Here is a 60,948-nt window from a genome sequence, read left to right as displayed (position 1 = left end):
GTCGCGCCCCATGTGAGGAGGTTGGCGGAGCCATCAACGTGGTCGTGGAGGTTGTACTCGCGAAAGAGCAGGTAGAAGTAGGTCTTCCAGGCGTGGTAGTTGGCGGAGTCGTGGGAGAGCTTGATGGGGACGTGGTCGGCGATGGGGACGGCGGCATTGGGGGTGGTGGAGTCGGAGAAGGAGTCGCTGAAGGGGTTGCTGGAGGGAGTGGAAGACATCGCGACGGCCAGCAAGAGGGGTCGGCACGGTGGACAGGGAGGAGGGTCAGCGGCGACGGCGCCAAGGAGAGGGGCGGCGGCCGGCTTACGTAGGTTAGGAACGTAGTGAATCTGATACCATGTAGAATGATGCAAATCACAATGCATTGATGTGAGACAAATACATGCACCTATATAGGCCACAACCTCAACTATACATGGAAGGAGGTGGGCTCGTCATAAATACAGCAGATATACGTACAGATATACACATATCTCAACATATATGAATGTAAAAGAATCAATAGTTAAATTTAATAGAATGTTCCATAATATAAGCTGTTTCAGAAAACCAAAGTAGTTCACTATATTAGCTTATATTATGTAACTTGAGGAATAACAAATTAGGGCTACTTAGGAAATCACATGGTTCACACGCCAATTGTACTGAACCAAAGTGTAAAACAACAAGAGTTTCACAGGGAATACATAAACTAAAATAGATATGTGGCACCATGCATCCCGTGGTCGGATGATCATTTACTTCTTCTCAAACCAAGCCCGGTGAGCGTCGGGACCACGATGCTCAAGTCGGCCAACATGATTCGGTACTCCCCGACGAGCAATCTAGTCTCGGCCTCAATGGCTTTTAATTGAGCATTGCTCTCTTCAAGTTCAAAAGTTTTGTTTTCGAGGTCAATGGCCTCCTTCCGACGTCGCTTCTCAACCCTTTTGGCATTTGCCCCCTCTGTCTTGCCACCCTTCAATGTCTCATGCAATGCAAGTAAAGAAGCGCTTATATCATCATCTCGTTGATCATGTCATGCATGAAGGCCTCGCCATATTCAACATAGTGTTCATACGCATAATTTTACATTAAAATCTGTTTTCATATGCAAATGGACAGATATAAGAGATGTTTCAAGCTTACCGGGTTGGATGGCATCAGGCATGTCACTCCGTCGAGACGATTGCGAGGCACATGCATGTTCGCTGTCACGCGTGGCCCGCCCTAAGTTTTGGGCCACAGCCCACAGGAGTGCAGTTGAGGTCGATGACAGGTACTACTAGGCTGCCCGGCAACGTTTTTCTATACAACCACTCTCACAACATAGTTGTCTCGTTAATAAAGATAAAACTAGAAAATAACTCATTATACATTATTTTTTATTGTTATATTTATATCTAATTACTCCCTCCGTTCCTAGATATAAGCCATATAGTTTTTTGAGAAAAATTCCAAAATATAAGGTTTACTGCGTTGCCACACTTGTATGGACAATATTTTTAGATATTTGATTAGGTTTCCTTAGCATATGCAAAGTCCTCTATTAGCTCACGTCAATTGCCTAGGGTTAATCAATTGCCTAGGGTTAATCCCAACCAAACATGGTGTATTTTTTTCAAAATGTGTGTTCCTTAATTTCCGTGCCAGAAACTATATGGCTTATATTTAGGAACAGAGGGAGTATATAGCATTGTTAAGATAAGACAATCTTATCAACCATTGCACATGTCCATATTTTATTCCTTCAAAACAGGAGGGACTAGATTTTCATACGTGTTTACTCATATTCTTGTACGGAATTAGCTTCAACAAATAGATAGCAAAAGCTTAAACGATCGATAGCACTAGTTGACGTAGCTATATCCCGAGAACAATGTAATGGAATCTAATCCACGTCGGCAAGAACAATGCAATGGAATCGATCTAAACCACGTCGGCACAACATATCACATGTTACCAACAACCCACCAGAGTATATCCATGACGCACACCAGAGTATATCCATGACGCATGATCCATCAACACAACAAACACAAGTCGCCAACAAAAGTACCACCTAATTAAGCAGCAGGACAACTAAAATGAGGAGTCCCATGAACTTGCCAACAACGGCCAATTCAGCAGTAGAACATGACGTCCTTGACGTTCTCCTTGATCTGGGGGAGCCTGCGGTACGCCACAGGAGGGCCTGTTGCTCCGGCCGCCGCCCGGCTCCCAGCGCTGACGACCGAGGTGCTGTCAGAGCCCTCCATCGGCTCGTCATAATATCGTGCGCGGAACGCCGCCAGGTGAGCGTAGTAGGCTGGAGGAACTGCTCAAGAAAAGAATCAAGCATTAGTACAACTCAATACATATATCAGTATGCCCTTAGAAAATTTCGAGATGATCTTGGAGAACAAACTCACCAACAGACACAGAGCGAGTGCAGCGAGCGTATCTGAATATACAGGCAAAGATATCATATCAGCGTGGTCTAGCTAGCAAAACCAGTCAAGGTCGGAAAAAGAAAGACTAAAGCAGAGTGATGAATGAATGTCAGAGTGGGGCGCACTTACGTGTAGCATAGGTTGTTCGTGAGCGACTGTAGCCCATCGGCAGTGAACCGATTCTCGTCATACAGAACATGGTAGTGAGCTGGTCTGCTTGTGCCCTGAAATAAACATGCAAAAATGCTCGCGTTAAGTAAATGCACGAAAAAGTGTTTTTGCCACTGGGCAGTTTAAGGCGGTGCCACAAGAGTGTTGAGGACTTGTTTACCTGAATCCCTGCATGGCTACAAAGGTAGAAGTCAAACTCTGTAGGATGGCATATATTTGTGTCCACCACGGTTCCTGCAAGCACCATCAACAGAACGGGGATCATCAAACACAAAAACAACTGGTTACGTTCTTAACTAAACTAGCACATTCGGTGTGCGTGTCTGCATCTGCAAGTGTGCGAGACACTTATAATGTGTTTGATGCACTTACCAGGAAGGATGTTCCCACTTCTGTCAGTCTCCTTCATGTGCACCTCAGGGAAGAGCCTTGTGTGGTGCCTTTTCTGGACAACCACAAATGTCACTTTGGGCAGATAATCCTTCTGCAAAGATTGACAGGCCTTTGGGCAGAAAAAGGAAACACTGTGAATACGCTGAAAGAGGATGGCAACAGATTTGAACAGGCCAAGACCATGATGAATTGAGAGCATCACCTTCCTGATGGCATCCATTTCATACATCAGAACTTCAGCGAACTGCCCTTCACTTACGCCGTCCCTACGTATAGAAAACCAACAGCAGTTCAAAAGGCATGATCAACGCATGATAACATCATATTCTCAAGCACATACCTGTAGAATATAATCCTCTGGGGCTTTATATTGTTGTTCTGCCTATAGAATGCTAGCAGTAACTCCCTGCAAAGAAATGGAGTCAATTTTAAGCCATCATCGCCATCGACTACCTGAAGGAACACAAAAGACTTACCTGATCATTCCACCGGGCATGATGCCCTTCTCTTGATCTGTAGTTGTCCAGAAGAGATCTTGAATAATCTCCTGCCTGGGTGGTTGTGCAGAAACCACAGCTCTGTACTTTGTGATTGCAGGCCAGTCCATAGAGGCAACCACCTGCACACACTCATCACAAATCATACCAACTATATCACCACAATGGCATCCAGATAATAATGTAAGCTAATTTAAATCAGAGATTATGAACCAAATTATCAACTGAACAACTGCTGCGGGTGGATGTAAGAAACTGACAGCTGCAATCGACCCAGAGGAATCCTCCCCCGCTGCAGGATGTGTTACATCAGCACCAAAAATGATTGTAGGTATGTCGCTGACAAACGGCATTTTGCGTGAAAGAGCTTGCTGAAGAGCTGTATTTCTCCCTCCAACCTAAGAAAGAAAGCATAAATAACATTCTCCATAACACCTACAGCACAATAAAGGTGACTGCCAACGAACTGACCTTCACATTGATTTTGAGCGCGACGTTTTCAAAATACTGCTTGTTTGCTTTGTTGACCTTGTCTGGCTTGAGACATTGAGATACTATCCCAAGCTCAGTTTCGCACACCTTCTTAACTTTCCCTGCAGAATTGCACAAATATATGGGTACCACTACCAGGGGAACAATGAAACAGAGAGACAAAAGGGCATGCTAAAGATGTCACACCATAAACTCATTTCAGAAACTAAATGTGCACATACCATAACCTAGTTTCAGAAAATTAACATGTGCATACCATAATTTGTTTCCGAAAACAAATGTGCATACCATAACCTTGAAAAAAACAAATGTGCATACCATATTGGCCAGAAACGTCCGGGAGAATCACAATAAGCAACTGGAGCTCAGGGACCCTCTGGTGTACATCCTTCAAAGCACCTTCTATGTTATTAGCAGATGCTGAGCGGATCTCTGCAACTGGCATTTGATTGAAAACCTGGAAGATTGCCACTACACTGAGTGTACTGCGACCGACGATACGACCGACTTGCATATATAAACATACGCTGAACTTACCATGCCAATGGAATTGCACATTTGGACTAAGTCGCCACAAAACATACGCACCCCTTCAACTGGCATGCGTGAAAAGTTCAAGCAAGTCCAGCTCTGAACGTTTCCTCCATCAACCATTTTCTACATTTCAAACAGAAAGCGTAGATCAGCAAGAGGGACATGTCAAAATCATATTTGTACAGAAACTAGGACTATCAAGGGACTAGATAAATTTCATGGTTAGAAGAAATAGACCACCAAATTGTGTACCCACACCTCCAACCATGTTCCTACCTTTAGACTGACAATCTCTTTAAATATCCACAATTTTTTTATGTTCATACGTTCATTTTATACCAAAAGAATGAAACAAGTTCAAACAGTTCTTACAAGATTGTTATGGTTCTGTAGCATATTAATAACGAACTAGTAAGAGAACTTTTTTTGTTCCAAAGAACTGAATCACCTTGTTGATCATATTCCATTGGCCAACACTTGGTACACAAGATTTCTCCCTTCCAGAATCATGATATTTGAGCTAAAACAACATAAACAGTTAAAATATTGATAAAATATTGATAAAAAGGCAGGGTATAAATATCAAAATGATAATCAAGCAAAGTATTCACCATGGGTGGAGGTAGCAAACGAGCCTGCACATTCACCATTTTATTGGTAACATCAACTCCAAACTCCCGTGCCAGCGTATCAGCTGCGTAGTTGTTGTGGTCAACCATCTATATAATACATCAACAAGGTTAATATTCATAACATTTTATTCCTGGGGATTCAGAGCAAAGAAGATAAGAACCCTGATTCAAAATGATGCAAGCACTCCAAGTAATTTCAATTCGTAAATGTCGGCAGTGGTACCACATATCATCTGGACAAATACCTTAAGTATACTCTCCTCCCTCTGCTTGGGACGTTCACAAGTAGCTTTAAGTATGGCAGTCACTTGTTTCTCGTTAAGCTTCCTGGAGAACCTCTGCCCTTTAATAATTGTGCACACCTAAGAACATATGATATAAATGATTAGCATAGTTTCACATAACGGTTTGTTAGAGATGCAAGATGGACCCCGCCAAAGTCCCACTTCTGGTTCATTTCGTGATTTTTAGGACAAAATTTAACCCCAAACTAGGAAACACGAAATGAACTAGAAGTGGGGTTTTGGTGGGATCCCAATTGACACCTTAGGTTTTGTGCATAATTCAAGAGCAAATACCTCCATGGGCAAATATATAGGACGAGCATCACTGCCGGACTGAAGACAAGGCCATGAGGTGAATTTCAGTCTATACTTGTACCGGTCCCAAAAGTATTGTACAACAGTCATTTGGGTGCCTTCATCCAGAGGAAAGCTAAAAACAACAAGCGAAAATAAATAATTTGCCACTACAGGGGCAAAAGAATATAACATAGAGGATGCAGGAAAATGAGAGAAGATGAGGAGCATGTACTTGAGCTGAACCAGAGGGTCGGAAGTAATCCCGGTTATCTTGTACATACTTTTCTTTCCCTCTTGGTGAGTAGTTTCAACACGAACCCCTCGCAGTGCTCTCCTAAGCTGAAAAGAAAGAAATAATTCAGCTAGTTGCGATAAGCATTGTGTATGATACGTTTTTGGTTGATAAATGTAGTACCTTCAGACGGTCCCTGTCAGAAGGAGGCCGATTTGCATCGACAGTCCTCAGATTCAGACAATCCCGCGCAAATTCCATCACCGGGATAGGCTTATAAAATGACGTCGATGATATGTCTGTAAAACAAAACAAGTTCAGAAAGAGTTCAGAACAATGATAAGCCATGAAAAAGAACAGCTGGAATACACCCCCGTGCATTTTAAATCTACACCATATAAACAAATGTGTTCAGTTGCATCGGGCGCACAAATACAATTTTGCCAAACTCAACTCCTGTGCCGGAATGTTCGTTTAGCTGACACAGCTAAACAAGTAACATAATACAGAGACCATGCAAACAAGAGTAAACAAAACAATTGTAATATCTACCTTGGCATGGCCTCAGTAACAATTTAGTTGTAAAGTAGCCTAAAGTGAGATTTCCTAAGAGAAGGGGTTTGGAGTAATATGCACCTATATTCAGTGACAGGCCCATCTGTGTGGGCCGCAAACTCTGGTAAAACCCTCTCCAACATTCGAGGCCATTACCGATGTCGCCATGGCCAAACGTTGCCGAGAAGAAGGATCGAGAAACAGTGACATAGCTGTACAATTTCGAGATATGGTCAACACATTATCAAAGTTAGCAGTAAAAAAATATAACAGAAGTGAGGTTTACAATGATATCATACTTCTGACAAGGTGACTCCCTCAGCACAACATCGAGCGCTTGTATGGTGTCCTGGGGACAGTCCCTCTGCCTGCCACTGAGGAACTGCTGCAGGTGATACAAGTTTGCCCGCGCGGCAAATCGAACTGTTACCTTGTACTCGCTATTTTTCAGTGCAGGTAAAAAATGACATGGAAGTGCATTAGTTAGCAACAGCGCTTCTGAAACAACCAAGCCTAGATCACACAAAGATGCATGATTTTTATTTGAGAAGACATGCTCACATTTCTCTTCGTTCTTTCCCCAGCTTGACGGAGAAATCCATCACTGTGAATGGCAGCTCACCTGCAGTGTACAGGCTCTTGCTGCCATCATAAGCCACCAATCGACCACCGAGAGAGGACGTACGGTGCTTGTTCATCAGCTCGGTCATTATAACCCTGTTGACCCGTCTTGTCTTAGGCTCAGGACTAATGGTAACCTGAAAGTGAGAATGAAAGTAGGCAGAGTAATTAGCATCCAGGTAAAGAGTAAAGCTCGGAAAAACATGGCACAACCTTATCTTAGATTGCAAATTAGTTTATCTTGATCAAAACATAGAGTCGGAAATAAAGAAGATCAGAACCCCGAACAGCACAAGGCAAACTCGCAGCTATTATGCCTATCAACCACCAAAGGGGCCGAGGCCTTTTGCCTCAAATCAGCAAGAGCAGACATGGCGTTATCTCGTCTTGGCCACCGTTTTTCAGAGAAAGAAATCAGCTGTGGTGACAGCAACCGAGCAATGTGAGCGAGCCACACTCGGGCGTCCTCTACTCCAGAACGGAGCAAGCACACCACATGTGCTGCAGAACACCTTTGCTAGAAATGGCAACTCTCGCAACTACTGCGTGAAAAAAAGTAAAAGACAAAAAGAAAAGAAAAAAATGCATAAGCCTCATTTATTGGAAATCGGAAGCTGCGATGAAATCTACATCCCACTGCTGCAAAGCACAGCACACGCCTAGACCTCGCATGCAGGCCTTGATTGTTTGTTCATATAGACCGGGAAAAGATGTCACGCGGCCTCATGATCGACTCATGGCTGTCCTACAGGAACAAAAGACAGATGGCTAAACAGGACAATACAATGTATCAAGAAAAATTATCGCATTAGATCTGGGAGTCTTTGATCAGAAGAAACAATGGCCATAGTCCGCGATTTACAGCCAAGTGCACGGAAAGACGCGAAGGTTATCTGGGGCCTATCTAAGAAACAACCAGGTAAATACGTGCTCCTGAATCCTGATATAACGACACGCCATTGGCAGAACTCTGTCAGCAACGAAACTCATCTACATCGAAACAAATCTAACCGAAAGATTCGCGATCTTTTCGACCCCAAACTAGGACAAAATCAGGGCTCGCATTTAAGTATGTGCACGAATATTGCAGCAATTATAGCTGCAAAAATGGGAGCACGTACTAGATAGCATCGTGCATCGAAACAAATCAAACAGAAGGAGCAGCTAACATGCCAGTAGTAAGAAAAAACTGGAAGAGAAGGAGAGGTAGGGCAGGGGGTTACTCACATCGTAGTGGCAGATGTCCTTGTCGGCGAAGCCCACGAGGAAGTGGTTCGCCCGCACGATCATCTTCCGCCCCGACGTCCCGAAACCCGGACGCGCGGGTGGCATCACCGACTTGCTAGACACCGGTGCGGCCGCCGGTAACGCAGGCGCCTGCGACTCGGGTTGAGATCCCTCCACCTCCGCGGCAGGCGCGGGTGGAGGAGGAGCAGGGGCCGCCGCCACCGCCGCGGCCGGAGGAGGCGGCCGACGAGCCTGGGGCGCCGCGGCGGCCGCAGGTGGGCGAGGTGGAGGGTCTGTCACGGAAAGCCTTCCCACGTCCCTCGCAAGATCATGAGCAGTCGACGAGGACGGAGAACTCGTAGACGTTGCCGACGGGACCGCCATGGGGGCGGCCGGACGCGGCGCGACAGGGCGGTTGCCTGCCGGAGCGCCGATCCCGCGGCCTCCCGCGTCGACCCGAGCGGGAGGCGGCTGCTGGTACTGCCCGCCGACTCCTCGACCACCGAGGCCGCGACCTCCACCATCGCCTCGACCGTACTGCTGCTGCGCGTAACCTGCTCTTCCGGCCCCGCCACGGCCACCGGGCCCGCGCCCTCCGCCGTCGCCCCGTCCAGCAGGCGCGCGCCCTGCGCCGTCCCCTCGGCCAGCGCGCCCACCACCGGGGCCGCTCCCCCTGGAGGCCATGGGAGAGGGTTTTCTGGAAACGCAAATGGAGGAGAAACGAAAAGATGAAGAAGAGAAAGAGGCGCTGCGTTGTGGGAGAAGTGGGCAACGGTTGATTTTATAGAGGGCGTGCAGCCCAGGGGTCAGGAGGAAAGTTTTGATACGCACGGATCTACAGCAGTGCTCGCTGAAAGGTGGACCAGGATGCGAGGTAAGAAAATGCAGGACCCACATGCCAGTGCAAAGGGCAAATGGCAACTTCCCATCCTGCAATCTCAGCCGTTCGTCCTCGCCACCGTTGTCGCACAAAAGCTCAAGGCAGCGAAGAAACCCTAATCTTCTCTCTTCCCTTCCCTTGAGTCCACGCCGCCTCGGCTTTTCCATCTTGTCTCATGATTCTGTTTCTTTCTCCGATCCATGCGATGTCGCGACTTTTTAAAGAAACTCTAATCTTCTCTCTTTCCTCCACGCCGCCACGCCTTTTCCATCTTGTCTTGCGATCTAGCTTCCTTCTTCTAATCCACGCGCTGCCATGGCTTTCTCAAGAAACCCTAATCGATCTTATCTATTTCCTCCCCTCAACCCCACACCGATGCACCTTCTCCATCCTGTCTCGAGATCTATCTTCCTTCCTCTGATCCACGCGCCGCCGTCGCTTTTTCAAGGAACCCTAATCTTCTATCTTACCTCACTCGACCCATGCCGCCGGGGTTTTCCAACTTGTCTAGAGATCCATCTTTCGTCCCTAGATCCACGTGCCGCCACAGTTTTTTCAAGAAATCTTAATCTTCTCTCTTTCGTACCCTCGACTACACGCCACGGATGCTTTTCCATATCGTCTTGCAATCTATCTACCTTACCTAGATCCATGCGTCAATGCAGCTTTCCATCTCATCCCAATCTATCTTCCCTCCCTGAATCATCCCGCCACCGCGCCTTTTTCATCTCGTCTCGCGGTCTATCTTCCTTCTCCTCCTCCCCGCCCTGCCACAACATTTCCTTTCTTCTCGGGGTATGTCTTCCTTCGCTCCAACTCATATTGCCACACGTTTGCCATCTCTTCTTGCGTTCAATCTTCTTCCCCTCAACCTTACACACATAATGATTTTCCACTGCTAGATTTGGCTCTACCCTTGCTCCATTCGGTCCGATGCACGCTCGAGAACATCCCTCTCACTCGGTTGACCATCAAGTTGTAGTGCATGAAGATCTATATCAAGTGTGGGGATGAAGAATTGTACTACATGGAAATCTATATTGATGCTCATCTCTTACCCAAGTATAGTTACAACAAACCCATAGAATTATGTCACCCCTGCGAGTTCTCCACGTGCAACACGTGTGGACGATGAAGAGGAGCACAATATATTCGATGTTGACAAGGTGAGCCAATAAGAACATAAAGAAGATCAGGATCCCTTAGAAAAACTGACAATCAAGATGACGATGGCAAAAAGGACAGAACAATGACTACCAAATGGGAAGCGACGGTGAGGACAATCAAAGAAAGAACAAGGAGAAAAAGGAAGAACCTTGAAACAATAAACATGGGCAAAATGACAAGGCTACTAATGCTAAGAAACAAATGGTAGACACACATTAACATGTCAATTCAAAAGTGTAACTATTTTCCCTTTATAGCTTGTAAAGTGATAAATTTAGTAAGATTAATTTGGAATTTGAGTAATTTTTGGTCATTCTTGGTTTATATATATCCCGTAATTATGCACTTTTCATTACACCAATTTTTGTGAGATTTATATGTAGGGATTTTCGCATCTTGAGCAAAAATTTCGCTAATTGGCATGATTGATAACTTGCAATTTACTCCTTGGATTAAACTCTTGCTATACATTCCCATTCCTCGACGATTCATAACTTGGTCCATCTGATCATCCATGATTTCAACCAGCCCTTTTTTGCACAAAGGTAATAAGAGAGAGTAATCACTAATCTAAGAGGAGAGTGGATTTTGTACACCCACACATGGGTGTGGGTGTTTCCGTCACCGTTCATTGTGCTTTAAGATTCGGATAAAAAGAGGAGAGAGAAAGGAATCTTCCTATCTACAATGGTGGGCACGAATCTCGAGGAATAAATGAACGGTGATAGAAACACCCACACCCATGCGTGGGTGTACAAAAGTATTTCCGATCTAAGAGTCTCCAATGCTTGAGAAAAAATAAATATTTATAGAGAATTAAGGGTGTTTTTTCTTATAAAAATGAAATCGCTAATCGATTTCTTGGTGTGTGCAAACATATGTTAAGCAGCAGCAATTGCATCACCACACTAAGGGCAAGAGTATGTCCATATTGTGTCATCTTTTATTTTTTTTGTTTCTTGTCCATTTACCCTTAATTATATTCATTAATATAACTTTCTTCTCTTGATGTGGTGTGGTAAATTTGTATAGTCTATCTGGAATGCTCATATGTTTAGCTAACACTTAGATTATGATATATGGACATGGAACACTCCCCACAAATAAAAGTTCAAATTGGCTGGTGATAATTATTTTTAATGTTATATAGGAAACATTGATGATGGTAGCCTTGCATAGGTATACGAAATATTTTTTACCTCATATGCACACGTTAAAGACAAGTAAAGTTTTTTTAAAGGGAACTAAGATTGTTCCTCTTACACGAACAACTAGCTCTTAGTTGTTTTTCTCGTGTATAAAAAACAATGGTGAACCAAACATGATCATATCAATATATTAAGGATGATAACCCAAAAAAAATTGCATATAGAGGAGGTCCTTTCTTTGGACCTGGTACATGTCCTCTCTAGTTAACCAACATTTGTAGACATGTTTCCTTTGTCCATACTTGTTAGCATGCAAATTGTCAATTATGTATTAGTTTATGGTTGATTAATTATTCATCTTATCATTTTTATGTTTGGTACCTTAATTTAGTTAGTTGATATCTAAACTATTCCATATATGCATAGCTCTTTTAAGTTACGAGTTCCTTTTTCTTAAGTTTGCTAAAAGGAAATAGTAGTGTGTGCAAGACCATCATAGATGCATGATCGTGCGAGTGAGCTATTAGAAACTTAATCATGGAAATCACACTAAGAACAAAAACCAAGTGTTCTCAACACAAAAAAAGTAAAGCAATTGTGGGAATCATTCTTTGCAAAAATTTCATGGAACCTCATGTTGCCTTATGTAATTGTTTGATTCCCATGAAAATGAAGATATTTTATTATGTACGTTGTATTGTCCTCAATTCCATTTTTGTAATTATCTTGTGTTGACGTATTGTGGTGGTGTAGTCAATTTGGAATGCTCATATGTGTATTTCCATGACTAAGTTTTTTCGTCGAGCTAAGATTATGCAACTACGATCTAATATTACATGTGTTAGACAAGAAGACCGCAAGCCACTAACGCTTGCTTGGAAAATATGAGTTGTCCAAGCCATGGCATCAAGGATTGGTTAATTATCCACTTATTTTATAATACCCTTAACCCAATGTCAAAATCTATGCTTGATACTACAGCTGGAGGCACATTCATGAGCAAACAAGTAGATGTTGCTAGAAGACTTCTCGATGACATTCAAAGCAACCATGCCCAATGTCATGTTGAAAGATCCTCTTCAAGAAAGGTGAACTCGGTCACCGAAAGGAGAGATGAAGAGCTTACTGGTATATGAGCTTTTAAATATTCTAAAGGGTAAGGAAGATACCCAAGTTGTTGCTTTGTTGTATTTTTCTTTCTTCTCCTATTTAGTTGTACATATGATTGGACTTTTTGATCTGCTTTTTTAATATAATAAAATGCTGTGGGGCTCTTTGCCTCACAGTCCTGGGTTTCTAAAAAAAAGTTGGGGAAATAGATTTCATAGCTCGAAATCCTTATAACCCTGCATGGAAGAGTCAAAATTTTTGCTCGAAATTTCAAATGCAATATATTAATCCTGCAGGAGTTCCAAATAATTAATTGCTACAATAATAGTAGTGGAGCAAGCAATGGTAATTTTTCAATTAAAAGTACCTTCAAGAACTAAATCAATGCTCGAACTGAACAAAATCATACCCTTACAGAACTCATGGAGAATCATAGCACTATGTTAGGGAATTTGTCTAACCAAATTTTTACTCTTAAAAATAATGTTCAAGCTCTACAGAAAAAGACAAAGACTGTTGAGGTACAATTGGGAAGCCCGAACCAAATCTCGTTGAAGACCTCAAGATCATGAGAGTCAAGTAGGATGGATTGCCTGAAGAGCTGGACTATAGCAATGCTCCATCGCTGGATGTTTCCGTGGAAGGTCTCGTGAAGATGATAACTGTCAAGAATCCCGGTATTGAAGAAGGTAATGGTACTACGTACTGGCAATTTGTTCATGAAGTAGAATGCAAAGTACGTGAGTTAGAACAAAAATATAAGAAGCTAGCTGAAAAACTCCCAGCTAAGCTTGATGATATATTTGAGACCACTATTAAAATTCATATTGGAGTGAATGAGTGAAAGTGCATGGAGCCCCCATGTGTGGTTTTGGTAATTAATGATAATCCCTATGGACTAATGTTTGCATTGAGTTATATTTGTAGGAGTTGTCCATAGGCAATTCTTGAACCATTTGTTGGCTTCAAGGTTGCAATAATAAGAAATTGATGAAGGATGTCAAGTGTCAAGTATGTCTTGAAGATGAAGATGAAGTGAGCCCTCAAGTTACTTCAAGACATCAATATGATGAAGAATGAAGAATGAAGTGCAAGTTCAAGATGAGCCATCTCGAAGAGATCCTTTACTTGAGTCTTGCCATCCATATGGTGATCATGGATATGTGAAGATGCGCCGAAGAAGAAGCTCTCCCATGGTGGATTATGGGGGAGCAATCCACATGGTGGTCATGGCTATGTGAAGATGCGCCGAAGAAGAAGCTCTCCCATGGTGGATTATGGGGGAGCAATCCACAAGACTTCGTCAAGCAAGCACAAGCAAGAAAGGCGTTCCATCTTGTTGAGGTCAAGATCGTCGTAATCAAGCTCAAGTGGAATGCGCAAGTATAAGGTTTGCTCTTGATAGGGTTTGTTTCTCACCGGTCTCATAGTGTAGTTGGAGACCGGTTTATAGTTTAGTTGCCGTACTATCAAGAGGGCTCTCGAGTGAGTAACTCGATCGTATCGTTCGGAGAGAGCTCAAACCTTTGCATCCTTGCATCATCTTTCTTGGTTGTTATTTGGACCTTATCCATGTGATGTTTTAGAGCTTGTGCTTATTCTCATGACAAGCTCTAGTTCATCGAAAACGGATTTTGCATAGATCACTTGTTGCGTTTTCGAGTTTGGTTCATCATCTTTCTTGGTTTTATTTGTATCTTATCCATGTGATGTTTTAGAGCTTTTGCTTATTCTCATGACAAGCTCTAGTTCATTGAGAATGGTTTTTGCATGGGCAACTTGTTGCATTTTCGAGATTGGAGGTTTTACCGGTATGTCTTTTTTAGATAGGTCAAACCTTTCATCATTTGTTTCTATCCTACCTTATTGTACTATGATGGTTTCCTGCATGATCTTGTAGAGCTTGTTCCTAGCTTCAAAACAAGCCCAAGATCATCAAAATCGGAGTCCGGATGCTAAAGTTATGCCCGTTTTAGTTTTGGTGTTTCTGCAGTTTTGCTAGGCCGGATTTTTCAGAAATATCCGGGGCGGATTATCCGGGCCGGATATTTCGGAAATATCCGGCCCCCCCGAAATCGGCTAAGGACCAGAAGAAAAGCAGCTCTGGACAGGGGGCAGATTTTTGGCCGGATTTTTACCTGGTTTTGTCCCTGAGGCCGGATAATCCGGCCCCCGGATAATCCGGCCCTTACTTAGGCCGGATTATCCGGCCCTGTTTTTTGCCCAACGGCTCGATTTTCTTGGGGGGTATAAATACCCCCCTTCTTCCTCCTTGGGCTGGTGCTTCTCTCACACTCTCTCTCCTCCATTGTTGAACTAGAGAAGCTTGCTCCATCTCTCAATCCCTCCATGATTCTTGCCCCCATTTGAGGGAAAAGAGAGAGGAGATCTAGATCTACATTTCTACCAATCAAATCCATCTCTTTGTGAGTGGAACTCTCTAGATCTTGATCTTGGTGTTCTTTGTGAATTCCTTTGTTCTTCCTCTCTTATTCCCCCAATAGCTTTTGTAGCTTTGTTGGAATTTGAGAGAGAAGGACTTGAGCATCTTTGTGGTGTTCTTGCCATTGCATTTGGTGCATCGGTTTGAGTTTTCCATGGTGATTCGTGGTGGTGAAAGCAAGAAGGTTGTTACTCTTGGGTTCTTGGAACCCTAGACGGATTCTAGGCCTTTGTGGCGGTTTGTTGGGAGCCTCCAATTAAGTTGTGGATGTGTGCCCCAATCTTTGTGTAAGGCCCGGTTTCCGCCTCGAAGGAAATCCCTTAGTGGAACCGTGACCTAGGCCTTTGTGGCGAGGGTCACAGGAGATTTAGGTGAGGCGCCTTCGTGACGTTCGGTGTGTGGTGTGAGTACCGCATCTTGGGGTGAGGCCTTTGTGGCGTTGGTGTGCATCGAGCAACCACACCTCAAGGTGAGCCTCTTGTGGCGTTCGGGAGCACTAAGCCACCGCACCTCTCCAACGGAGATTAGCACTCGCAAGAGTGTGAACTTCGGGATAAATCTTCGTCTCCCGCGTGCCTCGGTTATCTCTATACCCGAGCTCTTTACTTATGCACTTTACCTTGTGATAGCCATCGTGCTTGAAGTTATATATATCTTGCTATCACATACTTGCTTGTATTGCTTAGCATAAGTTGTTGGTGCACTTAGGTGAACCTTTGCTTAGAATAAGTTGTTGGTGCACATAGGTGAACCATAGTATATAGGCTTTGGGCTTGACAAAGTAAACGCTAGTTTTATTCCGCATTTGTTTAAGCCCATCTCGTAAAAGTTTTAAACCGCCTATTCACCCCCCCCTCTAGGCGACATCTGTATCCTTTCAATTGGTATCAGAGCAAGGTCTCTCATTCTTAGGCTTCACCGCCTTGAGAGTAAAGATGTCGGTTAGGGGATTAGCGCACAATAACTTGTTTATATTTGATGGCACAAATTATGATCTATGGAAAATTTATGTGCTTAAAATCTTACGGGGAATGTCCCCGGACATGGAGCGATATCTTGGCATGGGTTTTTCTTCTCCTAAGGATCCTCAAAATTTATCTCTTGAGGAGGAGAAAAACTCTTGCCTCGATGCTCTTGCTTCTCATGTGTTTTCCATTGTTGTGAGCAATGTAGTTACTTCGTCAATCATGCCTTTTGGGAGCTCTCATGAATTATGGACAAAGCTTCAAGATAAATATGATGTGTCCAATATTATTGAGGATGATTGTATTGCTTCCACTTCCGGCCGTGATGAGTTCTCATCTTCATCCACTTCACCAAAGTGTGTCAAGACACAAGGTAATGATATGGTGAGTGTTGATGAAAATTGCAATGTTGATATTGAGCTTTCTATTGATGATTCTTCATCTATATCTCATTGCAATGGTTCATTTTTGGACTTAAACACATCTAGCACTAGAAATGATTTACATGCTTGTATTGATAGTCCTTGCATATCATGTGTAAGTTGCTTGAATAAATCTAATGATGATATGCTTGCTTTGTCTTGTGGCCATGATAAAAATGCTTCTATTTCCTTTAGTTGTTGTGTGGCTAACAATGTAGAGGAAACCAAAGATTCTATTGGTCAAGACAAGATCTTGAAAGGAGCCTCAAGTAACTCCTCATCTTTATCTCACGGTTCTCATATATGCCTTATGGCCAAGGGTTCCACGGTACCTCCTACCATGGAACCTAATATTTCTCGTGGGGATAAGGATGAGTATGAATATGAAGAAGATGATTGGGTTGTCTCTCTACGCGATAAGGGTAAGAGTGTATTCAAGGTTCTTTGCAAAGATAAAATTGCTAGCTCTCACTTCTTTGAAATCTTGACTACCGCTATTGAGAGCCAAAAACTTATTTGGATGCATGAGAACACCATTGATAAAATGGGTGCTCTTGAACGAGAGTATGCCAATGATGTGGCATCTCTAAAGGATGAACTTGAAGAAGAACAAACCACCAAGGAAGCTCTTGAGGAAACCTTTGCTCTAGAATTGTCTAGAGAAAAGGAAAACCATGATAGAGCTCTTGAGGTGGCAAATGAACTAAAGCTAAAAAATGATAAGCTTGTGTTTGTTAATGCTAAACTCCTTGAGGATTTTGAGCAACTCAAAAAGGGCTCAAGGGTTATTGAGAGTGCGCTCACCAAACTCACCGAGTTGCATGAACAACTTAAAGCTTCTTATCTAAAAGAGCATGACAACTTGCCTTCTCCCATTACCATTAATAATGATGCTTGTGCTACTAACTCTACTTCTTGTGAAGCATCTATCTTGAAGGAGAATGTTGAGCTAAGGGCTCAACTTGAATTGCTAACTAGCAATTATGGGAAATTGGAAGAAAATCATGGAAAGCTTTATAGCTCCCATGAGGATCTTCTAGCCTCCCATGATAGGCTAAAGTTAGCTCATGAGGCTATAATATCTAAGGCAACATCTTGTGAGCCTCATGTGGGTACTAGCACTACTACTCAAAATGTTATATTGCCATGTGCTAGTCCTAGTAATTCATCCACTCATAATATTGCTAAATCTTGTGATGAATTATCTTCCTTGCCTTGTTGCTCTAACAATGAATGCTCTACTTCCTCTAGTACTTGTGTTGTTACTAACCATGTAGAGGAAATCAAAGAGCTCAAGGCCCAAGTCTTTTCTTTGAAGAACGACTTGGTAAAGGGTCATGAAGGGAAATGCAAACTTGACAAGATGTTGAGTGTGCAACAATCCCCCAATGATAAGAGTGGACTTGGATTCAACTCCAACAACAAGAACAAGTCCAAGAACAACAATAAGAAGAAGGGCCAAGTACAAGTCAAAGACCCGGCCAAGATTGTTTGCTTCAAGTGCAAAATTGAAGGGCATCATGTTAGATCTTGCCCTTTGAAGAAGAAGCAAAAAGGGAAGCGGCCTCAAGCTCAAACTCATATTCAACCTCAAGTTGAAGAAATGCCACTTCCCAAGAAGAATCAAGCCAATGCTCCCAATGTGGAGAAATCTAGTGAGAAGAAGGAGAAGAAAAGAACTTGCTACATATGCCGTGAGAAGGGCCACATCTCCTCCTTTTGCACTATTGGTACCTCATCCAACTCTATCACCATTGATGATGTTTATTCTCTTCGTAAGGATGAGGGTGGCAATGTGTTTGCCAAATTTGTTGGTGCTCAAAGTGGTGTCAAGAAAAGAACCATTTGGGTTGCCAAGCCTATTGTGACTAACCTCTTAGGACCCAACTTAGTTGGGGACCAACAATCCAAAACTTGATCAATAGGTGCTTGTTGGAGGGCATTGGAGACTTGGCTACATCATGAAGAATTAAGGGATCTTCATCATTTATATTATATCAAGCCAATTCTTTTGATTATCTTGCTACTATCATATATCCAATGTTCCTCCTTGCGGTAACATGTTCTCAGCTCATTTATCTTTCTATTCTTAATAGGTGATCCCATTTCTCTTGACATGCAGCCTATCCACCTCAGCAACCCACTTATAACTGTTTTATTTTTATTTTTTCAAAGAACTATATACACAGATTAATGCGATCCATCATCATGTGGCATGTTCCTTCCCCTTCCCCTTCTCTCCACCTTCAGATCTTCCATATTCTGCTGCCCTTCCATCACCACGGTGCCCCACCATGCTTCATTTCCGTACAGGTAACAGTCTACTTATTCTCCCAGTCCACACATCTTACCCCTCGTCTCATTCGAGAATAATCACTGCCTCTCCACCTCCCCTATCACGATCTCTCTGCAAGATGCATTCTCCTCTTGGTATGCCAGCTCTCAGTATCTTTGTTTGCACCATAGGCACTGGCGTTGGAGCTGAGCCAAACCTCTCTCTCTATCTCTTTTTCCTCTCTCTCTCTCTCTCTCTCTCTCTCTCTCTCTCTCTCTCTCTCTCTAAGCGCAGCAATCAGTTTTTATTTATTCTGGTCGAGTGTTTCATCCCGCTGATCTGGTTTAGATGGGCAGCGGTTTTCTGATGGATTTTCCATCTCATCCATGTACACTAACACAGCATTCCCGCTCTCATTTTACAGGTTGATGGTGTGCATCATCTGGTGATCGGTTGACTGCGAACTGCTTGATATAATGCCCACACCCTGTTATGGGCTATGAAATGGTAATAAAATATTGGGTTCTTTGATATTGCAAACTTTACATGTCCCCTTATTATATTCTATACCACGTATCATCATGTTTCATCACATACAAAAGCACGTGGATGGTTTATTAATTATTTTATTCATGCAAGTCAGTGTATTATACTTCTTGAACTCGACAGTTTTGATAATACAAATCTGAATTTCTTATTCATTTACCCATCAGATGAACTACTTAAAGGATTTGCTTGACTTTTTAAAACACTGCCAGGTAAAGGGAGCACACAGCACAGCTTACGTGCAGGTAATTCAATATTCGGCTGATAGTATAGAAGAGATCTTATTTTTCAGCGTTGGTGGCTCCATAACTCACATATGATTCTGAACACTTTGGGTGCTCATGTGTATCACTGAAATTATGAGCAAACGAATATTCGCGTCTGAATTATTTGTTGTTCACGTCAGCCAACCAAAGGTATATCGTCTTCCATTCTAGGTATATAATATTTACACTCATATTATTGATGCGTATGTTTTTTTTACTTCTACAAAGGGACACTTAATTAAGGTTCTTCCCTTACTCATACTTATCCAGTTTTCATTTCTTACATTTTGGATACTGACCTTTTACTGGACTTAAGGGTTGGTTGATAATTGGTTAGCCTGCGGTGGAACATTTATGTTTCTTTGGAAAGCTATCACCTTTTATATAAAAAAATCACATACGTGTTGCATGAACTTATATATTTATTTTTGGTTGAGGGAAAAGTAGCATCAGTTTAAGCAAGTCAATCAAGAATTGAAGGAGATGGTACGAAATACATAAGTACTTATGAAAGTTGGTCATACTACTTTGAGAAAAATCTATTTGTTTTCTTACATCCAAGCAATGAGGATAAAGGGTCATGGTACATGTAGGTTTGGCTTCCTATCATTTGTGTTTGCCCCCTGGTCTTCTAACATTTGTGAAGGGAGAAGAAAAAAAATCTAAGATATGTTGCTGTTATTATCAATCTAGCCCTTCCCTCATTATATTTACCCAATGTTTTTGTGATAGATGCAAGATTTCACAACTATTTGTAAGCATAAAAAGAATATATTCTATGTTAGCATTTTTCTGATAAGATTTCACTTTGTACGTGTCCACTATGCAGAAATGGTGATGCTTATATGATGAGAATATACTCTATGTTAGCATTTTTTATTTTGTTGACTGTATTCGATTACTTAATTTTAATGTCCCTTCAACGAGGAAATGTATGATTAACTCACCATGGAAGCTTATTATTGTTTTACGTGCTTTCCATATACCACGCATTTGTGAACTGATATTTTTCCATTGTGTCACTATGTACAATGGATAGTAGACATTATTAAGTTCGATGAGTTGATCACAAGTTTTTAACCATTTCATTAAAATAATTTAACATAACCTATCCTTCATAAATAAAATCCTTCTAATGTCCCGTAACAACGTGCGGGGTATCATCTAGTATTGAAAGTTACTCACCCCTTTGCATGTGTTAGTTTTGTTCCTAACATGTGTTTGTATATGTTGTGCTTCCTAATAGTTTTGCTTGAGAAATCAAGTCTATGCATGATTGGGTTGCACACCATGTATTTGTGTTTGTGTTGGAGTCTCTTTGCATCTTGTTGTATCTTATATGGCTCTTATGAGCGATTAATGGACTATCCCATTTTGGGGAAGTGATATTCCTTTGGGAATTTCATGATCCTAACAATGTGTGTACATGAGGAATATCACTTAGAATTGATATTGCAAGATTATCTAGTCTCTATGTGGTATGTCATATTCATGAGAAATTCAAATTCTAATGTCCATTAATATCTCTAGTTGAATCTTATTTGCCTCTTGTGAAAATAAATTCCTTATCACATTATGGGGGAGTAATAAGATTTGTGCATATTACAAGCCTAGAAAATGTGAACATTTGAGGTTGTGTCACATAGAATTGATACCGTAATTTATCTCTCTCCTATGTGGCATGTTTGCTCAAACAAGTTCCAATTTGCTTAAATGGCTTCATTGCTAATATCTTTGTGGATCTTATTTGTGAAAGTTTTTCTTGGCATGGTTTTTCACAACGTGTCCCTCAATACATTTTTTGGAAAACCATGTGCTTCAAGTCATACTATTAATTGCTTTGCATGTTGGTATGAATACTATTAATTGCTTCGCATGTTGGTATGAATACTATTAATTGCCTTGCATGTTGGTATGACTAAATGAAGCTATCAAGAAACTATCTTTGCATGATGGTTAACTCTTATCTTTTACCATATGCTTTGTTCGTTGTAAATATGATCTTATGTATACTTACAAACTACCATCGGGAAATATTTCCTAATACCTCTTGTCCTAGGACAATTGGTAATCAATTATGAGGTAGATATTTATTGATCATATCTACATTTGCTCTTGTATTTATATTGCCTTATTTATTGCCATGAATTTGTTGTGCTTTGACTCCCATGTGTCTTCCTTGCATCTTATGGATCTAATTTGTCTAGTCAAACTTTCTTAGCATTTTTAGTAGATATAGGTAGCGTGATGATCCTAGTTTTGTGCATTTTGTATCCATATTCTAAATCCTAGATAATGCACTAATCTTGGGGGAGCTCTCCTATATTTGTTATAATGCTTAAACTTCTCTTGATCATTATCAAAAATTTGGTTTTGGGAGACATAAATTTTCTTTTTGGTACTTTGTGCCATCATAAAAATTGTTGAGGGTTTGGTTTATTTGTTGGAACCTTGCTCTCTTGGGAGTTGGTTATCTCATTCCTTTGTGCTTAGGCTTAATTAGCTTCTTATAATGAGATAAGTCTTTGGAGTCAATCTTGTGTTGATTTGATTCTTTGATATAATTTGGGCAACCATTGTCTCTTGATTTATTTGGTGTTTTGTCCAAATTGTATCTTCCTTTGGTCCTTGAAAGTATTGTGCATGCATATTTAATATATGTATATCTTATGGCATGTGTCACTTTCATTGATCCAATATATAGGGTAAACTCCATCAAATCCTAATTTGATTAAGATGTGCATGAAATTCAATTTCATATCTATATACACATAGTTTTGTGGAGTTTGTCCTATATGTTGTAGTGTGTCTAACTACTTCGGACCCAATTAGTTTGGGGACCATTTTGTACTTACCTTTGTGTTAGGTACAATGGATATGCATTGGATGCTTGTCTCACTCTTGGAAAGAAGTGGTGACTCAATGGTAACTTGAGGCAAGCTAGGATGGTCAACGAACACATATCTACTACATCCTCACCAATGCTATCTTAGTAACAAGTATCTTCTCATGCATACTTTTCTTGTATCCAACCTTATGGTTGCATCTTGGCATGAATCTCTTGATTTGCAAATATTGTGCTTTTTGCAAAAGTCTTAATGAAACCTCTTTATTGTGAATGTGAGTAATTTGAGATGAGTGCATTTGTTGGGAAGTATATTAAATCATGCTCATGATTCATCCATCCCAACTATGCCTATATATCTAGCAATTTTATTGCATATCAATTCCTCAAGGCTCTCACATGTGCAATATAGATGAAAGTGCAAATTTAGTTACTTCCTTTGGTATCCTCATTTGTGATACTTGTTGCCTTTATCTAATGCATCCCAACTATCTTCTATCCCTTGTTGATATTTGTGATGTATTTTAGTTGTTTGTGGTTGAAGTTCATGAATGTACAATAAGATAAAATTGAGCCTTTGGCCATGCTATTAAGCAACAATTCTTATTGGTATATTGGATGACTTCGCCTTGGATATCATGCTATATGTCTTGTGTGTCTATTTTGTGTGTGCATGTTTCTCTGTGGATAAATATCTTAGTGATTTTGTCCACTTAGAGAAACTTATACACATAAGAGATGATACATCTCCATTTGATATCTTATTTATTTATTGCGTGTTGATTGGTCATGCTAAGCAATATAATTCATTGAAGACTATGATGATGCTTTTTGCTCATCCTTGTAATAGTCTTATAATATGTTTATCATGCCTTTCACATATCCTCTTGGTTGAGCTTTTTTATTATGGTGCCTCTTACTTGTTGCTCAACTATTTGTTTGCTGCAAGTGTTAAGCTTATTTTTCTATCTATGATCTATTGCAAATGTTTGTGTTTTAAATGGTAATGAGGGAGTGAGGATTCCATGTTATGCATATTATATTCAAATACAACATTTTAATTTATGCATGTACCTTGGGGAGCTTCCTCATTTGATTTAGAACACTATCTTGTGGTGATCATTAGAGTTTGATTCACTTGGTATCTTTTGTTTTTGAATGATATTATGGGAGTGATGATTCCATGTTTGTGCACTTTATACTCCAATGCAAATTGTCTAGTTTTGTGCACAAACCTTGGGAGCTTTCTCATATTATTTAGAGCAATCTTCTTGATCTTATCATAATATCTATCTTTCTTTTGGTATCTTCATTGTGGTTCATTTGGTTGCTTGCTTCATTTGTTAAAGCTTTTTGACTTTGTTATCTTTTTGCAATCTTTGATCCTATCTATAGTGTGATTCCTTCCAAATATTCGTCATTGGATATGTGCATTTGATTCCACTCAAATTATGAGAAATGCACACGCCATGGAGGAACTCTCACTATATTGGCCTTCTAAATTTTTCACCCATTTCGGCAATTGGTGCCAATGGGGGAGAAGTTTGGAGGGTTTAAGGGAATTTGGTTATGTCTTTGCTTTGTGCTTAAGCATGTGCCTTTATTGCATTGCATCTTGTTGCTTTGCATAGTTGAATATTTAGAGGAAACTCCACTAGGCTTTGAATGCCAATATATGCAATGAAAGTCAAGATCATTCACACATGCATATATCATGGGGGAGTTTGCTCTATATATTCAACTTATTTGTTACTTAAATTCCTTATATAAACCCTCTCAAAGAGATTGTCATCAATTACCAAAATGGGGGAGATTGAAAGTGCATGGAGCCCCCATGTGTGGTTTTGGTAATGAATGACAATCCCTATGGACTAATGTTTGCATTGAGTTATATTTGTAGGAGTTGTCCATAGGCAATTCTTGAACCATTTGTTGGCTTCAAGGTTGCAATAATAAGAAATTGATGAAGGATATCAAGTGTCAAGTATGTCTTGAAGATGAAGATGAAGTGAGCCCTCAAGTTACTTCAAGACATCAATATGATGAAGAATGAAGAATGAAGTGCAAGTTCAAGATGAGCCATCTCGAAGAGATCCTTTACTTGAGTCTTGCCATCCATATGGTGATCATGGATATGTGAAGATGCGCCGAAGAAGAAGCTCTCCCATGGTGGATTATGGGGGAGCAATCCACATGGTGGTCATGGCTATGTGAAGATGCGCCAAAGAAGAAGCTCTCCCATGGTGGATTATGGGGGAGCAATCCACAAGACTTCGTCAAGCAAGCACAAGCAAGAAAGGCGTTCCATCTTGTTGAGGTCAAGATCGTCGTAATCAAGCTCAAGTGGAATGCGCAAGTATAAGGTTTTCTCTTGATAGGGTTTGTTTCTCACCGGTCTCATAGTGTAGTTGGAGACCGGTTTATAGTTTAGTTGCCGTACTATCAAGAGGGCTCTCGAGTGAGTAACTCGATCGTATCGTTCGGAGAGAGCTCAAACCTTTGCATCCTTGCATCATCTTTCTTGGTTGTTATTTGGACCTTATCCATGTGATGTTTTAGAGCTTGTGCTTATTCTCATGACAAGCTCTAGTTCATCGAAAACGGATTTCGCATAGATCACTTGTTGCGTTTTCGAGTTTGGTTCATCATCTTTCTTGGTTTTATTTGGATCTTATCCATGTGATGTTTTAGAGCTTGTGCTTATTCTCATGACAAACTCTAGTTCATTGAGAATGGTTTTTGCATGGGCAACTTGTTGCATTTTCGAGATTGGAGGTTTTACCGGTATGTCTTTTTTAGATAGGTCAAACCTTTCATCATTTGTTTCTATCCTACCTTGTTGTACTATGATGGTTTCCTGCATGATCTTGTAGAGCTTGTTCCTAGCTTCAAAACAAGCCCACGATCATCAAAATCGGAGTCCGGATGCTAAAGTTATGCCCGTTTTAGTTTTGGTGTTTCTGCAGTTTTGCCAGGCCGGATTTTTCAGAAATATCCGGGGCGGATTATCCGGGCCGGATATTTCGGAAATATCCGCCCCCCCCCCCCCCGAAATTGGCTAAGGACCAGAAGAAAAGCAGCTCTGGACAGGGGGCGGATTTTTGGCCGGATTTTTACCTGGTTTTGTCCCTGAGGCCGGATAATCCGGCCCTTACTTAGGCCGGATTACCCGGCCCTGTTTTTTGCCCAACGGCTCGATTTTCTTGGGGGGGTATAAATACCCCCCCTTCTTCCTCCTTGGGCTGGTGCTTCTCTCACACTCTCTCTCCTCCATTGTTGAACTAGAGAAGCTTGCTCCATCTCTCAATCCCTCCATGATTCTTGCCCCCATTTGAGGGAAAAGAGAGAGGAGATCTAGATCTACATTTCTACCAATCAAATCCATCTCTTTGTGAGTGGAACTCTCTAGATCTTGATCTTGGTGTTCTTTGTGAATTCCTTTGTTCTTCCTCTCTTATTCCCCCAATAGCTTTTGTAGCTTTGTTGGAATTTGAGAGAGAAGGACTTGAGCATCTTTGTGGTGTTCTTGCCATTGCATTTGGTGCATCGGTTTGAGTTCTCCACGGTGATTCGTGGTGGTGAAAGCAAGAAGGTTGTTACTCTTGGGTTCTTGGAACCCTAGACGGATTCTAGGCCTTTGTGGCGGTTTGTTGGGAGCCTCCAATTAAGTTGTGGATGTGTGCCCCAATCTTTGTGTAAGGCCCGGTTTCCGCCTCGAAGGAAATCCCTTAGTGGAACCGTGACCTAGGCCTTTGTGGCGAGGGTCACCGGAGATTTAGGTGAGGCGCCTTCGTGACGTTCGGTGTGTGATGTGAGTACCGCATCTTGGGGTGAGGCCTTTGTGGCGTTGGTGTGCATCGAGCAACCACACCTCAAGGTGAGCCTCTTGTGGCGTTCGGGGGCACTAAGCCACCGCACCTCTCCAACAGAGATTAGCACTCGCAAGAGTGTGAACTTCGGGATAAATCTTCGTCTCCCGCGTGCCTCGGTTATCTCTATACCCGAGCTCTTTACTTATGCACTTTACCTTGTGATAGCCATCGTGCTTGAAGTTATATATATCTTGCTATCACATACTTGCTTGTATTGCTTAGCATAAGTTGTTGGTGCACTTAGGTGAACCTTTGCTTAGAATAAGTTGTTGGTGCACATAGGTGAACCATAGTATATAGACTTTGGGCTTGACAAAGTAAATGCTAGTTTTATTCCGCATTTGTTTAAATCCATCTCGTAAAAGTTTTAAACCGCCTATTCACCCCCCCTCTAGGCGACATCCGTATCCTTTCAATGAGATTGCTTCACTTTGTGATCTTGGTGCAAGCGTCTCGACTATTCCAAAGATCCTATTTGATAAATTGAACTTAGGGCCATTTGAAACAAGTGAGCTAAGACTTCACTTAGCGGATTCAACTTATAAACAAGTTGTATGAATTAAAGAAAATATTGTGGTAGAAATTAAAGGATGCCCTGCTCTTATTTATCTTGTTATTGTGGACATGCTTGAAGATCCTACAGCTCCTATAATCTTAGGAATGCCATTTATTAGAACTATTAAACTCTAATCAATTTGCATGAAGAGAATGTGAGAACTGAACTACCATCCAAAGAGCCGTTTGTAGTTCACTTCACTAGAAAGAAAAGGCCAAGTATGGTGAATATGGGGTCATTACTTTAAAGGATAATTACTTTGGACTAGGTGTTCCACTTTCAAAACCAGAATGATCACCATTTGGGTCAAGCTAACTGACCTTAACTAGAAACGCTTCATGGGAGGCAACCCATGTTTAATAAAGTTTTCTTTTACTCGTTCTTGTTTTAGTTTAGTTTATTTTTTTATTTTTTAATAAAGAGTGTCCATGTGATCCTTTGGAAAAGAGGAGAAGAAATAGGTATCCATACCTTTTGATTTGATATACTAACATATGGGAATTCTTAAATATTATATATTGTTGTTCTTCATTAGTCATTTTCGAGCTAATGTTGATGTGCAAAGACGTGTGCAAAACATGCAAAAGAAATATTTAGTTTTGCAGGTTACAATGAGAATAGCGACCATTTGTACGGTGGGACGTGCCCGTACCACGCGCCCGTACCACCTCACTGCCAGGAGATGGAAATTAGAAATTTCATGTCGAAGAGTACAAACGAAACAACGACCAGCCATACCGGGGAACCCGGTCGTACCGCCCTCCCATACCGAACTCGACAAAAGTTGCAAATTTTCACAAAAGGATACAGACAGAATAGCGACCGCCCGTATGGGGGTAATATGCTTGTACCGCACGGCCGTACCGAGCGTGCCGCCACAAATTGACCCCGATCTTGTTGTAGTGCTGCCCAGTACGGGCGGGCTGCGCCTGTATCGTCCATCCTTACCAAGCTTCGGTTCACGATTTAAGCCCAGGGAAGAGGTTAACCTAAACCTAAAACACTCATATTCTCTAGCTTCTTCCTCCCAACTCAAAACCAACCCATTGATTCTTCAATTCTGTTGGTTTTTTATTTGATTCCTCGCACTCAGTCGATCCAAGGTACATTTCTCCTCCGATCCCCAACTTACTTCGAGCAAATCCATGTCCTAGATCTTGCTACTATCAATCTAGACTTAGGTCTTATTATGAACTTGATCATCTTAATGGTGCTAAACTTTGAAACATGAGGAGATTTTTTTGTAGTATGTGTTGAGGATCATTCCATGCTTATTTCTATCAGATCAAATTTTTGTTTAGTTAAATTTTTAATTATTGAAGGTACTTAATTAGTGTTAATTTTTAAATGAATACGAGGATCCGCACACACGCCATGGCTGCAAAAGCCGCACTACCAGTTGAGAATACCCCTGTGACATTTGGCATTGAGTTTAATGAGCCCTATAAGCTCAACCGCTTAAACCTCCTCCGTAACCGCGAGATCAAGTCTACCAAATGGACGTGCCCCCATATTTTGAACCAACTAGGCCTACGCCATGATTTTAACTATATTTGCAATAATTTTGGTTTGCTTCACTTTGTTTTTCAGGAGGCCACCATTTATCGCCGCTGGACACTCGAGTTCCTTAGAACCTTGACGCACACAATGGGAAGGTTCCACGCCTCGGAGGAAGACAACCCGGAGTAGATCGGATATCTTTCCGTTTGATGAACCGTGAGTATGACTTGACTCTGGATGAGTGGTTCCACCACGTTTGTTTTTGAAAACAGCACAACCGCCAATCGCACTACTTGTTTCATTTTGAATCCCTCACCTTTGAATTTTTTTAGTAGAATGAAAGTACATGATACACTCCCTGAAGGGAATAACGTTGAGTGTCCAGCTATTCACTATTTGTAGTATGTTATTGCTAACACCTTGCACGCACGTGGTGATTTTACAAGAGTTAATGAAGATGATATGATGGTCCTTACAAAGGATGTTTTCCCAAACTGCAACTTAGCATCATTTGGGCGTTCTTCTCGTGATGTATATTTGAAGCACCAAGCAATTGAAGCTCAGGGTCCCATATGCGGAGGGGGGTTATCACCATCCTCGCACAAGCACTTCACATCAATGTAAGTAATTTACAAGCATTGGAAGGTCCTCGTCGCCTTGGTTTTGCTACTCTGAATGCATGTGTTATGGTTAGAAAGATTAATGGTGGATACTACTTCAATATACCGGGAGGTGATCACTTGATTGTTGCCCCTTTGCCTAATGGTCTATTCTCTATCGAGGATGGACGTTTGCATTATGATGCGTAGGTTGAGGCAAGTCTACGTGATACCTCCGATCCGGATTACGGATTGTAATATGGTAAGCTTTTTGCCTAGAAGACCTAGGTTTAATCGAACCTTGGGAATCACTACTAAATGGTGTAATGAAGGAAACGTCTACAAGACTTTGCTAGTGTATCTTATCTTTGTTTTACCGGACCTATCTAGTTTAATTTTGAGAGGGTTGTGTTTAATGATGGAAATATGCAAGGATTAAGGTTCCACCTGCAGCTATGCATACATATATAAATAAAGATTATATGTGTAACAGATAAAATATAGATAAGAGATTTGTGGATAGCACATCCGTAAATACCTTTGCCCCTAAAGTCAGAGGTGACAAGAGCCTAATGGTACAACCATTGTCCTCACAGCCACAAGCAATAATAGTTATTAAGTAAATACAAACCAAACCTTTAAGCTAGATGATTGTGCTATGATCCTGAATGAATCACTAAACATGTACCGATATTTTCCCCTTTCTGTCACCGAGGTTTCGCGCGTACACGCCGTTCTCCACTCATCTCACCTCTTCCCTTGATCTCTCTAATGACATGGGTACCTGCAAATCATCAAAGACGAGGCAAAGAGATAAGGATACATGATCGCAAAACTCCTATTAAATCCTTACACATAAACATAAGATTAGATGCACATAGTTGATGTGAGGATTCACCCCAACCCGCAGCCCCTGAGGACTACTCACACATAATATCAAGATTAAGATCAAACATAAAAAATCATTGTGCAAAATATGTATATTGAAATCATAATATTTTTATAATGGGCGCTAATTCTTAAGGAGATCTCTATTACAATGGTGATGGCTATGGCTATGGAGCAGATGGAGGGTGAAATGGATGAACTATGGAGATGGATATCCTTCGGTGTGTTGTAGATGGATCTGGTGGATGGCGGCTCTGTTAATGACTTCTTTTGGCATCGGTTTCTTCATGACTTTTATAGAGTTTGACCTCGGAAACACAGCGGCACACGGTACGGACGGAGCTTGCCCGTACCGGTACCCGTTAAAGCCCCCGGAACTGCCTTTCCGAGCGTAGTCAACTTTGTCATGCTCCTGATGCGATTTTCTTCGGTAATTGCAGGTCCATTTGCCATCATGACGTGATATCCTACATATTATCCAAAAATAGAATAGTGTGTTAAACACACACAATACAAGCAAAACTGTGAGACACCCTCTTTGCAAAATTTCATGAAACCTTCTATTGCTCTATGTTATTAGTATATATTCCAATGGACCTAAGCATGTATTTTTGTAGGTTTCCTTATCCTCAAGGGTCCATCATCATGGATAGTTACATTCATGGGAATGGTAATATAATATGTAAAAGCGAGTACTTTTTCCCATTAATTTGTTTATTTTGTGCATTTGATTATATTTTCAGACTAACGATTTGTGAGATCGCCTACTCTAATGTATGTGATATCTCAGCATTGTGTGATATCTTCATCGTGCAGTCCTTGGTTTTTTTTTTAACATTGTTTTTTTTGAGAGGTTTTTTTAACATTGTTAAGAACTTCCTGAACAACCAAGGCCTTTTTTAATATAGCACAATATCTTTTTAAAAAATGAAAACTCATTTGTGTGTGAACTAGTGATCTTGCCTTGGAATGTATACGATATTCGCATAAAAAATGTAAGACAAAACTCAGCGCTAAAAATAATGCTTTTCACAAGATAAGTTTTCTCTTTTTTATATAGATCACAAAAAATATTGATTTTTCGTGAAACTTGACGGACGAACATATATTATGAAGATGTACATGTAAAAAATTTTGTTAAATTTTTTTGACATTACGAAATACGATTTTTTGGTAGAGGGTGCATACACACTCGGGAGCCGAATTGAATTTCCGTTTGTGTGTGAACTAGTGATCTTGCCTTGGAATGTATACGATATTCGCATAAAAAAATGTAGTTTCTTAGAACTTCAAACTACCAATATTTAAAACTGGGCACACACTGAGTATACTGAAGCGTGACGATCTACAAGCGTGGCTACAGAATTAGTAGGTGTGGGAAACAATCAACCCTAAATAAAAGGAGCGGCTGGTTCGAAATGTTCACTGCCATCGCGAGCTGAACAATACTGCTACGCACAAAGCTGCTGGACTGTGGCCATGCTGCCATGCCATGCATCTGGCGCTTCACGGCACAGCGGTAGCACCGGCCGGTGGAGGGAGTATGCTGTTGGGTGGCGAGAGCGAGGGCAACCTCGGGAAGGACCAAGCGTGTCGCGCGGCGCGTGCCGACCGCTTTACGTCGCAGGATCCTGGCTTGGATACGCATTTATTTGCTTCCTACTGTGGGTATGCAGATCTTACGGCCACTGCCCGATCGCTACTTCGAGTTCGAGTTTGTAGCGAGAGCAAGACTCCTCGGACTTTCCCCCTGAGTGCCTCTGTTGAGAGTCGCCTCCAGAAGACCGCCTCCGCCCCTCTCCTTCTCTCTTTCCGGCGGCGCGGCCGGCCGGCGAGAAGATGGAGTAGGTGGTCGGTTCCCTGTAAATAGTAGTTGTAGGTTTAGAGTATCCCTAGTGGGGAGGTTGTTTGCCTATGTGCAGTTTGGCGCTATGCCATCTCCTCTTTCCCTTCGCCTGCTGTGGCTGCTCACGGGCGGTGGTCACAGCTTGGAGAAGCTCCTTCTCGGCGTACGTCCATGGTGGGCGACAAGTAGGAGGAACGGATCTGAAGGCGATTGCTTCAATAAGCTCGATTTTCGCGATTCTGGCGGCGGCGGTGCGGATTTTGTTGTTGCCCTTGCAACTCGTCTTGGTGACGAGGGGAAAGGGAAGCATCGAGTCTGTGTGCACATGCGGTTGGACTCGCACCAGGGGAGCAGCAGTGCTTATCCAGGGAGCGCTCTCACGGCGGCGTTCTTCTCGTCGTCGTCCATCATGGTCGAAGGGCGACCGCTCCCGCCTTCGACGTCGGCGATGGTTTCTTCCGGCCGGCGTCCAAAAGTCATCTTCAACCTCCAGGCTGTCATGCCATTGCGGAGGCCTCTCAGCTACGGTGCAGCAGGCTCCCGCCTCCCCGTCCCAAGTGGCGTAGTCCCCGGCGACGTCGAGGTTGGCTGCATCGAGCTCTGGATCAGTCACACTGGAGAAGGAGCAGGATCCAATTGCGTTCCTCTTATTCTTCTTAGGGTCCTAGGTGCAAGTTGTAAGGGCTGGTGTGTAATTTCTACATTTCCTGTTGCCTTATCTGTAAAATGTACCAGTGTTGACTTATAATGAGACTCTCGGTCCTTCGGGACTGATCCCCTTTGTTCAAAAAAAAAAAGAGTTCGAGTTTGTAGAAAAGCAACAGATTGCGTGACTTGAGTTTCTCATGCGATTTTCATTCATTGATATAAAGAAGAATCTTCACTGTTTTATGTCTAGAATTAGAAATGTAAAGAAGAAGCGTCACATTTTTGCCGATAAGTACAAAACTTGTCGTACTACTTTAGAAGAATATAATCTTGTCGTAAATGTGGCCACAATCTCATTGATCAGTTTTGTTAAAACTTGCAAAACGCTCGCGATACAACCGCAAATATAGCATGATGGACACCAACGCTAATAAGAGCCAGTTCGTTGGCAATTAGGGAAAGGGAGAGGCTGGAGGAGCAGCACCAGATCAAACTTTTACCGCTTTGCTTCATCGGGCTGGTGGCAGCCAAGACAAAAAAAAATTGATCTCTCGCGTTGAATTTTCAGAGTTCGTGAGAAGAAAGAACTGAAGATAAAAATATTGCTATGCCAAATGTCTCGACTGAAATGACAGCTTTCTTGTCATGACCGAAACATTATGTAGCTACATGATGTGTGAGTGTCACATCGCCTTGACATGTTCCGTCACGTCGACCTGCCTTGGCTGTCTACCTCACGAATCTACTAGCTATACCGGAGTACTTGAGTAGTACAAGACGCGTCAAGAGGGAGAAGATATCTCTGTCTCTACTCTGCCGAAGCAAGTGAAAGCTATGTGGCGCTAGGATTCATGGTGCCCAGCTGCTTGGTCTAGGCACTAGAGGCGCGTTTGGTAGGCTGCATGTTTCTTAGCTTGCATCGGCTTAGTAATTTTCGGTCCGTTTGGTTGGTCTGGGTCAAGGCGCGTTCTTGTACGAATCGGTTCTCCAACCATTGTTGGGCTAGGCTCTAGAAGAACATCCAGAATGGTAGTTTCCAACGGTGCAGGAAAATATCCACGCCCGCTGATGTAAAATGGCATCTTCGGCGCACGCGCGGAGACGAGAATGGAGATGGTGGAAGTTGCGGCTTGCATCGGCGAAAAGCGAAAAGGGGGCGGGAAAGATTCCGTCACCTCCCGCCGCGCCCCATGGCCTATTTCTACCCCCTCCTCCACTATCCTCCAAAATTTCAAGCTCCTCCCCCGTCGGCAAGCAGAGACGCACGCATCTCCGGTCGATAACGGTTGCAGCGGCGGCGGCGGCGAGTACATCTGGGCAGGATTTTCACCTCCGACGATGACTGTAAGCCATTCCTTATCCCGGTACCGCTGTAATGTTTAGATCTAGGTTAGGAGTAGTCAGATCTTGTCTAGTGTTTAGTCTTGTAGCAGGGGTTAGTTCGGATTGTGGTGAACAATCATGATCTTGCTAGGGTTTGAAATTTCCGGTTGCTACTTTGTCCCAAATGTGCTTACCTGCCATGGTTTTGCAAAGGTTTGTGCTATTCAGCGTTGCAATGAACTGCTTGTCTGATTTAGGATGATTGTTGGTATGGTTTGTGCTATTCACATGTCCTTGTTTCCAAGTAGATTCATGTTATATGTACTACGATGTGTGTAGGACTCCTTCTGTGATAACTTTAGCCAGACGCTTGTCTGCGTTGGGGACTTTCAGATCCCTTCGCAAGTTTCCGATTCACAGCCCTCCTATGACTCCAAGGTGGCGGTCACCCCTCTGCCTGTGTCTGACCTGGTGGCTCAGGTAGCAGCAGAGGTCGCGGCTAGGTTGGCCACCACGAAGAACAACAAGAACCGCAGGGAAGCGGAGAGGGCCTTGAAGACGGGGGCGGAAAGGAATGCCACAATGAAATGACTTCCATTCATGTCCAGCTTTGTGTTGAAGAAGATGTGCGGCTTGATCCAGAGAAAAGTGAGAACTGACAAAGGAATCAAGGAAGTCCATCTCAATGCTGTGGCGAATGGCCTTTTTGACCAATGTGGTGTGTCTGTCGGCTCCACTCAGGTGTACAACCTGAAAGGACACAGATGTCGCCTAGAGGGGGGGGTGAATAGGCGATTTAAAACTTTTACGAGATGGGCTTAACAAATGCGGAATAAAACTAGCGTTTACTTTGTCAAGCCCAAAGCCTATATACTATTGTTCACCTATGTGCATTGGCGGACGCAGCGGGGGGGCGGGGGGGGGCCGAGGCCCACCCAGAAATTCGGCCCGCCAAGATTATATCCCATGGAAAAAAAAGGCCAATTAGCAAGGACCTGGAAGAGATAGCGTCGAGGTGAGCACATCCTGCGATTCCCCACGCGGCCACGCCCCGAGCGGCCGATTCCCCGACCGCCGTCGCCCGCTCCCCGCCGTCGCCCGCCGCCCGCCGGCCTCGCCTTCGCTCCCCCGCCGTCGCCGCCGCCCGCCGGCCTCGCCCGCTCTCGCCGTCGCCCGCCGCCCGCCGGCCTCGCCCGCTCCCTCGCCGTCGCCCGCCGCCCGCCGGCCTCGCCCGCTCCCCGCCGTCGCCCGCCGCCCGCCGGCCTCGCCCGCTCCCCGCCGTCGCCCGCCGCCCGCCGGACTCGCCCGCTCCCCGCCGTCGGCCGCCGCCCGCCGGACTCGCCCGCCCTCAACTCTGTTCTCTGCCTGCCGTCGCCCGCCGTCGCCCGCCGGCCTCGCCTCGCCTCGCCCGCCCTCAGCTCTGCTTCTCTGCCCAGTCCGGCTGTCCGCCCCTGTCCCCTGATGCCTGATGGCCTGATCTTCCCAAGACAGTAGGCCACGTCGCCACGACCAGAACTCCAGAAGTGAGCCCCTGATATGACTCTCTGTTTATATGAATAAACTGTTATTTTCATGTGTGTATGTATCAAATTATCATTTATCAATGTATGTTTGTTTTGTGTGTGTTAAATCTTATATGATGAAGATCAAGAACACATAAAATTGTTAAATTAGTAATGTTTGAATGTTTCAATTGTGTAGAAATGAAGAGAAATAGCCAAATTGCGCTACTTTTTCAGAAACAAGCATCAAAGAAGATTGCATCTCCGGTCCAATCTAATATTGTTCACGATGAAGAAGTCGAATCCGATGTTGAGAGTGAGATTGATATTGAAGATACAACACCACACCCACCCTCACCCCAACAACCAAATGCAAGGTCATATGATGCTCACTTTTGTCCACATGATCCGGGGGACAGGATTCCTATTTCAAGTTATGATGTTAATATTCAAGATGATGTTCGGAGAGGATATATCCTAAAAGGTCCATGCCGACCATATGAGCATGCTTTCCCGCCAACAAAAAAGAAGGGCAAAAAGCGACACTTTAGTTGTGTTTGGTTTGAACACTACAATTGGCTAGAATATAGTATCGGAAAGGATGCGGCATTTTGCTTTGTGTGTTTCTTGTTCAAAGAGAGAGCCAATGGAGGTCCCGGAGGAGATGCCTTTGTTAAAGATGGTTTTAGAAATTGGAAAAGACCCGAATCATTTAAGAAGCATGTGGGTGGTGTTACTAGCATTCACAACCAAGCTCAAGAGAAGTACAACTTATTTGTTGCACCCAACACCAAAATTGATAATGTTCTTATGAAGGTGTCTAAGAAGGATGTACTTCTTTACAAGACTAGGCTAACTTACTCTCTTAGATGCTTGAGATTTCTTTTGAAACAAGGATTGGCATTCCGTGGACATGATGAGAGTGAAGAATCAACCAACCGGGGAAATTTTCTTGAACTTCTAAAGTGGCTTGCGGAAGGTAATGAGGAAGTCAATAAGGTTGTTTTGAAGAATGCTCCCGGCAATTGCATCTTGAATAGTCCAAGGATACAACATGACATTATTGAATGTTGTGCCATAGAAACTACTAGACTAATCATTGAAGATCTTGATGGTGACCACTATGCAATTCTAGCCGACGAGTCTAGTGATATGTCTCACAAAGAACAACTTGCTCTTTGTTTGCGTTATGTGGATAAATTGGGAAGAATATGTGAGAGGTTCCTTGGAGTAGTTCATGTTTCCGATACTACTTCATTGTCTCTCAAGGTTGCAATTATATCTTTGCTAAAAGATCATCATTTGTCTCCCACTCAAATTTGTGGACAAGGATATGATGGGGCTAGCAATATGAAGGGTGAGATTAAGGGGTTAAAAACATTGATCATGAAAGAGTCACCTTCTTCTTATTACATACATTGCTTTGCACATCAACTTCAATTGGTTCTTATTGCCGTGGCAAAGGATAATGAAGCATGTGTGTGGTTCTTTGATCATGTTTCTTATTTGTTCAATATCATTGGAGTTTCTTGCAAGCGTCATGACATGCTTCGAGATGTTAGAGCTCAACAAGTTTTACAAGCACTTGAGATGGGTGAAATTGAAAGTGGAAGTGGACTCAATCAAGAGATGGGTTTATCTAGACCCGGTGATACTCGATGGGGCTCTCATTACAAGACCATTCTACACATTGTTGATATGTACCCGGTGATACTTGAGGTGCTTGTAAGGATTGGAAAAGATCCTTCACAAAAGAGTGAGTGGACAAGAATAAGAGGAGTTGCCGCGGCCTTTGAATCATTTGACTTTGTTTTCAATCTCAACTTGATGCTTGTTGTTCTTGGCTACACAAATGACTTGTCTATATCTTTGCAAAAGAAGGATCAAGATATTCTCAATGCAATGGTGCTTGTTGGATTGGCAAAGGAGAAAATGAAGGATATGAGGTCATCACTTGGATGGGAAAGATTTCTTGCAAAGGTGACATTCTTTTGCAACACTCATGGCATTGAAGTTCCTTCCCCGGAATCTAATTATGTGGCTCATGGAAGATCACAACGGTATTATGAAAAGCAAACAAATGATGATCGTTATAGAAGAGAAGTGTATCTTGGCGTTGTTGACCAAGTTATTCAAGAGCTTGACAATCGGTTTGATGAGGTTAACATGGAGTTGCTTATTTGTATGGCGGCTTTGAATCCCGTGAATTCATTTGCTTCTTATGATGCACAAAAGGTAATGAGACTTGCTCAATTCTACCCCAATGACATATCAAGCATGGATTTGTTAAGACTTGAACCCCAACTTGAGATCTTTATTGATGACATGAGAAAAGATGATAGATTCAAATGTGTCAATCATCTTGGTGAGCTCTCTATTAAGCTTGTTGAAACAAAAAAGCATGTTGTTTATGATTTAGTTTACATGCTTCTCAAATTGATATTGCTTCTACCGGTGGCGACGGCGAATGTTGAAAGAGTATTTTCCGCAATGAGTCTAGTAAAAAACAAGTTGAGAAATAGTATGGGTGATAACCTCTTGAATCATTGCTTAGTGACATTTATCGAGCGAGGGGTGTTCATTCATGTAAGTGATGATACCATTGTTGAAACTTTCATGGCAATGCGAAACCGTAGATTGAAGAAATGATGTAAGTTTCTAATTATGCTATATTCTACCATGTAAGACCCTTGTAATATTTTGAACTATTTGTATTGTAATCGTGCACATTTGGTATATGTATTGAACTCCAATGCAATGAATTTATCTTGTATATTGTTCATTACTTCATTATGCAAAGGTTTTTCACAATTTGGGGGTGCGCAAAAAATTTTTTTTGAGGTGTGCCCCCCCTCCAATTCTTTCCTGCGTCCGCCACTGCCTATGTGCACCAACAACTTATTCTAAGCAATACAAGCAAGTATGAGATAGCAAGATATATATAACTTCAAGCACGATGGCTATCACAAGGTAAAGTGCATAAGTAAGGAGCTCGGGTATAGAGATAACCGAGGCACGCGGGAGACGATGATTTATCCCGGAGTTCACACTCTTGCGAGTGCTAATCTCCGGTGGAGAGGTGCGGTTGCTTAGTGCTCCCGAACGCCACAAGAGGCTCACCTTGAGGTGTGGTTGCTCGATGCACACCAACGCCACAAAGGCCTCACCCCAAGATGCGGTACTCACACCACACACCGAACGCCACGAAGGCGCCTCACCTAAATCTCCGGTGACCCTCGCCACAAAGGCCTAGGTCACGGTTCCACTAAGGGATTTCCTTCGAGGCGGAAACCGGGCCTTACACAAAGGTTGGGGCACACATCCACAACTTAATCGGAGGCTCCCAACAAATCACCACAAAGGTCTAGAATCCGTCTAGGGTTCCAAGAACCCAAGAGTAACAACCTTCTTGCTTTCACCACCACGAATCACCGTGGAGAACTCAAACCGATGCACCAAATGCAATGGCAAGAACACCACAAAGATGCTCAAGTCCTTCTCTCTCAAATTCCAACAAAGCTACAAAAGCTATTGGGGGAATAAGAGAGGAAGAACAAAGAGGAGAACACAAAATTCTCCAAGATCTAGATCCCAAAGATTCACTCACAAAGAGATGATTTGGTTTGGTCAAAAGTGTGGATCTAGATCCCCTCAATCTTTCTCTCAAATAGATGCAAGAATCATTGGTTGGGGAAAGAGAGATCAAGCTCACAAGAAGTCAACAACAATGGTGGTGAGCTTGAGAGAGAGGAGGAAGAAGAAGGAGCAAGAGTTAATAAAACAAGAGAGAGAGGGGGCATAAAAGGAGGCCCCAAAATCTGCCCGTTGGAGGCCGGTGCGCGCGTGGGAGGGGGAGGCCGGAGGTACCGGCCAGGTAGGGCCGGTACTACCGGCCATGGTCGAGCAGCGCTGGCCAGGAGAGGCCTGGGGCGCGCGGGCCAGGAGGGGAGGCCGGAGCCTCCGACCGGGGTACCGGCCGAGGTACCGCCGGGGCTCCAACCCCCCTGGCTAGTATACTGAGCCGCCCCGCCGCCACCGGTACCTTGGGCGGTACCATGGCCGGAGCCTCCGGCCGTGGCCAGGCCGGCGGTACCGCCCAAGCCTCCGGCTTCTCTCTTCTTTTCTTCTTTTCTTTTTCTTTTAAACCCAAATATGGAAATGCAAATATCTTGAGATTGGAGAAACCAAATGAGATGAAACCAATTTTGTTGGAAAGAGGTCGACAAGAGCTATCCCTACAAAAAGTGAAAATATGGAAACTAGTGGGGGGTGATTTTCTATTATTTTTAGAGGTGCAACACCTCAACATGAGAAACCGAGAAAATCACCAAACTCGAAAACGCAACAAGTGATCTATGCGAAATCCGTTTTCGAAGAACTAGAGCTTGTCATGAGAATAAGCACAAGCTCTAAAACGTCACATGGATAAAACCCAAATAACAACCAAGAAAGGTGATGCAAGGATGCAAAGGTTTGAGCTCTCTCCGAACGATACGATCGAGTTACTCACTCGAGAACCCTCTTGATAGTACGGCAACTAACCTATAAACCGGTCTCCAACTACACTATGAGACCGGTGAGAAAGAAACCCTATCAAGAGCAAACCTTATACTTGCGCATTCCACTTGAGCTCGATGATGACGATCTTGACCTCAACAAGATGGAACGCCTTTCTTGATTGTGCTTGCTTGACGAAGTCTTGTGGATTGCTCCCCCATAATCCACCATGGGAGAGCTTCTTCTTCGGCGCATCTTCACAAAACCATTAACACCATATGGATGGCAAGCTTCAAGCAAATGGTCTCTTCGAGTTGGCTCATCTTGAACTTGCACTTCATTTCTTCATTCTTCATCATGTTGATGTCTTGAGATAACTTGAGGGCTCACTTCATCTTCATCTTCATCTTCAAGACATACTTGACACTTGATATCCTTCATCAATTTCTTCTTATTGCAACCTTGAAGCCAACATATGGTTCAAGCATTGCCTATGGACAACTTCTACAAATATAACTCAATGCAAACATTAGTCCATAGGGATTGTCATTAATTACCAAAACCACACATGGGGGCTCCATGCACTTTCAATCTCCCCCATTTTGGTAATTGATGACAATCTCTTTGAGAGGGTTTATATAAGGAATTTAAGTAACAAATAAGTTGAATCTATAGAGCAAACTCCCCCATAATATATGCATGTGTGAATGATCTTGACTTTCATTGCATATATTGGCATTCAAAGCCTAGTAGAGTTTCCTCTAAATATTCAACTATGCAAAGCAACAAGATGCAATGCAATAAAGGCACATGCTTGAGCACAAAGCAAAGACATAACCAAATTCCCTTAAACCCTCCAAACTTCTCCCCCATTGGCACCAATTGCCGAAATGGGTGAAAAATTAAGAAGGCCAATACAGTGAGAGTTCCTCCATAGCGTGTGCATTTGTCATAATTTGAGTGGAATCAAATGCACATATCCAATTACGAATATTCGGAAGGAATCACACCATAGATAGGATCAAAGATTGCAAAAAGATAACAAAGTCAAGAAGCTTCAACAAATGAAGCAAGCAACCAAATGAACCACAAAGAAGATATCAAAAGAAAGATAGATATTATGATAAGATCAAGAAGATTGCTCTAAATAATATGAGGAAGCTCCCCAAGGTTTGTGCACAAAACTATACAATTTGCATTGGAGTATAAAGTGCACAAACATGGAATCATCACTCCCATAATATCATTCAAAACAAAAGATACCAAGTGAATCAAACTCTAATGATCACCACAAAATAGTGCCTTAAATAGAATGAGGAAGCTCCCCAAGGTACATGCATAAATTAAAATGTTGCATTTGAATACAATATGCATAACATGGAATCCTTACTCCCTCATTACCATTTAAAACACAAACATTTGCCATAGATCATAGATAGAAAATTAATCTTAACACTTGCAACAAACAAATGGTTGAGCAACAAGTAGGAGGCACGATAATAAAAGGCTCAACCAAGAGGATATGTGAAAGGCATGACAAAGCATATTATAAGACTATTACAAGGATGAGCAAAAAGCATCATCATAGTCTTCAATGAATTATATTGCTTAGCATGACCAATCAACATGCAACAAATAAATAAGATATCAAATGGAGATGTATCATCTCTTATGTGTATAAGTTTCTCTAAGTGAGCAATATCACAAAGATATTTATCCACAAAGAAACATGCACACACAAAATGGATACTCAAGAAATATAGTATGATATCCCAAAATAAAGTCATGCAATATACCAATAAGAATTTTTGCTTAATAGCATGGCCAAAGGCTCAATTTTGTCTTATTGTACATTCATGAACTTCAACCACAAACATCTAAAATACATCACAAATATCAACAAGGGATAGAAGTTAGTTGAGATGCATTTAGAAAGGCAACAAGTATCACAAACGAGGATACCAAAAGAAATAACTAAATTTGCACTTTCATCTATATTACACACGTGAGAGCCTTGAGGAATTGATATGCAATAAAATTGCTAGATGGACATAGATGGGATGGGTGAATCATGAGCATGATTTTATATACTTCCCAACTTATGTACTCATCTCAAATTACTCACATTCGCAATAAAGAGGTTTCGTTAAGACTTTAGCAAGAAGCACAATATTTGCAAATCAAGAGATTCATGCCAAGATGCAACCACATGGTTGGATGCTAGAAAAATATGCATGAGAAGATACTTGTTACCGAGATAGCATTGGTGTGGATGTAGTAGATATGTGTTCATTGACCATCCTAGCTTGCCTCAAGTTACCATTGAGTCACCACTTCTTTCCAAGAGTGAGACAAGCATCCAATGCATATTCATTGTACCTAACACAAAGGTAAGTACAAAATGGTCCCCAATCTAATTGGGTCCGAAGTAGTTAGACACACTACAACATATAGGACAAACTCCACAATACTATGTGCATATAGATATGAAATTGAATTTCATGCACATCTTAATCAAATTAGGATTTGATGGAGTTTACCCTATATATTGGATCAAAGAAAGTAACACATGCTATAAGATATACATATATTAAATATGCATGCACAATACTTTCAAGAACCAAAGGAAGATATAAATTGGACAAAACACCATATAAACCAAGAGACAATGGTTGTCCAAATTATATCAAAGAATCAAATCAACACAAGATTGACTCCAAAGACTTATCTCATTATAAGAAGCTAATTAAACCTAAACACAAAGAAATGAGATAACCAACTCCCAAGAGAGCAAGGTTCCAACAAATAAACCAAACCCTCGAAACTTTTTATGATGGCACAAAGTACCAAAAAAAAATTTATGTCTCCCAAAACCAAATTTTTGATAAAGATCAAGAGATGTTAAGCATTCTAATAATATAGAAGAGCTCCCCCAAGTTTGGTGCATTATATAGGATTTTTTATATGAATACAAAAATGCACAAAACTAGGATCATCACGCTACCTATATCTTCTAACAATGCTAAGAAAGTTTGAATAGATAACTTAGATCCATAAGATGCAAGGAAGACACATGGGAGTCAAAGCACAACAAATTCATGGCAATAAATAAGGCAATTTAAACACAAGAGCCAATGTAGATATGATCAATAAATATCTACCTCATAATTGATTACCAATTGTCCTAGGACAAGAGGTATTAGGAAATATTTCCCGGTGGTAGTTTGTAAGTATACATAAGATCATATTTACAACGAACAAAGTATATGGTAAAAGATAAGAGTTAACCATCATGCAAAGATAGTTTCTTGATAGCTTCATTTAGTCATACCAACATGCAAGGCAATTAATAGTATTCATACCAACATGCAAAGCAATTAATAGTATTCATACCAACATGCAAAGCAATTAATAGCATTCATACCAACATGCAAAGCAATTAATAGTATGACTTGAAGCACATGGTTTTACAAAAATGTATTGAGGGACACATTGTGAAAAACCATGCCAAGAAAAACTTTCACAAATAAGATCCACAAAGATATTAGCAATGAAGCCATTTAAGCAAATTGGAACTTGTTTGAGAAAACATGTCACATATGAGAGACAATTTACAATATCAATTCTATGTGACACAACCTCAAATGTTCACATTTCCTAGGCTTGTAATATGCACAAAGCTTATTACTCCCCCATAATGTGATAAGGAATTTATTTTCACAAGAGGCAAATAAGATCCAACTAGAGATATTAATGGACATTAGAATTTGAATTTCTCATGAAGATGACATACCACATAGAGACTAGATAATCTTGCAATATCAATTCTAAGTGATATTCCTCATGTACACACATTGTTAGGATTGTGAAATTCCTAAAGGCATATCACTCCCCCAAAATGTTATAGTCCATTAATCTCTCATAAGAGCCATATAAGATACAACAAGATGCAAAGAGGCTCCAACACAAGCACAAATACATGGTGTGCAACCTAACATACATAGACTTGATTTCTCAAGAAAAACAAGTAGGATGCACAACATACACAAACACATGTTAGGAACAAGACTAACACATGCAAAGGGGCGAGTAACTTTCAATATAAATGAGTTGAGCACATGTTACCGCAAGGAGGAACATTGGGTGTATGATAGAAGTAAGATAACCAAAAGACTTGGCTTGAGATAATATAAATGATGAAGATCCCTTAATTCTTCATGATGTAGCCAAGTCTCCAATGCCCTCCAACAAGCACCTATTGATCAAGTTTTGGATTGTTGGTCCCCAACTAAGTTGGGTCCTAAAAGGTTAGTCACAATAGGCTTGGCAACCCAAATGGTTCTTTTCTTGACACCACTTTAAGCACCAAAATTTTTGGCAAACACATTGCCACCCTCATCCTTACGAAGAGAATAAACATCATCAACGGTGATAGAGTTGGATGAGGTACCAATAGTGCAAAAGGAGGAGATGTGGCCCTTCTCGCGGCATATGTAGCAAGTTCTTTTCTTCTCCTTCTTCTCACTAGATTTCTCCACAATGGGAGCATTGGCTTGATTCTTCTTGGGAAGTGACATTTCTTCAACTTGAGGTTGAATATGAGTTTGAGCTTGAGGCCGCTTCCCTTTTTGCTTCTTCTTCAAAGGGCAAGATCTAACATGGTGCCCTTCAATTTTGCACTTGAAGCAAACAATCTTGGCCGGGTCTTTGACTTGTAATTGACCCTTCTTAATCTTGTTGTTCTTGGACTTGATCTTGTTGTTGGAGTTGAATCCAAGTCCACTCTTGTCATTGGGGGATTGTTGCACAATTAACATCTTGTCAAGTTTGCATTTCCCTTCATGACTCTTTACCAAGTCGTTCTTCAAAGAAGAGACTTGGGCCTTGAGCTCTTCGATTTCCTCTACATGGTTAGTAACAACACAAGTACTAGAGGAAGTAGGACCTTCATTGTTAGAGCAACAAGGCAAGGAAGATAATTCATCACAAGATTTAGCAATATTATGAGTGGATGAATTACTAGGACTAGCACAAGACAATATAACATTTTGAGTAGTAGTGCTAGTACCCACATGAGGCTCACAAGGTGTTGCCTTAGATATTATAGCCTCATGAGCTAACTTTAGCCTATCATGAGGAGCTAGAAGATCCTCATGGGAGCTAGCAAGCTTTCCATGATTTTCTTCAAATTTCCCATAATTGCTAGTTAGCAAATCAAGTTGAGCCCTTAGCTCAACATTCTCCTTCAAGATAGATGCTTCACAAGTAGTAGAGTTAGTAGCACAAGCATCATCACAAGACATATCAATAAGAGAGGGTAACATAGCATGCTCTTTTAAATATGAAGCTTGTAGTTGCTCATATGACTTGGTGAGGTGATACGTCTCCGACGTATCGATAATTTCTTATGTTCCATGCCACATTATTGATGTTATCTACATGTTTTATGCACACTTTATGTCATATTCGTGCATTTTCTGGAACTAACCTATTAACAAGATGCCGAAGTGCCAGTTGCTGTTTTCTGCTATTTTTGGTTTCAGAAATCCTAGTAAGGAAATATTCTCGGAATTGGACGAAATCAAAGCCCAGGGGCCTATTTTCTCACGAAGCTTCCAGAAGTCCGAAGGAGAGACGAAGAGGGGCCACAGGGGAGCCAAACCATAGGGCGGCGCGGCCCCCCCCTTGGCCGCGCGGCCCTGTGGTGTGGGGCCCCCGTGCCGCCTCTTGACCTGCCCTTCCGCCTATAAAAAGCCTCCGTGACGAAACCCCCAGTACCGAGAACCACGATACGGAAAACCTTCCAGAGACGCCGCCAACGCCGATCCCATCTCGGGGGATCCAGGAGATCGCCTCCGGCACCCTGCCGGAGAGGGGAATCATCTCCCGGAGGACTCTACGCCGCCATGGTTGCCTCTGGTGTGATGTGTGAGTAGTCTACCCCTGGACTATGGGTCCATAGCAGTAGCTAGATGGTTGTCTTCTCCCCATTGTGCTATCATTGTCGGATCTTGTGAGCTGCCTAACATGATCAAGATCATCTATCTGTAATTCTATATGTTGCGTTTGTTGGGATCCGATGAATAGAGAATACTTGTTATGTTGATTATCAAAGTTATACTTATGTGTTGTTTATGATCTTGCATGCTTTCCGTTACTAGTAGATGCTCTGGCCAAGTAGATGCTTGTAACTCCAAGAGGGAGTACTTATGCTCGATAGTGGGTTCATGCCTGCATTGACACCTGGGACAGTGACAGAAAGTTCTAAGGTTGTGTTGTGCTGTTGCCACTAGGGATAAAACATTAGTGCTATGTTCAAGGATGTAGTCACTAGTTACATTACGCACCATACTTAATGCAATTGTCTGTTGTTAGCAACTTAATACTGGAGGGGGTTCGGATGATAACCTGAAGGTGGACTTTTTAGGCATAGATGCAGTTGGATGACGGTCTATGTACTTTGTCGTAATGCCCAATTAAATCTCACTATACTCATCATGATATGTATGTGCATGGTCATGCTCTCTTTATTTGTCAATTGCCCAACTGTAATTTGTTCACCCAACATGCTGTTTGTCTTATGGGAGAGACACCTCTAGTGAACTGTGGACCCCGGTCCAATTCTCTTTACTGAAATACAATCTACTGCAATACTTGTTCTACTGTTTTCTGCAAACAATCATCTTCCTCACAATACGGTTAACTCTTTGTTACAGCAAGCCGGTGAGATTGACAACCTCACTGTTTCGTTGGGGCAAAGTACTTTGGTTGTGTTGTGTAGGTTCCACGTTGGCGCCGGAATCCCTGGTGTTACGCCGCACTACATCCCGCCGCCATCAACCTTCAACGTGCTTCTTGGCTCCTCCTGGTTCGATAAACCTTGGTTTCTTTCTGAGGGAAAACTTGCTGCTGTGCGCATCATACCTTCCTCTTGGGGTTGCCCAACGAACGTGTGAAATACACGCCATCAAGCACATTTTCTGGCGCCGTTGCCGGGGAGATCAAGACACGCTGCAAGGGGAGTCTCCACTTCTCAATCTCTTTACTTTGTTTTTGTCTTGCTTAGTTTTATTTACTATTTTGTTTGCTGCACTAAATCAAAATACAAAAAAATTAGTTGCTAGTTTTACTTTACTTGCTATCTTGTTTGCTATATTTAAAACACAAAAAAATTAGTTTACTTGCATTTACTTTATCTAGTTTGCTTTATTTACTACTACTAAAATGAGTAACCCTGAAGTTGAAGTTCGTACATTTAAACAATGAGGGGGAGAATGTTTAAGAGATGCTTGGTATAGAATCAGTAATGCCCATAATAGGTGCACTAAGAAACACTCCACCACTATTTTACTCAGGAATTTTTATGTTGGTATCTCTAGCTGGAATAGGCATGTTCTTGATTGTCTCGCAGGAGGTAACTTCTTAAGTACCCCTGCATTAGAAGCTAGTTGCATTATTGAGAGTTTATTTGGAATACCCCCTGTTGATAAAGTTAAAACTGAAATCTCTCTTGAAGATGTTATGAAAAAATTGGAAACCATAGAGAAAATTTTTCCAAGTATTGAAGCTAAATTGGAAATATTACTTGATAAAACTGATGAACTTGATAAATCCTTAGGAGGAATTGATGAAAGAATTAGTGTCCTAGGAACTAATGCTGTCCATGATGATCAAATCAATAGGATTGACGAACTTGAAAAAGCTATGGGAACCTTGGGTTCAACATTTTCTTCTCTTAAATATAAGGAGAAAGCTTATGTGGGTAAGGAGCAAAAGTTTATGTATGTCTCTAAAGTGCCTAGACCAAAGAAGTATTATTATAGGCCTAAAATTGACAAAGCCCTTAGCACCACTATGGATGGGGGAGCTCATGATAATGATGCATCACCCTTTGATAACACTTGATACACACTTTCTGCGCCTAGCTGAAAGGCGTTAAAGAAAAGCGCTTATGGGAGACAACCCATGTTTTTACTACAGCACTTTGTTTTTATTTTGTGTCTTGGAAGTTGTTTACTACTGTAGCAACCTCTCCTTATCTTAGTTTTGTGTTTTGTTGTGCCAAGTTAAGCCGTTGATAGAAAAGTAAGTACTAGATTTGGATTACTGCACAGTTCCAGATTTCTTTGCTGTCACGAATCTGGGTCCACCTCCCTGAAGGTAGCTCAGAAAATTAAGCCAATTTACGTGCATGATCCTCAGATATGTACGCAACTTTCATTCAATTTGAGAATTTTCATTTGAGCAAGTCTGGTGCCATTTTAAAATTCGTCAATACGAACTGTTCTGTTTTGACAGATTCTGCCTTTTATTTCGCATTGCCTCTTTCGCTATGTTGGATGAATTCCTTTGATCCACTAATGTCCAGTAGCATTATGCAATGTCCAGAAGTGTTAAGAATGATTGTGTCACCTCTGAATATGTCAATTTATATTGTGCACTAACCCTCTAATGAGTTGTTTCGAGTTTGGTGTGGAGGAAGTTTTCAAGGATCAAGAGAGGAGTATGATGCAACATGATCAAGGAGAGTGAAAGCTCTAAGCTTGGGGATGCCCCGGTGGTTCACCCCTGCATATATCAAGAAGACTCAAGCGTCTAAGCTTGGGGATGCCCAAGGCATCCCCTTCTTCATCGACAACATTATCAGGTTCCTCCCCTGAAACTATATTTTTATTCCATCACATCTTATGTGCTTTTTCTTGGAGCGTCGGTTTGTTTTTGTTTTTTGTTTTGTTTGAATAAAATGGATCCTAGCATTCACTTTATGGGAGAGAGACACGCTCCGCTGTAGCATATGGACAAGTATGTCCTTGGTTTCTACTCATAGTATTCATGGCGAAGTTTCTCCTTCGTTAAATTGTTATATGGTTGGAATTGGAAAATGATACATGTAGTAATTGCTATAAATGTCTTGGGTAATGTGATACTTGGCAATTGTTGTGCTCATGTTTAAGCTCTTGCATCATATGCTTTGCACCCATTAATGAAGAAATACATAGAGCATGCTAAAATTTGGTTTGCATATTTGGTTTCTCTAAGGTCTAGATAATTTCTAGTATTGAGTTTGAACAACAAGGAAGACGGTGTAGAGTCTTATAATGTTTTCAATATGTCTTTTATGTGAGTTTTGCTGCACCGGTTCATCCTTGTGTTTGTTTCAAATAAGCCTTGCTAGCCTAAACCTTGCATCGAGAGGGAATACTTCTCATGCATCCAAAATACTTGAGCCAACCACTATGCCATTTGTGTCCACCATACCTACCTATACTACATGGTATTTTCCGCCATTCCAAAGTAAATTGCTTGAGTGCTATCTTTAAAATTCCATCATTCACCTTTGCAATATATAGCTCATGGGACAAATAGCTTAAAAACTATTGTGGTATTGAATATGTAATTATGCACTTTATCTCTTATTAAGTTGCTTGTTGTGCGATAACCATGTTCACTGGGGACGCCATCAACTATTCATTGTTGAATTTCATGTGAGTTGCTATGCATGTCCGTCTTGTCTGAAGTAAGAGAGATCTACCACCATATGGTTAAGCATGCATATGTTAGAGAAGAACATTGGGCCGCTAACTAAAGCCATGCTCCATGGTGGAAGTTTCAGTTTTGGACAACAATCCTCAAATCTCAAATGAGAAAATTATTAATTGTTGTTATATGCTTATGCATAAAAGAGGAGTCCATTATCTGTTGTCTATGTTGTCCCGGTATGGATGTCTAAGTTGAAGAATAATCAATAGCGAGAAATCCAATGCGAGCTTTCTCCTTAGACCTTTGTACAGGCGGCATAGAGGTACCCCTTTGTGACACTTGGTAAAAACAATGCATTGTGATGATCCGGTAGTCCAAGCTAATTAGGACAAGGTGCGGGCACTATTAGTACACTATGCATGAGGCTTGCAACTTATAAGATATAATTTACATGATGCATATGCTTTATTACTACCGTTGACAAAATTGTTTCATGTTTTCAAAATCAAAGCTCTAGCACAAATATAGCAATCGATGCTTTTTCCTCTATGAAGGACCATTCTTTTACTTTCAATGTTGAGTCAGTTCACCTATTTCTCTCCACCTCAAGAAGCAAACACTTGTGTGAACTGTGCATTGATTCCTACATACTTGCTTATTGCACTTATTATATTACTCTATGTTGACAATATCCATGAGATATACATGTTACAAGTTGAAATCAACCGCTGAAACTTAATCTTCTTTTGTGTTGTTTCAATGCCTTTACTTTGAATTATTGCTTTATGAGTTAACTCTTATGCAAGACTTATTGATGCTTGTCTTGAAGTGCTATTCATGAAAAGTCTTTGCTATATGATTCACTTGTTTACTCATGTCATATATATTGTTTTGATCGCTGCATTCACTACATATGCTTTACAAATAGTATGATCAAGATTATGATGGCATGTCACTCCAGAAATTATCTGTGTTATCGTTTTACCTGCTCGGGACGAGCAGAACTAAGCTTGGGGATGCTGATACGTCTCCGACGTATCGATAATTTCTTATGTTCCATGCCACATTATTGATGTTATCTACATGTTTTATGCACACTTTATGTCATATTCGTGCATTTTCTGGAACTAACCTATTAACAAGATGCCGAAGTGCCGATTCTTTGTTTTCATTGCTTTTGGTTTCAGAAATCCTAGTAAGGAAATATTCTCAGAATTGGACGAAATCAAAGCCCAGGGGCCTATTTTCTCACGAAGCTTCCAGAAGTCCGAAGGAGAGACGAAGAGGGGCCACAGGGGAGCCAAACCATAGGGCGGCGCGGCCCCCCCTTGGTCGCGCGGCCCTGTGGTGTGGGGCCCCCGTGCCGCCTCTTGACCTGCCCTTCCGCCTATAAAAAGCCTCCGTGACGAAACCCCCAGTACCGAGAACCACGATACGGAAAACCTTCCAGAGACGCCGCCAACGCCGATCCCATCTCGGGGGATCCAGGAGATCGCCTCCGGCACCCTGCCGGAGAGGGGAATCATCTCCCGGAGGACTCTACGCCGCCATGGTCGCCTCCGGTGTGATGTGTGAGTAGTCTACCCCTGGACTATGGGTCCATAGCAGTAGCTAGATGGTTGTCTTCTCCCCATTGTGCTATCATTGTCGGATCTTGTGAGCTGCCTAACATGATCAAGATCATCTATCTGTAATTCTATATGTTGCGTTTGTTGGGATCCGATGAATAGAGAATACTTGTTATGTTGATTATCAAAGTTATACTTATGTGTTGTTTATGATCTTGCATGCTTTTCGTTACTAGTAGATGCTCTGGCCAAGTAGATGCTTGTAACTCCAAGAGGGAGTACTTATGCTCGATAGTGGGTTCATGCCTGCATTGACACAGGGACAAAGGATGAAAGTTCTAAGGTTGTGTTGTCTGTTGCCACTAGGGATAAAACATTAGTGCTATGTTCAAGGATGTAGTCACTAGTTACATTACGCACCATACTTAATGCAATTGTCTGTTGTTAGCAACTTAATACTGGAGGGGGTTCGGATGATAACCTGAAGGTGGACTTTTTAGGCATAGATGCAGTTGGATGACGGTCTATGTACTTTGTCGTAATGCCCAATTAAATCTCACTATACTCATCATGATATGTATGTGCATGGTCATGCTCTCTTTATTTGTCAATTGCCCAACTGTAATTTGTTCACCCAACATGCTGTTTGTCTTATGGGAGAGACACCTCTAGTGAACTGTGGACCCCGGTCCAATTCTCTTTACTGAAATACAATCTACTGCAATACTTGTTCTACTGTTTTCTGCAAACAATCATCTTCCACACAATACGGTTAACTCTTTGTTACAGCAAGCCGGTGAGATTGACAACCTCACTGTTTCGTTGGGGCAAAGTACTTTGGTTGTGTTGTGCAGGTTCCACGTTGGCGCCGGAATCCCTGGTGTTGCGCCGCACTACATCCCGCCGCCATCAACCTTCAACGTGCTTCTTGGCTCCTCCTGGTTCGATAAACCTTGGTTTCTTTCTGAGGGAAAACTTGCTGCTGTGCGCATCATACCTTCCTCTTGGGGTTGCCCAACGAACGTGTGAAATACACGCCATCATGAGGATAGAGTGTTCGCTCTCCAAGGCCTTGTGGGCCTTGTCTAGATCATCTAGATCCTTAACAAGTTTATCATGACCAACACCAACTTTGGACTTTTCATGTTTAAGCAATTTTAATTTAGCTTTAGCATGGTCTCTTTCTTTAGTGAGTTTAGCAAATATTTCATTTTGAGAAACCTCAAGGGTTTCAAGTTGCTCCTCTAGAGAGGCTACGGTATCTTGTTCTACTTCAAGATCATTCTTTAAGGATGCTACATCATTGGCATACTCTCGTTCAAGAGCACCCTTTTTATCAATGGTGTTCTCATGCATCCAAATAAGTTTTTGGCTCTCAATAGCGGTAGTCAAGATTTCAAAGAAGTGAGTGCTAGCAATTTTATCTTTGCAAATAACCTTGAATACGCTCTCACCCTTATCGCGTAGAGAGACAACCCAATCCTCTTCTTCATATTCATCCTCATCCTTATCACCACGAGACATATTAGGTTCCATGGTAGGAGGTACCGTGGAACCCTTGGCCATAAGGCATATATGGGGACCGTGAGATAAAGATGAGGAGTTACTTGAGGCTCCTTTCAAGATCTTGTCTTGACCAATAGAATCTTTGGTTTCCTCTACAATGTTAGTCAAACAACAACTAGAGGAAATATAAGCATTTTTATCATGGCCACAAGACAAAGCAAGCATATCATCATTAGATTTATTCAAGCAACTTACACATGATATGCAAGGACTATCAACACAAGCATGTAAATCATTTCTAGTGCTAGATGTGTTTAAGTCCAAAGATGAAGCATTGCAATGAGATAGAGATGAAGAATCATCAATAGTACGCTCAATATCAACATTGCAATTTTCATCACCACTCACCATATCATTACCTTGTGTCTTACCACACTTTGGTGAAGTGGATGAAGATGAGAACTCATCACGACCGGAAGTGGAAGCAATACAATCATCCTCAATAATATTGGACACATCATATTTATCTTGAATTTTTGTCCATAACTCATGAGCGCTCCAAAAAGGCAAGTATGGAAAAAGACCTACATCTCGCAAAGCATTCATAAGAACATAAGAAGCTTGAGAATTGAGATATAAATTTTTCTCATCCTCTAAAGATAGATTTTGTGAATCCATAGGAGGAGAAAAACCTATATCTACAATTTTCTCCATATGAGGGTCAATGTCCCGAAAATGACTAAGCATGCAAATTTTCCAAACATCAAAATTTGTGCCATCTAATATAAGAGTGTTATTGTGCACTAATCCTCTAGCCGGCATCTTTACTCTCAAGGCGGTGAAGCCTAAGAATGAGAGACCTTGCTCTGATACCAATTGAAAGGACACAGATGTCGCCTAGAGGGGGGGGGGGTGAATAGGCGATTTAAAACTTTTACGAGATGGGCTTAACAAATGCGGAATAAAACTAGCGTTTACTTTGTCAAGCCCAAAGCCTATATACTATTGTTCACCTATGTGCACCAACAACTTATTCTAAGCAATACAAGCAAGTATGAGATAGCAAGATATATATAACTTCAAGCACGATGGCTATCACAAGGTAAAGTGCATAAGTAAGGAGCTCGGGTATAGAGATAACCGAGGCACGCGGGAGACGATGATTTATCCCGGAGTTCACACTCTTGCGAGTGCTAATCTCCGGTGGAGAGGTGCGGTTGCTTAGTGCTCCCGAATGCCACAAGAGGCTCACCTTGAGGTGTGGTTGCTCGATGCACACCAACGCCACAAAGGCCTCACCCCAAGATGCGGTACTCACACCACACACCGAACGCCACGAAGGCGCCTCACCTAAATCTCCGGTGACCCTCGCCACAAAGGCCTAGGTCACGGTTCCACTAAGGGATTTCCTTCGAGGCGGAAACCGGGCCTTACACAAAGGTTGGGGCACACATCCACAACTTAATCGGAGGCTCCCAACAAATCACCACAAAGGTCTAGAATCCGTCTAGGGTTCCAAGAACCCAAGAGTAACAACCTTCTTGCTTTCACCACCACGAATCACCGTGGAGAACTCAAACCGATGCACCAAATGCAATGGCAAGAACACCACAAAGATGCTCAAGTCCTTCTCTCTCAAATTCCAACAAAGCTACAAAAGCTATTGGGGGAACAAGAGAGGAAGAACAAAGAGGAGAACACAAAATTCTCCAAGATCTAGATCCCAAAGATTCACTCACAAAGAGATGATTTGGTTTGGTCAAAAGTGTGGATCTAGATCCCCTCAATCTTTCTCTCAAAAAGATGCAAGAATCATTGGTTGGGGAAAGAGAGATCAAGCTCACAAGAAGTCAACAACAATGGTGGTGAGCTTGAGAGAGAGGAGGAAGAAGAAGGAGCAAGAGTTAATAAAACAAGAGAGAGAGGGGGCATAAAAGGAGGCCCCAAAATCTGCCCGTTGGAGGCCGGTGCGCGCGTGGGAGGGGGAGGCCGGAGGTACCGGCCAGGTAGGGCCGGTACTACCGGCCATGGTCGAGCAGCGCTGGCCAGGAGAGGCCTGGGGCGCGCGGGCCAGGAGGGGAGGCCGGAGCCTCCGACCGGGGTACCGGCCGAGGTACCGCCGGGGCTCCAACCCCCCTGGCTAGTATACTGAGCCGCCCCGCCGCCACCGGTACCTTGGGCGGTACCATGGCCGGAGCCTTCGGCCGTGGCCAGGCCGGCGGTACCGCCCAAGCCTCCGGCTTCTCTCTTCTTTTCTTCTTTTCTTTTTCTTTTAAACCCAAATATGGAAATGCAAATATCTTGAGATTGGAGAAACCAAATGAGATGAAACCAATTTTGTTGGAAAGAGGTCGACAAGAGCTATCCCTACAAAAACTAGTGGGGGGTGATTTTCTATTATTTTTAGAGGTGCAACACCTCAACATGAGAAACCGAGAAAATCACCAAACTCGAAAACGCAACAAGTGATCTATGCGAAATCCATTTTCGAAGAACTAGAGCTTGTCATGAGAATAAGCACAAGCTCTAAAACGTCACATGGATAAAACCCAAATAACAACCAAGAAAGGTGATGCAAGGATGCAAAGGTTTGAGCTCTCTCCGAACGATACGATCGAGTTACTCACTCGAGAGCCCTCTTGATAGTACGGCAACTAACCTATAAACCGGTCTCCAACTACACTATGAGACCGGTGAGAAAGAAACCCTATCAAGAGCAAACCTTATACTTGCGCATTCCAATTGAGCTCGATGATGACGATCTTGACCTCAACAAGATGGAACGCCTTTCTTGATTGTGCTTGCTTGACGAAGTCTTGTGGATTGCTCCCCCATAATCCACCATGGGAGAGCTTCTTCTTCGGCGCATCTTCACAAAACCATTAACACCATATGGATGGCAAGCTTCAAGCAAATGGTCTCTTCGAGTTGGCTCATCTTGAACTTGCACTTCATTTCTTCATTCTTCATCATGTTGATGTCTTGAGATAACTTGAGGGCTCACTTCATCTTCATCTTCATCTTCAAGACATACTTGACACTTGATATCCTTCATCAATTTCTTCTTATTGCAACCTTGAAGCCAACATATGGTTCAAGCATTGCCTATGGACAACTTCTACAAATATAACTCAATGCAAACATTAGTCCATAGGGATTGTCATTAATTACCAAAACCACACATGGTGGCTCCATGCACTTTCAATCTCCCCCATTTTGGTAATTGATGACAATCTCTTTGAGAGGGTTTATATAAGGAATTTAAGTAACAAATAAGTTGAATCTATAGAGCAAACTCCCCCAAAGGATGCGGAGTTCCTGAATGTGCCCATTGCCAACTACGACGAGATGCATACCATCTTCTCCTTCGGCCTCGCCATCAGCAAGTACGCCATGGGATCCAGTGAGCCCCTAGGCTCGGCTGCAGCAACCTGCACCTAAGGATGCTAAAACCCAGGAGTCCTACACGGTCAACCTCGATGCTGAGAAGCCCGCCGATACGCCTGAGAAGGCGACCACCAACAAGAGGAAGAGAGGTGCCTTCACCGACGATGAGCTGGTGGCCTTCAGCAACATGACTGTTGCTGTGAAGGAGGTCACCCAGGCCATCAGGGACAACAAGCCCACGGACATGCACCCTGACCTGCACAATGCGGTCATGGGCATGCTTGGTTTCGCCGAGGATGATCTCATGGCCGCCCTCAGCCACCTCGTCGACCACAAGGCCCAGTGTTCCAGCTTCGTCGGCATGATCGAGCCACACCGTGTCCTCTGGCTGAGGAACTACCTTGGCAAGTACCACGACAAGGTGTAGTGGTGCCTTTGAGGGGGTGGTTCAGGGATGCATGCATGGAGATGTGATGGTGATGATGATGATATAAATTCTGGCAGTAGCTAGGATGAAAAACATTTGATGGCCCCCTTTTGTAAGTATGATGAGGTGGTATATACTAAGCCCTCAGGTGATGATGAACTTGCGGTGTTAGGATGACACCCACTTTTGTTGTGCTGGTAGGATGAGACCATGGTAGTGTAGGATGAACTTGTGATCCACTTTTGAAATGATCATGCATGCCCCTGTTAGTTTATCATTTGCTGTCAACACTTGTGTTGTTCTATTGCTCATTTCTGAATTGCTTCATGATTGTGATCAATAACTTCTTCTTCTTCTTATGCCATGCTAGTGGTATGTGGTGTTCTGCGGATGGGTTCGAGGAATCTACAGCTCATGGAGAGTCAGTCAAGATCAGGTCAATGGCTACTCCAACAACGAGGGTATGAAACATTGGAGGAGGCACAACAAGAGTACCTCACCTTCTTGAAAGAGGAACTCCTGGAAGATCAGGCCAACGATGAGACAGTGCCATTAGCACAGCTGCCGCCGAAGGAAGTACATGCTCTACAAGGAGCATCGCCGGAGGTACGTCCCAGCCGGGTGAAAGATTACATCATCGCCTTCCTCGTCGTTGTGATCGTGAGGATCTTGTTCTTCTAAGTGGTCTCTGATCGTATGTAAGATGCTATGCATGGAAATCTCACCCTATTTAAATTGTGGTAAGGATATGGAACTGTGATTTGAGCAACCAAATAGCATATTCATGTTTTCCTGCGTGCAAGTTGGGATGCAAACGGGCAACCAAACGATGGGGTCTCGGTTCCTTCTCCACCGCGCAAAAGGCCGCACAGGCTACCAAATGACCCGGATTTCATGGCCCATGGCCCGTTCACGACGCGCAAGTGAGCCCATCTCGCTTATGCAGACATGCAGGAAATCGGTGCAGGCAACCAAATGCGCCCTGGAGACAAGAGATATCTCCGCGAGGGAAGGGAACCCCTATCAGGATCAATCAAGACATCTGCAGCGGGGCCGACGTATTTTGGATGCCCAAATGTCCGCGTGCGTCCGTTGTCGTCGGCCTGCAGACGCGAAATGATCATGCGTTTGTTTGCGCCGGAGGTGGCTCCAGGGGGCCGAAGCATTTCCGGCGCGGGCCATTTTAGGTTCAGAAAATTCAGAAAACAGGTAAAATAATCAAATTGCATGAAATTATAGCCTTAAATTAGCTCAAATTGAGGTCTCAAATAAGTTCATCACATTTTGCACATGGTACGGGGCAAACTGGAGTTCAAAAGGGGCACAACATGGCCAGAACAGCAAATCAAGTCCAAAAGGAGGCCATGGTGGCAGCCATTGCTGCCGCAAATCAGGCGTCTCGTGCGGATTTCGGCGCGCTTCTTAATGAACCAGGCTCTGGTGTCATCGTCCATGCTGCTCAAGTCGGCTAGCATGATCCTTATGTCCTCTGCACGGGTCTTGGCCTCGGCGTCCATCCTCCTGGCCTCGGCGTCATGCAATTTGGCATCAACGTCTGCCTTTTGGCTTCCACGTCTATACTTTGGACCTCAATGACCTCTTTGGTGACGTTGAGGTTGATTGCAGCTGCGGCCTTTTTTTCCAGATGCTTCTTCTCATCCCTTTTGGCCATGGCGGATTGATTCTCGGCCATTAACTTCTCCGAGCTCTGCGTGAACGCAAGAGCTGTTGCCTCCCTGGCTAGATCGGCCTTGGTAGTCTTATGGCTCCGGGGATGAGGTGTAAGGGCTTGATGCCCATGATCGTTGTCTTCGCCGTCCATGACAACCGGTGCTGTCTCATTCTTGACAGCTTCATCATAGGCCGCAAAGCTTGTCTGCCACTTTTGCACGGTCTTCAGCTTGTCCCAGCAATGGACCATATGGAAGCCCTTTTTATGTGTTCCCTTGAACTTCTCCAAGGCCCGGGATACCTGCAATTGGTTAAAACCCGGATCATGGTTTGCTAATGGGGTTGTTTACAACATGTTCGATGGCGGAGAAGAACTTGCTTGTCTCTTGTTTGACGTAGTTCCATCTTTTTCTGATGGACTCTTCCGTGCGAGGGCTTGGAATCTCGTAGGGCGCGTGAAGCTTTCTCTCATTCTACTTCCGTATCACCTTGGCCTAGTACACCTTGCTCTTTTGCTGGGCGCCATTAATACAGTCATGGCTGGTCGCCAGCCACGTGTCACACAAACACTTGTCCTCGTCGTCGTTAAATCCTTGTGTCCTGTGGCTCTCCCCTTCTTCTTGCTAGCATCATCAGTGGTGAGGACATGCTCTGTTGGCGCGTCCTCATAGTCGTCGACGCAGACGATTTTTGCATGCGTGGGATGGGTGGAGAACAGCCGTGCAACATCGATGTCCTCCCCATCCTGCGTCTGTGCCCACTGATCATGCGGCCCTGTCCCGGTGCCGACGTCGCCAACGAAGCCGCCGCCGTAGATCATGGCCTCGATGTCACTATCATTGAGTCCATTCCAATAGGCATACGAGTCACCGGACGTCAGACGCATGACACACGGTAGACCCACATAGTGAGAGAGCTTACGTACCGGGTTGTTCATAGTTGGCGCAGATGGTGCCATTTCCTCAAACAGGCTGCGGGGCACCGACATGCTCTCCTCCGGGACCTGACGCGTCTTCTGTGTCGCGCCCGGGCACGACTCACCGCTTCTCGACGTCTGGTTCAGATCGGGAACCGGCGCCCCGTTGAACTGCACCGGCGCGACGCCAGAGGCGAACCGCGACGCCGCGTGGACCTGCAAGGGAGCGGGCATTCCAGGACGCAGCTGGGAACTTACCGAGCTCATCGACGAGGCCAGGGGAGCGACGCCGACGATCCCCACTCGCTTGACGAGGATCATGGCTTCCGCAAAGCTCGGATGGAGGCCTACTTGCGCCGCGCCGGCTTTCAGCTGCATCTGCCACGCGTGCTGGGTGGCCTCCACGGCGGCGGCCGCTGCATTCCTCTCCTTCTGATCCTTGCGCCGGCCGCGACGCTTTGCGGCCTCGACGCCTTTCTCCTCCTTGGACAACACCTTCTTTGTCGCCTTCGGCTTGGCGTCCCGGCCGCCCGTAGCGGCACGCTTTGCTTCCGCCGGAGCTGCAGCCTCCATTGGGGCTATGGTCGTGGCTATGGGGGAGTATGGGGCGGCGTTGGGTGCGAGGGTTTCCTCAGAATCCATGGTGGCTGCAGCTGCGGTGACGAGGACGTCCATCGCTATGGCCTGGACTGCTAGCGCTGGTCTACTTTGATTTTTCTGCGGGGAATGGCCACTGACGGGAATGTTATCGACCTCCCTGCCACTGATGCGCGGGTTCTATGTAAGTTTCGGCGGACACTCGGCGCGATCGTGTCCACGGAGATGCAAACATATCGCATATTTAGATCAGGTTTGCATCTCCGCAGACGACCCGATCACTTTGCGTCACCCGGCTAGAGTGTCAGACGCATTTCAATCTAGCCAGCATCTGGTTGTGTCGCCGCGCTGGAGATGCCTCACACCATACTCGTCCTCCCGTCGTCAAGAAGTTTGGTCATGGCCCGCAACCGGCGGCATGCTGCTGCAGCGGTGGCGCCAAGGGAAGCAAATGCGTCCACATCGGCAATGGAGTTTGTTTAATTAGCAACATATGATGCTCTAATTATCATGTCGCTTACGAAAGGTCAATGAAAAATTAAGGTAGTTAGCTGACAAACTTTTCTACATTACTATGATTCTTCTATTCCTATAATCGAGATAGTTAAAAAGAAGGAACTTGGATTCCTATGTTATTTTCCTTTCATATAGATTTCTTTAAAAATTGATGGGTTTGTTGTGTTTTTGCCATGTAATGTACGTCTTTTAAGGAGAAACTCCGCCGCGCCTGTCCAGTTGAAACAAAGAGTTTAGACATAACTAGCTCATAATACTGATATTCAGATGGAAAAAAGCTCAGCGTCCACGTGAGGAGTAGAGTAGAGAGCCACGAACCAAATCGAGATGGTTGAGAGATCTCCAATTTGCCCGAACTTGGCGCTTGGTTGTGCCGCCATCCAGCCATCGCTCTAGTGGTAGGAGCATAGGCTTTCATCGAGCTATCATGAGATCGTTGCCGTATTTCGGTGCTTGGCAATGGGGTGCCGGCGTTGCCTAGAAACAGGGGAAGGCAACAAATTGTTCGAGGAGGACAGGTCAAGGATGTGTGGCGAGGCGGCATGTTAGTGCGGGGAGGAAATTGGGATGACACGAAGATGTCTAGGAGGGGCCATGTGATTTTTGGGATATTCTTTACTTTTTTATGGGAATGATTGGATAGTCATGAGCTGCAAATGTGTGAAAATTTCCGTCTCGCTAGAGTGCGTTTCACATTATTATTTGCTAAGCATACAGTTAGCGCTAGATTAGATAATCCTGGCAATTCATTTAGTGGAATCGATCTACTGGTGCGGGTTGTTCTATGTATCATTCAAGCATTCTTAAGAAAAACAATTGTTTAATAGAACTTCGGTGGTTCTAGCGTTGACGGAGGGAGTGTGTAGTTGTGTGTCTGGTGAATTTCGCATGCTCTGCTGATGGAGGAGCGAGAACGGCATTTCGCCTTCACCTCACGCTAGTGTGTAATCGTCGGTAGGTGATCGAATCATCTATTTATATTTTTTTTATTGCTTTTGAGCCTTTTTACTGCCGTTAATGATCATTTATAGATTGGGGAAATTTTCGGAAGAAATAGAAATAGAGTATTTACTTGTTTGAAATAATACAGCTTACTGGAGATGGGACACCCAGACTTTATTTTATCCTGGGTCCGCCTCTTTTGCCAGGTGGAAGACTGGTGCGGTCGGCGGATTACACGCGGAGCTTAATTTTCTGTCGTTATTGGTAACTCTGTGATACGTGCTGGTTCTCTAG

At 42.9% G+C, this 60,948-nt stretch overlaps 2 protein-coding genes across 2 annotated transcripts; one reads left to right on the top strand and one right to left on the bottom strand.

The window, feature by feature from the left end:
• Positions 1-1,909: 1,909 nt before the first annotated feature.
• On the bottom strand, positions 1,910-9,107 carry LOC127322093 (protein argonaute MEL1). Its single transcript, XM_051351051.1, has 22 exons — positions 8,347-9,107; positions 7,060-7,256; positions 6,798-6,938; positions 6,580-6,710; positions 6,127-6,242; positions 5,944-6,050; positions 5,709-5,844; positions 5,376-5,492; positions 5,110-5,217; positions 4,947-5,018; positions 4,502-4,621; positions 4,283-4,421; positions 3,944-4,065; positions 3,733-3,870; positions 3,452-3,594; positions 3,316-3,381; positions 3,178-3,241; positions 2,955-3,084; positions 2,743-2,816; positions 2,541-2,635; positions 2,391-2,422; positions 1,910-2,296 (listed from the first exon to the last, which is right to left on the bottom strand). The coding sequence occupies exons 1-22, from the start codon at positions 9,028-9,030 to the stop codon at positions 2,103-2,105; spliced, it is 3,126 nt and encodes a 1,041-aa protein (XP_051207011.1). The 5' UTR covers positions 9,031-9,107; the 3' UTR covers positions 1,910-2,102.
• Positions 9,108-34,885: 25,778 nt separating this feature from the next.
• On the top strand, positions 34,886-37,920 carry LOC139836077 (uncharacterized). Its single transcript, XM_071826299.1, has 2 exons — positions 34,886-35,168; positions 35,347-37,920. Exon 2 carries the CDS (start codon positions 35,349-35,351, stop codon positions 37,794-37,796), a length of 2,448 nt encoding a protein of 815 aa, XP_071682400.1. The 5' UTR covers positions 34,886-35,168; positions 35,347-35,348; the 3' UTR covers positions 37,797-37,920.
• The last annotated feature ends 23,028 nt before the right edge of the window (positions 37,921-60,948 follow it).

This window comes from Lolium perenne, chromosome 2 (assembly GCF_019359855.2).
Source record: "Lolium perenne isolate Kyuss_39 chromosome 2, Kyuss_2.0, whole genome shotgun sequence".
Taxonomy (NCBI): domain Eukaryota; kingdom Viridiplantae; phylum Streptophyta; class Magnoliopsida; order Poales; family Poaceae; genus Lolium; species Lolium perenne.
This window is presented reverse-complemented; position numbering and strand designations above follow the sequence as displayed.

Excerpts from the sequence above, each read along its gene's own strand:
- LOC127322093 (XM_051351051.1), bottom strand. The coding sequence starts at position 9,030 with ATGGCCTCCAGGGGGAGCGGCCCCGGTGGTGGGCGCGCTGGCCGAGGG. Across the intron at positions 6,051-6,126 it reads CTGACAGGGACCGTCTGAAG|CTTAGGAGAGCACTGCGAGG; the intron begins GTACTACATTTA and ends CTTTCTTTTCAG. Across the intron at positions 2,297-2,390 it reads CACTCGCTCTGTGTCTGTTG|TTCCTCCAGCCTACTACGCT; the intron begins GTGAGTTTGTTC and ends TTTCTTGAGCAG.
- LOC139836077 (XM_071826299.1), top strand. The coding sequence starts at position 35,349 with ATGAAGAGAAATAGCCAAATTGCGCTACTTTTTCAGAAACAAGCATCA.